We start from the raw sequence: 72,089 nt of genomic DNA on the forward strand, positions 1-72,089 counted from the left end.
CAAAACGTTATCCTCCCCGAAGGACATGCAATTCTGGGCTAAAGGTCTACCGGTAGATGCCATGGTCATAGTGGCCGTCAGTAAAAAGAAAATGGCTGATGAAGTTCCTCTATCCATACTCCCAAAAGACAGTTCTGGTTGATGGATAGGTTTGGGAAGTGTTTCATCGACCTTTGCCCTAAGGTCTTTGAATTTCCTAGCACATTTTACAAGACTCCAGAGGAACCTGATCAAGAAGCTGTCAGATACCCTCGCAGGAGCTGTTACTGAGGAAGTCCAGGACAAGGTTGCTTTCCAGTTGGCCACCCTCGAGTCTGTGTCTAATTCATCCATGAGGCTCATTGTGAATGCAGCCAAAGGGACTATCCGATCAATGGGTCCAGGCATAGCCATAAGCAGACACATCTGGATGCACCTTTGTGACTTTGCGGAACCATTTAAATTTTCATTCGTCAATGCTCCCTTAGATTTATTTATTTTACATTTGTTGATCGGGCTAGTCCAACTGGATACATGTCCATTTTCAGTAGAGGCCTGGGGAGATAAGCTCCAAAATTAACCTAATAATCCAAAAAACAGTACAGGAAAACAAAAAAAATTTTGAAATACAATGTTGATGGATATTTACATCAAAAAGCTAACTTTAAAGCAATTGACTACAGAGTTTAATAAAACAATACAGTACTATTTACATGGTAAAGGGTTAGACATTCATCATAAAGTAGGTTAGGAAAGAAGTAAGGATTGAAATAAAAGTATTACAGTTGATTAATAAAGTATAACTCTACGATAATAAAAACGTTTGCATATATAACCCTAAACAAATAATACTCTCAAAGTAAAAACACAGTTACTCTATATACAAGGTGGAGCAGTTGTGCTCACAGCTGGATGAGTGTTGCAAAGTACATACTCAATGGTAGTTCCCTGAGAAAAACTAGACTTAAATTGGGAGAAAGGGGAGGATTACTAATCCTACTTTAAGGGTAATGGGAGAAAGGTAAACAGTAACAATATACTGGGTGAGTGTTAGTCTGGGTTGGTACATGGGCATAGCCATTGTGTCTTTAGTATAATTTTTAGTTGCATTTTGAAGAGTGTTAATGATGATAATGATACACGTTTGCTGGGAAGCCTATTCCAGATCTTCCCCACAGAATTAGAGAAAACAGAATCACCTGCTTTGTTGTGGGATTTCTGGATGGTAACCAGTGATTTATTTGCTGAGCGAAGGGTAGTAAGATTTATGTAGGGGGAGATAAGGCTACAGAAAGTAGGAGTATAGGATGGTACAGAATCTTATGGGTGATGGTGGATCGTCTCTTTTTGGCCCAAAAATTACAGTTACTTTGTCCAGGTATGAAAAGGATGGCAAGACACTTTCTGCAGTGGGTTTACAGTTTTCCACTCCCCAGAGATCCTTTTCCCAGAATCAGAGGGATGGTGGAAAAATGTGGTTTAGGAAACCCAGGGGCCTTTACAGGAAACTCATGGTACTAGTTCTTCAGGGGTGGGGGGGAACTACAATGAAAGATGCCATCCACGTGGCAGAGGTGGGTCTGCAGAATCAAGGCTTTAGGGACTCCTTTCTAGTTAAGCCCTTTCAGCGTTCCTGAAGGGAAGCTTGACTGTCTTCCTCTGGAGGCAGTCAGGGGATGCTTATCCTTGCATCCTGAAGGGAAGCTTGACTGTCTTCCTCTGGAGGCAGTCAGGGGATGCTTATCCTTGCATCCAAAATGCCTGGCAAAATATTACAAATTCTTGGGTGCAACAGATCATATCCAGAGATTATACCATACCCTTTTCCAATCCACCCCCACTTGCAAGAAAATCCCCAATGTTCCACCCAATCAGAGGAAGCCAGCAGCTCTGGAAATTCAAACGCTGCTAAACAAAAGAATTATCCAAGAAGACCCACCAGACCAGAGGGGATCTGGAATTGACTCAAGATTAATTTTAGTGCCAAAATAGACAATAGACTGAAGATCAATTTTGGATCTCAGTGTGCTGAACAAATCTGTTTGCCAAACGAAATACTGGTTGGTCACGGTACAGCCCGTTCTCCCTTTTTTTTTTTTTGGAAAGGATGATTCGATGTGCTCAATAGATCTTCTGGATGCATATTACCACATAAAAATGGACAAATGCTCCAAAAGACTCCTCCTCTTCTGGCTGGGAGCCAGTCATTACCAATTCAGAGCACTGCCCTTTGGCTTCACCACAGCCTCCAAGATGTTCACCAAATGTATGGCAGTAGTAGCAGCTCACTTGAGACTGCAGGAATTCTGGGTATGACTGGCTCATTGCCAATCGGACCAGGCATCGATTGATAGAGGCAAGGGATTACATTCTCAAGACCTGTGCATGCCTAAGAATAACGGTAAATCACAAAAAACCCAGCTGACTCTAACTCAAAGCTTAGTGTTTATAGGCCATGAAGAGACACTCTTCTCCACAGTGGGCCCTCCCCAGACTACTACATGCCCCCCCCCCCGATACCTCTAATTATAAATTTTTTTACAGAAAGCATTTAGACTGCAGAGCAAAGTAATCCTCATTGCACCTTATGGTAATCCTCATTGCACCTTATGGTAATCCTCATTGCATCTTATGGTCCTCAACAGATATGGTTCCCCTTTGTTGTTTGGCCTTATGTGATTCAATGACCTTGGACTCTGGACCCAGCTCCAGATCTTGTGTCACATCCAGACGGGCTACTCCATCCAGACATTCTGATGAACCTCAAGCTGACAGCATGGTTCCTCTAGTTCCACTAGTTGCCAGCCATCTTAACCTCTTCCTCAGTATGCAAAATTCTCTTAGCATCTCATAAGCCTTCCACCCAGAGACTATACTCGAGTAAATGGAAGAGAGTTACCTTTTGGGCACATGAAAAAGATATTGACCCACTCTTTGCTTCTATCGAAAATATATTTAGACTTCTTAGCCTCTCTTTTCAATGCAGGAGTTTCCCCTTCTACCATTCGGATTCAGAGCAGCAATTTCAAACTTCCATGATGGTATGGGAGAACGTTCCTTAGCTTCCCATAAGCTTTGTAAGGCCTTTTTAAGAGGGAAACTATTGCTAAAACCCCCTTTCATCCCATCAGCCTTTTTAACCATCATATGTCTTCTCTTTGAACAATTTGTAGATTTCACAAATATAAGAGTTTCATTATGAACAAATCCCACCCTTCTACCTAAAGTGGTGTCAGACTCTAATATCAGTCAGTCTATTGATTTGCTGGTATTCTTTCCAAACTTTTTGAACAAACGTGAACACCTCTTACATTTACTAGATGTTCAAAAGGAATTACGCATTTACCTTCATAGGAATAAAGACATAAGAAAATCTGAACAGCTTTTTGTGTCTTTTTCGAGTACTAATCTCGGTAAACCTGGCAAGGCTATAAAGGCAGATTCTCCAAGATCTGTTGCTACCTAAGCAATGTTTCAGTCTAGAGCTTCAATGGATGATATATGTGCAGCTGCTACTTGGGCTTCTCTTCACACCTTGGATCTGGTCTCTAGGGGAAGAGCATCCTTTGGCTCAATGGTGCTCAGGAATATCCCTCCATGAGTCCACACGAATCCACCAAAGGTCTAAGGTAACTGGGAACTCTTTCCCATAGGTCAAAACTAAAATAAAGATTGACAACATCAGATAAAGAAGTTATGTACTTACCATAATGTTCCATCTGTGTTATCCATCTTCATTTATCCTTAACTGCCCACCCTCCATCCCCCTGTCTTTAGTGATTTTGTTGGTGGAATGGACACCTTCATAGTGATTATGGCATGTATTGAAGCATAACAGATGTGGTTTCCATTAAGGTATCTTTATTCTGTATTGTTTCTAATCTGCAAACTTGATCTGAGGTAAATGGGACAGGGGGATTGTGGGTAAGGATGAAGCTCAATAGTTTTTGGCCTGCACGAGCTGTATTAACGGTTGAGTTGGTTCCAATATCTGAACCGATGTTATAGTTAAGTACATAACTTCTTTTTACTTACCAAAATATGAGATGAGATTTAGAAGTTTTATGTCTGCCTTCATTTCGTGCTGAGTTTCTATTTGGTCTGTATATTCTGTTACTGGACTGCTTCACCTGTATGCAGAGACAGGGTAAAATTAATGGCATTATGAGGGCAGCTGAAAGAGTAATATTTTCAGTGCATCATGCTCCAGGATTGCACTCACTTCTTAATGTTATATGTGTGAAGAACTTAATACAATGCTGTTTCTAAAAATAAATTTAAAAAGTAATACAATGTCTTTCCCGCTTTGCGCAATTCAGAGTAATCTTTTGCTACACAAATACACACCACACATCTACAGTATAAACTTATAAGGAGTGCATTTTCTACTCATTTTGCAATAGACTAAGATGTTTGGTTTTACTGCTGGCATTGCTATATCCTGTTTTGAGCTCCTTGCTGATACTGTTATCACATCCTGATGCATGGTGTGGTACTCAGTAGCTTCAGAAGAAGAGATACAGGCAAAGAGTGACTCATTACAATGTCTGAGGAACAGAGGGTATTTGACAAGTTTAGATCATAAGGGCTTTGATGATCTTGTATGACACATAAACTGAAACTGGGGGAATGTGTGCTCTTTTTATTCCTGTGGATATTAAGGAATGAACAGCCCTCACTATACTTTCTACTGGACCTTCCAGAGACAAACTGGGTATGCGTTAGTTATCTGAGGGGTTTCCTTAGGTTGGAGTTCCCTTAATTGTGGTTGGTTTTTTTTTTTTTTTTTTTTTTTTTTTTTTTTTTTTTTTTTTTTTTTTTTTTTTTTTTTTTTTTTTTTTTTTTTTTTTTTCTTTTTTTTTTTATTTTTTCTTTTTTTTTTTTTTTTTTTTTTTTTTTTTATTTTTTTTTTTTTTTTTTTTTTTTTTTTTTTTTTTCTTTATTTAGTTTTTTTTTTTTTTTTTTTTTTTTTTTTTTTTTTTTTTTTTATTTTTTTTTTTTTTTTTTTTTTTTTTTTTTTTTTTTTTTTTTTTTTTTTTGGATCGGGGGGGGGGGGGGGGGGGGGGGGGGGGGGGGGGGGGGGGGGGGGGGGGGGGGGGGGGGGGGGGGGGGGGGGGGGGGGGGGGGGGGGGGGGGGGGGGGGGGGGGGGGGGGGGGGGGGGGGGGGTGGGGGGGGGGGGGGGGGGGGGGGGGGGGGGGGGGGGGGGGGGGGGGGGGGGGGGGGTTTAGGGTTGCCAGATTTCCAAAATCATAGGTCCTGGATATACTTCCGATGTTCTTCATGTTTCACTGTTGCAGTTTTATTTTAACCCCTTTAGGGGTTAAAAATTTTTTTTTGCCCCCGGCAGGGAAAACCTTAGAAAGCCCACTTCATCTGCATAGATCAGCCAAGGGGACCTAGAATGCACACAGCTTACTGTATTCTACATAATTTAATTAGATTGCGGGTTGTTGCACAAATGGCACAACTGTAAACAATGGTAGCAGTGTAACCACCTCTTTCATTTGTTCCATTTGTGACGATAGCAACAGTGGCTAAATGACAGCAGTGTGGTATCCCCACAGGTGGGCATGTCCATGGTACATGGCAGCGCAAGTGAAGTAGCATTATCCAGTCCACAACGATAGGCTATGACATTCACTACACAATAGTGTAAAGTCACAAAGGTAATACCTGGTGCATGTAATGTTACCTGTGGGCTTCTCAGAGTACTGCATGGTCAATTCACACTGTGCACCAGACATTTCTCCACACACCAATCACAAATGTACCTAGTTCATATGGTCACAGCCTTTATAATCTTCACAGACTTCAGTGGGTAGAGGTACAAGTGTTAAGAATACCAGTGGATGAGAGAGTTGTTTTGAGAAAGTGACCAAGGATGGGAAGCAGTGTATACAGACACAACAGTCACCTTTATCTGCAAACACATACTGAAAAAGTACACTGGTGTAATAATGTCATAATGAAGTTAACATGAACTTTTATTTTTACATCATAGCTTTCACAGTCCAGAATTTTTTATGACGATATTTTATCATCTCAGCTTTTTTTTTTTTAACATATTTTTTTCAACAAGCAGGCAAGTGCAAATGTTCTTCACATTCCTCATCACAGATGTCATGCACTGGATTACATTATGTTTAGCTGTTTTACTGCATGTAAACTTTCTCTTAACACATTTTGCATTTGGTGTTGGTTGGGGTATGTGAAGTAATATACTAAGTTGTGAGTGGGCTTAACATTTGTGTTGTGTTCAGGGTTGCCAGATTTCCAAAATCATAGGTCCTGGATATACTTCCGATGTTCTTCATGTTTCACTGTTGCAGTCATTACATTTAGGTAATCTGCTGGCAGGTTGCCCTCAGTTGGCCTGATTAACAAAGTCTTGGGTCCTGTGTCGGTTGCTGTCCCTTCTTTCATGATGTCAGGTCATCAGGGGTATAAAACATGCAGCCGACGCCATTTTTACCAATCTTTCTTGCCGTGCGGTGCTCGAAGCAAAAGCAGTTCGCAAGGGCCGGTCGGCCAACTCCTGAAATTTTCGTTTTCGAGTTTCAGAACCGAAGTCTTCAACCTAAAGCTAAGTACCCCGTTGGGGAAACTTTTTCTTGCTCCTTACCAATATCAGTAAAAGTTAATAATTGTATTACTTGTGGGAAGCAAATACCTCATAAGGATTTTCACTTGTACTGTATTCCTTGCCTAGGCCCTGACACAACGTGCCTTGCTGTCAGTTTTGTGCTAAATTTAACCAACGCAGTATTAAGCGTCGGTATATTTTTGCTCAAAATTTAACTATTCAGAAATGTCATCGGTTAGCAATCCGACTACCGGAATTCACAAAAAATGCAAAGAAAAAGACAGAGAGACCGTCGAGGTCCAAAACCGACGACAAAGCTTCTCCTAAACCAGTTGCCGGTACTCAGTGAGGCACTTTCGCAGTCCCTGATACCCACTACTTTTGATTCGCAGGCCTCTACTGAGACCCATTCGGAGTCCAGTATGTGAGACACTTTAAGTATTGAACCCGAGAATGTCTCTACCTTAGATGGGTCCGGAGCCACTGAGCAGGCACCAGCTTCTGAGGATGTTTTCAGGCCTAAAGATTTATATATTAAACTGACGCCATCTTCAAAACCAAGGCCAAAACCAACTTCTATGTCTTAAAAAACGACGATTGGGCCACATGCACAGGTCCCTATGCCTCAAAAACAAATTATCAAAATGGCTGAGGATTTAATTACCTTGATCAGGGGTTCCCAACCCTCTCCAGCTAAGAGGCCTAGGCAAGGCACTGATTATGAATTATCAGATCAGGTTTCCATTTCTTCTGATTCCTCTTCTGATCAGGAATTATCTATTCCACCTTATGTGGACTCTGATGCAGAAGAATCCATCCCTTCTGCTTCTCCTCCTGAGGATTTTTCTTTTGGAGAAATTTTGCATACCTTAAGGGAACCTTTTCATTGTGAGAGTCAGGATTTTTCAGAATCCAAAAGGAGACTTAGGGATTTCCTTCTCCTTCCTCAGCATAGGCCTGTGGCTATACATCATGTTCTAGACATTGTTGATGATGTTTTCTCAGAATCCAGCTTGGCTCCTGATTCCCTGCCTCCAGCTCCTAGTAAGCCAGACAGATACTACAGGGTTCCTGACTCCCACATTTTTTTTAAAAACCCTACTGCTGACCCTGAAACTATTTCTCACAGGGAGTTAAGGCTTCTACTGCTAAAAATCCTACCCCTTCTGACAGAGATTCCAGGGTGCTGGATAGATGGGGTAAGAAGGTTTACATGTCTACAACTCTGGCAATCAGGGCTTTAAACTGTCAATTTCATATGCTTAAATATCAGCAGCATGTCATGGGCTTTACTTAAACAGAAAATGATGTTGATTCCTGACTGTGTGGAAAATAAAGAGTTACAGGATTTATTGCATTCAGCTGAACAAGTTGGAAAGCATACTTTGCAATGTGGTTTTGATTCCTTGGAGGCCTCCTGCAGGGCCGCTGTAACTGGATCTGTGATAAGGAGGCATGCTTGGCTCAAGGAGCAAATTCTGCCTGATTATGTTAAAGCAAAATTGTTGGATGCTCCTTTCTGCCTGATTATGTTAAAGCAAAATTGCTGGATGCTCCTTTACAACAGGACAGTCTTTTTGGTAATAAGGCAGAAGAAGTTTTGAAAAAGATGGAAGAGAAAGCTAAATCTATGCAAACTGTAAAAGATTTCTTACAAGTGCAGCCACCCAGGTTCAGTAAGCACTGACCTACTAAGAATTGGTCCTTTCCAGAACCCAGCAGAGCTGCTCAGGTCAAACCCAGACACTCCTAAGGCTCCAGATTTCAGTCACAATACAAAACAAAACAATGGGGTGCCTCCACCTCCAAATCTGGAAGTAGCAAGGCATCTCCCTACGATAAACAGTCTCAATGACTTTCCTCTGCCATTTCCAAGCACTTATCTTTTGGCAGCCCCTTTGGGGTGAAAACTAGCACTTCATGCACAAAATTGGCATCTAATTACCCAGGACAAGTGGGTTTTAAATATAGTTTCCCAAGGATACAGATTTCATTTCCACACGTTGCCAATTCCAAACGGATGGCCAGATCTGCCTCCAAATCAGTGGGCAGAGGCCCAGTAACAAGTTATGTCCCTCATGAATATGGGGGCTATTTAACCAGTACCAGAAAAGGAAAAGGGACAAGGTTTTTATTCAAGACTTTTCCTGGTACCCAGAAAAGACAAATCATGGCGTCCAATCCTGGACTTATCCATTCTAAATACTTTCCTGGACATTCCAAAATTCAAGATGCTGACTCTACTACAGTTACTGCCTATGCTACGCAAGGATGCCTGGTTGGTAACTCTAGACTTAAAAGAGGATTGCCTGCATATCCCAATCAGGGAATCTTGCAGAAGATACCTCTGCTTCAAAGCAGGCTATTTGCATTACCAGTTCTCTGCTAATCTACTGCACCCAGGGTCTTCACAAAGTGCCTGGCACCAGTAATTGCATTTTACAGACAAAGAAGCATTCAAATTTATCGTTATCTGGATGATTGTCTAATTCAGGCAGAAAACAAGGACACTCTTCTACAGCATCTGGCGTTTGTAAAAAGGCTTCTAACTTGCCTAGGGTACATCATAAACTAAAAAAAATTACAACTGGTACCCTCTCAAAAAATTACATTTCTGGGTGCAAGCTTGAATATAACTGCCCAGATGGCTTACCTCACGCCAGACAAACAAATCCTATTGATGACTTACTTCAAACAAGTGACCACAAAAACCCAGTTATCTGCAAGACAAATTCTGCAGGCCTTAGGGTTCATGGCTTCCTGCATCCTTGTAATTCCATATGCAAGACTGCATATGAGGAAACTTCAATGGTACCTAAAAAGCTTATGGAGTCAACATTGTCCAGCTTGGAAACAATGATTCCTATCATTCCTTGCCTGCAGCAAGAATTCCTATGGTGGGCAGAGGCCTGTCACCAAAACAAGGGACTGTCATTCATTCTACCCCCTGCCACCCAAACCCTGACTACAGATGCATCAGACTATGTTTGGGGGGCGCATCTGGCAGGGAGATGCATTCAGGGCGAATGGAGCCCAAATCAAATGCACCTGCATATCAACTGGAAAGAGATGCTAGCTGTACAGAATGCTCTGACAGCTTTCAAGGACTTGCTTCATCCAGTACAACTACTGATAAAGACGGACAAGACCACAGTCATGTGGTACATAAACAAGCAAGGGGGGTACCCATTCCTACCCCCTTTGCAGACTAGCCATGGCTTTGTGGAACACAGCCTTGAATTACCAAATACATCTACAAGCTCAATTCATGCCACACAGAAATCGTATGGACCCACATGAATGGAAACTGGATCCGCAAATCTTCAGCATGTTGGCACACAAATGGGGGAGCCCAAACATAGATCTTTTTTCCTCACCTTAAAACTATCAGTTGGACAAATTCTGCAAAAGAATCCATGACAAAAAAGCTTGGAAAGTAGATGCTCTATCCTTCAGCTGGACAAACCTATCAGTCTATGCTTTTCCCCCCTCTGCCTTTGCTCTCCAAGGTATTACTAAAAGTCAGACAGGAAAAACCAAAATGATTCTGATTGCTCCAGACTGGCCTCGCCAACACTGCTACCTGCTCCTATGCAAAAGGTACAAGGGCTGAGATTACCTTCCATGCATTCTGCACAAGACTGTGCAATATCATTACATAACTGCATCCCTCTCAACCTTTGCATAATTGGTATTCCCACCATGAAAGGTGGACTGTATATGTGCCTATATGTATATCTATATGTACACCAATGGATGTTCATATGTACGCCCAAGCTCAATGTTGTAAAATTATTGCCATTCTTCATGTTAAAAACCCTGTACCCATGAACTACCACATAGGTGGTAGTCTACTCAACACCAAAAGTGTGATGAGAGACTATGGGACAAAGGTGGATAGTAGTGTCCCTATTGATAATCACAGTGCCACACTAGTCATGTAAACTGAGTAAGGTCCACATGCCAACAGAAAAGGTGTGTCATCCATGGAATAAGAGGTCAGTGTTCCACTGTACTCATCAGTCATAACACCCATCATAGAGTACATTGGTCCTGTCGGTATGTACCTCAGAAGACATCCACAGTGACATTAGATGCCAGACAGATACTTCACAAAGAGTATTACCGGACTCAAACAGATGCCCTATGCAGACTGTCCTACAAAACCACAGCTACACTGTGTCACATACAGCCTACCCAGATGCAACCTCTGCCTAACATACAAAGCTATGCCAAACCCACAGGTGTTGGACATGCTCCATATTTACAGATTACACTCCATACAAGCTACACACTGTACTGATCTAAACCTTGTAACATGAAAAAGCAGAACATGCTGGAGTGGTACATTATCATCTCAGACACATACCATACTCCGGAACTAACCACCTATCAATAGCAAATGAAGGTCCTCATTAGCAGTTGTCATGAGTAATCATGATGAGTGGGTGTGAGATAGGAAACACAACCCGAGAGTCACCACTGTGGCTCTGCATGACAGGGGCACATCAACCTACATTACATGGGTGTGGAAGGGCAGGGTACCATATGGCTATGCTTCCATAGGTCCTACGGATAATAGCCTTTTAACTACCTAGGACCTGATACACACACGCATGTACTTGTTGCATTAGTTGCTATGTGAGGTTGACTGGGTGTGATGGTGAATGTGTAGGTGAATGTGTCAAAGTTGTATATATTTGTGATAGCCTAGTGTGAAACCGTGTATATCAAGGTATGTAGTGTTGTAGCTCAAATCCCAGCAAAGAATATGTATGCTATTGCTAGGCATATGGTGTGACGTAGTCCCATGGTGTTGACCGGAGTGTGCCATTGTAGGCTTAAGCAGTACATGTATGCTTAGAACGGTAGTATTACCTGAAGCTGTAGGCCTAAACAGCACAGTATGGTTTACATCCACATTGCTTGGACACACTGTTTTGTTTGTTACCTGTAGTCCTCACACATTACAAACCTCAAGCATGAGGTTTTGTAGGTGCTGACACACAGTAATGTATGTTACACAGGTAAAACAGATCTGGGTTGCCATACCTATGTGTCCTGTAGGTATGACTGATGTGTGTGTGTGGATATGCCTGTAACATAGCCTTGGTGGTATGTGTGTATCTAGCAACATGTGTAGTGTATTACAGCAGTATGCCACCTATAGTGATGAATGTCCACATTTGTTACTGAGGGGTTTGCTATCAACAAGTAGCGTGGTGTACTGATAGTACTTAAACTGTACTTAACATTCATTTCAATGGATAACAAATGTCTGCATGCATTAGCTTCATACACACCCTCTGTGGCAAGGAGGTGGTGCATTGTGTCACATAGAGTGTGCCATGTACTGTTGTATAGTCTTACATACTGGTTCCACTTTGTTGTTGTGCAAAACATGTTTTGGAATATAGTATGTGCCAGGCACGGTCAGCAGTTGTGGGCTGAGCAGTCCTATGTGGTATGAAAGGTGTATATCTACTGACAACCAACAGGTTGCTATATATGGCATTTCATTGCTCACAATGACTGTTTTATTGTCTTACAGGAATATGTCTCACAACAGGAAGCCTGCCTATTCCCCTGAGGAGAAGGAGGTCATCTATGATGCCCTGGTACAGCATTACAACTTGCTGTTCTCCAGATCTAGCCAGGACCAGCATGGACACACTGCACTGTGGCAGGATGCTGTCCGTCGGGTGAATGATGTAGCCAAGCATAACCGGACTTATGAGCAGGTACTCCATCACTGCAGTGATTTAATCAGACATGTCCGGCAGCATGCCTCCGATGTCCACAGACAACAGCTTGCCACATTGCATGCCTCCGATGTCCACAGACAACAGCTTGCCACATGTGGTGGTGCATCAACACTCCCCCTTCACCAGAGTGGAAGAGCTGCTCCTCAGCATGGTGGCTCCTGGACAAGCAGTACAGCAGACATGTGTCATCATGGAGGCCGGAGTCACCCAATACATAGGCCGGAGTCACCCAATACATAGATACAGAGCGTGCCGGTAACATGACATATCTGTGGACTATTGTTAGATCAATTGTCAGAACACGCATTTACCAGATGTGTACTGTGTATTCAGAAGATGTGGAGCCTGTTGTCATGCGCAATACTGATAATTTGGAACATAATTTGTATGCCTGTGACTGTCACCTCTTGTACTACTGGAGAATTGCAAACACAAACACACAGTAGCAATACCATAGTTGTTGACACTGACAAACTGTCTCATATCCTTGTAGGTCCCTCTGGTGTGATAGCAAGACAGCACATCCATGCTGGTGAGTGTTCTACATTTAATATAGCATATAACATGTGCATGTCATAGGAGACCTGTAGGCCATATACACATATAAAATACCTACACATAATGCATGCTCTGCATGTTCTCTGTGGGACTATGCACAACCCAGCAACATGAGTATCCGCCTCAAACACATGCAATACACAGAGCATCCCAACCAATTGCGGTACACTGTGGTGGGCATTGTATAGGCAGAGTCAATACACATGCACACAACATACACCACTTTGTCTTATACAGTTAGTGTTAATTTGATACACATGACGTTTCACACCTGCTGTAAGGTCATACTCCAGTATCCCAAATGTCAACAACACAGTACACATACTATACCTGGGGGTAGAGGACTATCATGGGGCGGTGTGACACGCTTCAACACACAAGGCATTCATGTGAGGCAATGCTCCCTATTGAACACCTTACATACCCATGTAACAACTGGCTGTGAAATGGTTACTGTAGCGAAAGTGGTGCAGGTCAGGTACAGCAAGATAGTTGCCAGTGTGACATACATTAGTGGCCTTGGTTGACCACATGATGCTGCCTGATGATGGCTCATGGTACGACACTACATCCAGTTACAGTAACTACAGTACTACACATAGCATTCATTGCTATACACCTGACAGTTGTGTGCATCCGGCCATGGTATGTATACCTATGAGTGATGGTGCACAGGACATTGGAAAGCGTTCCAGACTTGCACAACAATGTTGTGTCCATGTACACGTTGTGTTCCAGGGTGAGGACAATCACACTGAACAACACACATGCATCAAAGACATGTATACTGTTATCAACAAGGACTCTCCACACTCGCACTGCATGCTGTTGAGCAATACACATCCTACATGCTGACACGTGTCATAGGACTCTTTGGCATGTGATACTGTACTGCACCATCAACCACTAATGGATATCTTCCGTATTGCTGTTGGTGTGTGTGTGTCTCAACTTGACTGAGTAATGTATGTGTGCATTTGTTCATGTGTGCATGTGCGCTAACATCCTGTACAGATTGTGAAGTGAGTTTCCTGTCTTCCTCTCACAGGTGCTGAGGAATTAGATGAGTGCAGCAGGGAACCTGAGGTCACTGCCACAAATAGTGGGCATGACGACACGTGTAGTGGCACAGGCAGGTTTGTCGGTGTCTGCCGTTGGTCTGCTAATTGACAGTACACAACTGTCCACCCCATCTATGCGCACATTCATACTGCAGATACATCCCTCAACACCAATGGCTTTAGCGGAGGAACAGCATACAGCAGGCACCGACAAGGATAGTGTGGTATCTTTGGCACATGCAACCCCACACAGCAGCCATACCCAGACAACTGTAACGATACCAAATAGGCAGATGTCCAGGGGTGCTCGTGGGAGCACTGCTGGTTGTAATGCCCCTGGCAGACGTGACTCCACAGGTCTCACAACCTCAGCCATGTTCCGGTCTGTAATGCAGGCACAGGCACGTATGGAACGGTACACCAGGCAAGAGGGCTCACAACATTGCTATCAATGACAGTATCCTTCACCTTGCCGGTGCCATCCGTAATTACACCGAGGTCATTGATAGACGCTGGGGGAAGACACTAGATGTCCTCTGCAATGGAATGTCCATGTGCCAGGACAGTGCAGGACGGCTGAGACGTTGACGTGAACGTATGCCAACAACATAATCAGCTGGCAAGTCCCAGCCGCAGCAATGTTGGGGCTGGGCTGTCATTAGACCATCCTAGACGACCACGTGCACGTGGCTCTGGTCAGTCCCAGCAGGGACATGGGTCCAGTCGACATCCCTCTGCCTCTGACGATAGTACCCAGTCTGGCTTGGTACCCGATACTGTCCGTGGCACCCCTGGCAGGCACAGGTACTGTGTCCATGGCCGGAGACAGTGAGCTGTACAGCCTGGCAGGTACAGTCCGTGGCTGTCCCACAATCACCCGTATGTGGCACCCACAAGGTGGAACTGTGTGCATGCAGACACACACACACACATAAACCACACACCTAGGGCTAACACATACACACACACATTACACCAACATTGACCCATTCTGTACTGTTGTCCTTCACACACACACACACACACACACGTCAATTGTATGGCTCATTGTCGGGCTCTGGCAAATCAATAACACAACCTGCGCATATGATGAAACTGTGCCACCTCCTGTCATCTGTGACAATGATGCAGGAACAGGCTTACATGGTGCTGATGCACAGGGTGACCTAATAGCAGTGTAGCAATGTTAGCATGTTGTCAACAGCAAGGTGTACTGCTATCCTTGTAGGTATATCTGAGCAGGCATGATGCATTAAAGCTATGATTATCAATGTAGTATTATTTACACCAGTGTTAATTCCAATACTGTTTTGTCCACCCATGTGCCACTTGGCTGATGTGTGCGGTACTGGCAGCATGTGTTGGTGAGTGGATGGTACGTGTGTGATGTGTGCAGTACAGATTTACATTTGTGAACATGGTGGAGGTGCACCATCTGCATGTATGTGCATAGTGGACACATGGGAAGGGTGACATGTCCTGTATTACACAGTGTTAACACTTCATATTTCCTATTGGTGGCCAGTATGCATTTTACTACACATATGTTAATGACATGGTTTGCCACTATGCTGTGGGTGATACTGTTTATATCGGTCATTGTTTTGCATACTGGTAGTACACATAACCTCAACAGCCTGACTTTGCCCAATCGTTAGCTGATGCCTTTACAACTGACACACAGATGTAGAATACACAGTAGCATTTGAGTCCTTCCGGTACTATACTATACCAGTAACCAGTGGTATTGGCCGCCACCCATTCCTGGGACCACTCATGTTTGACATGTAGACGTCCCAGGTACAAGCAAACACACTAGGGATATCTCCATTCAGATCTGGTAATGCATACAGTAGCCTACAATGCATTCTCCAGATGAGACACTTATCCTCCACAAGGGTATCATACAGACAGATACCTGTTGATCAACACATGCTGTAAAGCTATAAGCCAACTTTAGCATAGTCATCCACATTTACAATACATAGTATCCTGACAGTACCACATTGTTAGTAGCCCACTACATGTCGCAGGGGTACCAATGTGTACATACAGCCACATGTTATGTCATCTGTCCTTTGGTATTCACATTTCCAAAGGTATGCTGATGTCCTTCAGTGAATCACATAAGCATGAAGGGGTCTGTATGCATATCCACGGAGGTGTTGTACACCTGTAATGAATGGCCATTATTGACAGACTATGTTGTGTTTGAACATGTCTGACATATACCCCAGGCATGAACCCTCACTTACATTATTCTATAGAAACTGTCATGGGTGTGTGTGGCACAGATGACCAAGGCCACAGATCACTACAGTGGCTGGCCTTGACACATACATACATATGTGACCTAAGGTCTGAGAAGCAGCAGCACAGACTGGCAATGGTAACAGATGTATTCGTGTAGAAAGCAGGCTTCACACCTATGAACTCATTGAGGTCACATGTACATATATGTATTTGCCACACAGTTAACAATTGAGGTCACGTGTACATATATGTATTTGCCACACAGTTAACAATTGAGGTCACGTGTACATATATGTATTTGCCACACAGTTAACAATTGAGGTCACGTGTACATATATGTATTTGCCACACAGATACCGGAAGTGTGCAATGCACATGCTGTTGTTTTACTGATATGTCATACAGTTGTAAAACCAAAATCCACACTACATTAACCAACAGTGTCACACTCTCAGCAACTGCAGGATTCAAACCCCCTACCTATGTTATAATACTAGACAGATCCGCAGTAACACAGCACGCTATATGCTTTACTGGAAGCTTTCATTTCCACTGCTGTATTTCTGGGATACTGACATCATCAGACATGCCAAAGAGGAGATTAACTCTTTGAATGTGTTTTCACAGACTGCAAAAAGGGCACTCCTCTCAAAGGAAATCCCCCCCCCCACACACACACACACACAGAGCAATTGCAGGATTCAAACCCCTACCTATGTTAAGATACTATAAAAGTACACATTAACACAACACGCTATATGTTTTATGGGGTGCTTTATTTTCTCCTGCTATATTTGTAGGATGCTGACATCATCAGTTTGGCCATGGTAATGTGTGTGCACTTTGTTTTATGCAATCCCAGGAATGAACCATGTGGGTCAGCAGGTGTTAACAGCTTGAACAGGACTCCACAATTCTTAGCTTGTGTGATCACTCTGTAGAAGAATTTCCATTCCTTCATATGACAATACATATTTATGCACAGGTTGCTGAATTTGTGGATACAACATGTGTCTGTGATGTTGATAAAGGGCTACTCAGAGTCTATGTGGGACATGTGTAGCTCCCTTCAGTGATGTGTGTCCTGGGTGGCTGCCATGCAAACAATCTAGCAGGTCTGGGAACCATGATCTGCCCATGATCATACCACAGATGGTAGGGCTGTGTGTTTGTCGGCTTCCAATACCTCTGTTTATGACTTCAGTCATGATGGACTCAATGGCCTTGCAGATCAGACATCATAGGCTTACAGGACTATAGCTCTCATGGTCATAGGCTTACAGGACTATAGCTCTCATGGTCTGTTGTGCACCAACACTTGCGGAGTGTGCCGTATGTTGCTGTAACACATTCAACAGTTTCAGATCCTGTAGAGAGGGTGTGGCTCAACAGACTGTTCAGGTGCAGGGTCTGTTTGTTCTGTAGTTCACTTATGACACATATTGGAAAACAATGTCATCCAATTGATGCCATGTCTTCAGCTTTGGAAGGAGCTGTTTACCCATTCTACATGTGATATCTCCTGGTTTCATGATAGGGACATTTGTCAGTGGGAGGTGGGTATGTATGGGCCTGTCTGACAGGATGTCAGCATTGTCAGTCAGGTACAGTTGGCCCTGACTCAGGACATATATGTGTGTACAGTGCTGTGTATGACATAGCTGGAGGAAGTGTCATGGTTCTGTCTGGACTCCTACGCAGATAATCTTTAAAAAACACCAACATGCCTGAGCACTAAACCCCTGTAATACTCTACAAACTTAACGCCCTACTGATCCCTTTTGATCAGTCAACAGAAAGTATGCCATCATGATATCCTGGCATGTCCAACTGTTGGTTTCGCGTGTACTCTCCAGTCTAGCTGGTGGATATGGGACTTTTGAGGCAATGTTACAACTGCCTTATGTACATAGACAACCCTCACCTCCTCCCAACAAACTCAGATATATGTGGGAGATGCAACTATATAGACAAACAGGAGGCTGAGCTCTCTCGACCCATGACTCCGTCACACATAGACCTATAGCGACAGCAAACAAACTACATTACCACACAATTACATACTCGGAGGCTCTACATAATATCTGCCTAAGCAGCAGAGACCTCCTAAGCAGACACCCAGACAACTGCTACCCCACGTCATTACCCACATATCACATGGTTCACAAAGTCACTGTGCCACACAGTCACTGCCCTTAGGGGTAAAAACACACCTAATACACTTGTAATAGATGACTCTATTGTCAGACACACTGACATCACACTCACCAGGCTGAACAAGGAGAAGGACACTTTGCACTGACTGTCGGGTGCCAGGTTCTGCCACATTAAACATGCACTCAGGTCACTCCAAAGCAAGAACAAATATGGCTCCATCATTGTCCATGCTGGTGTGACTTACCTCAGACCTTCCTCCCTGGACTACATGACAAGGGACATAGAGGAGCTCTGTGATCATGTAACCCAGGTGACCTTGTGTAGCTTCTTACCCTCACCAAGAATGATGGCACAGTATACAGACAAGCTGATCAATTGTAACAGTTGGCTAACATATTGGTGTCATTCAAAGGGGATCCAGTGTTTGTCAGCCTGGGATGACATGCTTGACATGCCACGTAGCTTCGCTATGGACAGCTTGCACCTGTCCCCCCTGGACCTTCGAATACTGGCTAGGGCTGTTCCCACCCCCGCAGTGCTTTTTTTGGGCTAGGCTCAAATGACAAACCCACCTCCATAGACAATACACGGTAAAAGAAATTACGGGTAATGCTGCTCGACACCAGATGTGTAGACCACAGAATGCATGCACTCAAGACTCTCCTCAGTATGGTGAATGTTGCTATCTGTGCAGTAACAGACACCTGGTTCAGGCTCCCAAATGCACACCAGTACTACCAGGTTATACTTCATACCATGCTTTTCGGCCACAAGACTCGGACCGACCAACAACTTTAGGGGGAGTATCCTTATACATCACAGATACACACACCTCCAGGTTAGTAGCACTACAGGTTAGCAGCACTACAGGAAGCATCACAGACCATACATGTGCAACTAACACTGGGCAAAACTGCCTTTCAGTTTGTAGCCTGCTACATACCACCCTCCTGAGCTCAGGAACCCCACTCAGCTTTCCTGGGAACACTGGAGGATAGGACGGTCTCTACAAACACTATTATATGGGGTGACTTCAACTACAGGAACATTGACTGGGAATACTACTCAAGACAACACCCTCACCCAACGGTTGCTAGAATTACTAAACACAAATGCTATGTCACAACTGGTCACCACACTCACGAGGGGAAAACATATTGGACATGATCATCACCAACATGGGGACTCCATGTTCCACACCAGAGGTATGCACTTCATTGGTAAGGTCAGGCCATACATTTATCTCACTGGACATCCATATCCCGTCCCCATCCTAGGTTCACTCGGTGAAGTACTTACCAACAGCAAGCGTCACACTTCTCTAAACCAAGGTGGTATCCTTCAAAGACCCTGGGACAGAGTAAGTACGGCTCAGACCGCTGAATCCTTTACAAACACATTCTATTGACACCTACTGGAATGCATGGATCGTGCTATCCCAAATAAGAACAAGACTCACTCCTCCAAAGGCAGGGGAACTGTCTGGTGGACCACGGCCATAAATAAGCTATACAACACAAGGAGGGGGCTACTACATGATAGAGCACAATCCAATAAGGGAAGGCATCTCTGATCAGTACTACCAAGAAGCTACATTCACTCATGAATTCATCTAAGACCCACTTCTAAAGGTAAATTGCACCACACACTGCGAACAATAACAAGGCCTTCTTTAGTTATGTCATGAACCTGGGTGCCAACTCCCAGATATGCTGTGTGTTACTGCGAAATGACAATACATACACTGAACCAACAGACATTGCCATTATCCTGGCAAACAGGTTCAGTGCAAATGTCACACCCCATCCCCCTTAATGAGTAAATGTCCACCCCAACAGATTGTAGCCTCCCAGACATCACAGATGATCAGGTGAGTGCTGCTCTCTCCAAAGCAGACAACACAGCATCAGCCTGCATCTTACACAAGCTTCATGACGAACGTAACCCTCACATGAAGTCACTGTTCAATATCAGACTTACTACAGGATATGTACCCAAGGAATGACGTACAGAAACAGTGGTTCCACTCCACAAAGGTGGTGCCACAACAGCCACAACAGACCCCAGACACTATCGCTCTATAAGCCTAGCTAGTCTGGTCTGCAAAGCTTTGGAGTGTATCATCATGGTACTCATACACACAGACATCGGGAACCTACAGGCACTGGATCCTACACAATTCAGCTTTGTTGCGGGCAGATCTTACCTCTTGAACATGGTCAACTTCTTTAAACAGTTACCAGGTCCATAGACGTAGGGAAGGTAATCCACACAGCCTACCTGGACCTCGCACCTTGGATAGCTAAGTGGATCAGGGATAATACCTGGACCTCGCACCTTGGATAGCTAAGTGGATCAGGGATAATACCTGGACCTCGCACCTTGGATAGCTAAGTGGATCAGGGATAATACCTGGACCTCGCACCTTGGATAGCTAAGTGGATCAGGGATAGCACCCACATGGTATGTATTGCAGGTGCCATGTCTGACTCTACACCACTTACACGTGGCATCCCACAAGGCTCAGTCCTGGGACCTGTCTTGTTCAGTATATATTCCTCTGATGTACAGGCTAACACAGAAGGAATATGGCTGACCATGTTCCCAGATGACTGCAGACTGGGTGGCATATTTGACTCTCCAGCTGCCACAAGCCTCCTCCAAAAGGGTCTCACAGAGATGGATAACTGGTGCCAGCGCCATGGCCTACAGCTGAATGCCATTAAATGCATAGTCATCCCCTTTGGGAATCACATAGTGCCCACACATGACCACATAAGTGTTAATACATTAAGTATGGTAGATGTCCTTAGGGATATGGGGACATGAGTAGTTTGTAATCTTGCCTTTGACAATCGCATTGCCATAGTGGTTAGACAGACATTCTATATACTCCTCCCTATCCCAACAGGTTTCACATCTAGATCAAGTGAAGTCATTGTGCCCCTATACTCATGAGGCCCATGATTGGATACAATGCCCCATTTGGGATGTACTTTACTCGACACCTGCAGCAACTGTATTGGCCACAAAAGTACCTCACCAAGTGGATATAGGGACTCACACAGATGCCCTGTGCAGTTCGGCTAAAGTAACTCCATCTCTACTCAGTCGCTTACCACCTACTCGGATGCGATCTGTGCCTGTTGTTTACAGCCATGTCCAACACAGAACTGATGGACATGCTCCACCTCAGGATATCCGGATCCCTTAGAGCTACACGCTTCAGAGACTTACACCTCATCACAGATATTTATAGGACATAGTGGAGGGACACATTTCTATCCCAGTACCGCATAGGCTGAGACCCCCACTGACCCCCTACAGGAGACATATTGACGAGTGGATGGGTGATCGTATGTTTACCCCTGGGATCTCTTCTGGGTCCCTGCTGGACAGAGGCACAATAAAGCAAACATAAAGGGCCTATCTTGTGTGACCTACTACTCACAGGCACAGTCTACTAATCTGACAGGGCTGTGAAAGCCAAACACACTCTAGCTAGGCTTATACATGCCCTAGGGCAGATAGGCTAGTATCAACCTATGCACCTATGGTAATGTTCGGGATGCACATTGTTTATTGATGATACCGATTGCAGGTTTTTTTCTCTTCTTTGCTTTCACACTTTCTACGAAGAACCTAAGTATCTGCAGAACATATTTTAATATGACAGGGTTCGAATATATTATATATGTGACTGTTGTCATATAACTGTGTGCACATGGCAGATTGGTGAATACAGAGAGGTTCCTGTGTTAACACATGCAACTGCCGGATATGTGTGGCCCACTGCTATACTCAGACATAGCAGTGTGTGAGCATGCCCAGTCTGTCCTTTCAGTGTTTTGTTGCCTGACATTTCTTTTATTCACGTGCGTGAGCATGCCCAGTCTGTCCTTTCAGTGGTTGCCTGACATGTGTCTCATTTATTCAAGTGTGTGAGCATGCCCAGTCTGTCCTTTCAGTGTTTTGTTGCCTGACATTTGTCTCATTTATTAAGTGTGTGAGCCTGCCCAGTCTGTCCTTTCAGTGTTTTGTTGCCTGACATTTGTCTCATTTATTAAGTGTGTGAGCCTGCCCAGTCTGTCCTTTCAGTGTTTTGTTGCCTGACATTTGTCTCATTTATTAAGTGTGTGAGCATGCCAGTCTGTCCTTTCAGTGTTTTGTTGCCTGACATTTGTCTCATTTATTAAGTGTGTGAGCATGACCAGTCTGTCCTTTCAGGGTTTTGTTGCCTGACATTTGTCTCATTTATTCAAGTGTGTGAGCATGCCCAGTCTGTCCTTTCAGGGTTTTGTTGCCTGACATTTGTCTCATTTATTCAAGTGTGTGAGCATGCCCAGTCTGTCCTTTCAGGGTTTTGTTGCCTGACATTTGTCTCATTTATTCAAGTGTGTGAGCATGCCCAGTCTGTCCTTTCAGGGTTTTGTTGCCTGACATTTGTCTCATTTGTTCGTGTGTGAGCATGCCCAGTCTGTCCTTTCAGTGTTTTGTTGCCTGACATTTGTCTCATTTGTTCAAGTGTGTGAGCATGCCCAGTCTGTCCTTTCAGTGTTTTGTTGCCTGACATTTGTCTCATTTGTTCAAGTGTGTGAGCATGCCCAGTCTGTCCTTTCAGTATGTTGCTGTATGATGTCCATTACATCTGTTGATGTGTGCCAACATGACCAATATTAACAATTATACTATATGTGTGTTGAAAATCAGGTTCTATTCTTACTGCAGGGCTCACCTTTGTGTCACAACTCAACAGGGATTATGCTGTGCCTGCAGAGTTTCCATGAGATACGTTGCATAGACTTATCAACATTTCTTCATACAGGCTGACCAGTGCAATACTGTCATGGTTTAGTGGTTCTGTAATATGACTGAAGTGCACAGTATCCTCGGTTCGAGGCCTGTCACTGCTTTCTATTTTCATACTGAGCAGACCAGACTGCTTAAGGGCCAGTAGAGCAAATATGAGCATGTTGGCTTTTGTTCAGCTATGCCCAATGTACACCAGGCTTGTCCAACATTGCCCAACGTTAACCAACATTACAGAACATTGCCCACAGTTGTGCTAGAGTTAGTGTGTGCAATTGCTTTACATATACTAAATGGTGGTGAAAGCTGTTTAGCACTGCTTTATATTGCTTAACACATGGCAATCATGCCTCAGGTGGTGCTGCAGGGCTGCCTATGTCGGATGCACATACTGCACTCCCTATACATGTTTAGAAACAGGTAGTGTCAAGTTAGGCATCCCTTTTAATATTTGTGCGAGTCAGAGAGATGTATCATTTCCAGGGTTCCTACTGAGCCAGTGTATGTGCTATGCGTTGCCTCTTTGCCAAGTCCAAAGCATACTGGGCATGCCTCCTTCTGCCTACTGGGGCAGGCTCAGGTTGTTCCTCCTCCGAGTCACACTCTGCCTGTGATGGCCTTGGCAATGGTGGGGGGGCTGTTTGGCCCAGGCCTATGCCGCTCCTGCTGCAGCTGTTTTCGCAGGATCATATTATGTAGCATGGCATACCATGACAATCTGGGTACATGTAATTGGTGAGTACTGCAAGGCTCCACCAGATGTGTCCAGGCACCGGAACCGTGACTTGAGCAGCCGAACACACGCTCGATTACATTTCGTGTTTGTGCGTGTGCCTCATTATGGCGTTCCTGTTCAGGTGTGTGCGCGTGTCTCATGGGTGTCATCAGCCACGGCTCCAGTGCATAGACAGCATCCCCCACTGAGTGACCATGAGGGATGTCCCCTTTGGCAAATGCCTGGTACAGCTGCGTCAGATGCCAGATATGGGAATCATGGTAGCTTCCAGGGCAACCAGCACACACATTCAGTATTATGCCCTGGGCATCACAATTGACCTGGCAGTTGATGGAGGGGAAGCCCTTGCGGTTGAAGTAGACCCTACCCCGCTCACCAGCTGGTGCTTTGATGCGTATGTGCGTGTAGTCTATTGCACACACTACCTCAGGGTATTCCACTATTTGCTGCAAGAGATGCATACTGCTGTTCAATACCTCACAGGAATTGGGGAAATATACATGATCACCGACATGTGCTGACATGGCATCCAGGAACTGGTGCAGTACCCTGGATGCTGATGCCTGTGAAATCTCCATCATATCACCAGTTGGTATCTGGAAGGTACCTGTTGCTAATATTCCTAGGCCAACACATACCCTGGTTTCCACTGGGATGGGTTCCCCTCCGTTCTGTGTGTGAGGCGTGGCCTGCACAGCTCAACAATTTGCTGCAAGAGGTCTCTGTCCACTCTATAGCGCTCCACAATCTCCAGCTCATGTAGCCCCTGGTAGGTTACCCTGGGCCTGTACACTCTTCTCCATCTCCTCACTGTGGGTTGTCCAACAGCATTCTCATTGTCACCACCCTCAGCATGTTGCATATGTCGCCGTATAACAGCAATGGCAGCCCCTAACATTTCTTTGTCTCAGTAAAGCTTTTTCAGTTTTCACTTCTATTAGCTTACTGCAGTGTTGCAGTGTCTCTTGAGAGAAACACATGTTGTTTGCAGAGTTTTAAGTGCTGGGCTGGGCTAGTGTTCTGCCTGTGTAATTGCCTGATTCTGATTGTTTTCACCTGCTAGCTCTGCTAGTACTCCCTGGTTAACTTCCTACTATTTGTTGTGCTTCCTTTTCCCTTTCTGTTTCCTCAGAGGGGCAGCGCCGTGCACACAAGTGCAAACACACGCACACAAGCTCACACACGCGCACACAAGCTCACGCACACAAACTCACATGTGCGCACACATGCTTACACTGACTAAAACTTGCGCACGCCGGTGCAAATGCACTTGCACAACTTTAAACAACCTTAGACATGCTTACTCCGGCTTACGGCTTAAACGCGCACGCACACAATCTTACTTGGATGTACGGGCGTGCACCCGCATGCAAACACCTTGCAAGCACTTATACAAGAAACTTTAGTGTTATCTACGGCATACACCTTCAATTTCTTGCCTTGACCTAGCCTACCTTTTGACACACCTCTTCCACTGATGTGTAAATGACAGCTGACACATGCCACTCTGCTCCAATGAGCTTCACTTCTTTCATACATACCCCCCTTGTGATGTCACCTATCTTCTACTCTGTTACTCCCCTTATCCTACTCCTACACTCTACTGACTGTGCTCATTTGCTATGTAAACTTGCGATTCACTATCCTAACCCTCATTTGTATAGAATTGCCTACTAATGCTTGGTTACATCTCTTAGACTGAGCTTCCCCCCTTAGCAACCTCTACTCGGTAGCCTTGTTGTCTTCAGCCTGCCATTCCCTTGCATTGTAAATGAAGAACTACAATAAAATCCACATTTGTGGATTAATTATTGGTTTTCTGGTTTTTAGAATGCAGCGCGTTTGCGCAGCGCTGCACTACGCTTAAACATCGATGATCGGGATAAAAAATACTTTAAATTTTATTTTGCATCAGTGAACATTGCTGGATGCATCCTTTTTTTGGAGCTGTCACGGCTCCGTTTTGCTATTTGCAGAACCGTTCTCAGTTGTCAACTGAGTACATTTATGCAAATAACACTACTCCTACTCTGACTGGTTCGGGTTTCCTGGATCACAGAATTACCTCATTTGCATAGCTTTTGCCTGCAATTGAGGTAATTTGCTTATCGGCTCTGTCCATGTAGGTCTCGTTTTGGGAGCTCCGTTGCATGCCCCTACCGGCTGTTCCTGGATCGCTCGGCAGACATGTTGGCTGCATGGAGTCTTAATCTACTCTTAGACTCCATGCAAGCCTTCGTGAATCCGGCCCTAAAGGTTTTGTTTCCTATAAGAATAAAAGAGAGGGAATGGTTAGAGTAATTCTGTTGTAAATATGCTGAAAGATAAAGCATAGAATAAAAAGTTTGCATGAATATATGTATAGAGTTTAGGAATGTAAAATAGGCATTCATACTATATGTATAACAGACAGACACAGACTTCTCTTTTTCACAGCATGAGAAAAAAGCCTAAAAAAGCAATTGTGGAAAGCAAGTAACAGATGTTGCCTTTCAGGCTTCTTATTACATACATCCTCACATTAGCAAAAGTGCTTACAAGTAAATCACAAAAGGACAATAGGAATGTCTATAAACAGACATTACGTGATTTCCCACAGAAGACCAAAAAAGATACCAAGAGGAAAAAAACAATATATATGTGCGTGACAAGAACTGTATATCACTGCATTAATTCAACTATGTGAAAGGTATTATGTAAAAATATATGCTACAAACTGACAGAAGAGTATGTGTGGTTTGTTATAAAAAGCTATTTGTTGGTTACTGCTCTTAAAGTCAGGTGCTGCATCAGTGTATATTCTACAAGTTTCTGTGGGCAACAGACTGTGATAACTAGACTTTGATTTCAGCAGTAAACAGCCAGCAAGACTTTGTGTCTTAAGAAGACTATAAGTCCAGTCTAGCAAATTCCAGCACAGCACAGAAGCAGCACATATATAAATTAAAATTTTCACCTGTATTTCACTTCAAATATCTTTGGTGCTACTCTTTTTGTAGTGATTAGTTTTGTTTTCTCCTTTGCATAAATATTACACCATAGTAAATCTCTTTTTCTTTCCCATGTCCATATTTCTTCTTCAGATGTCTCCTGATCTTCCTGTTTCTCCTTACTTTGGGGATTCATTCCATCATGCTGCAACCTGTGTTAGACCTTCTACATCAAATCCTTCACTTTGCAGGCATTCCATAACTTTACCTTCTACATTCCCTCTTTGTGATATTTTTTTAAGGGGATAGTCTCCATATGTGGATGCCTTTGTCTGTATTCCTCGTCAAATATCTTTACGGCTGCATTCTTTATGTTGATTAATTTGGCTTTCACCTTTGCATAAATATTGCACCATATTAAATCTCTCTTTCTTTCCCATACTTTTCAAAAATATCTAAGTTTTGTTGTTTACATTTTGACTTCTTCAGATGCTTCTTTTATCCAAACTTGGTCTATATGCTGTTTTTGAAAAATTATTAATGACCCCTAATTTTTATCTGAAGCTTCTGACAGTTTTTCGTGCTGAAGTATTTTTCTTTCCTTTAACTTATCCCTTAATCTTTTTGTATATCTTGTTTCCGGAAATTCTAGGCTTTTTGCATAATAGTAACAATACTTAATTTCTTTATTATCCTCAATAGTCCACTCTATTGTCTTGATGGCTCTTTTTTGGCCTATCAATTTGTCTGATTTCTGTGGACTGCTACTTCCTTCTACAACAGGGGGATCATCCTCCCCTGGGGTTTGGCCTGGCCACATTACAGGAATGTTTCCATATTTTGAGGATTCTACACTGTCATTTGGTCCTGGCACCAGTATGCCTACCAAGATAGGGCACTTTTTTATCCTGGGCTACCAAGATTGGGCACTTTTTTTATCCTGGGTCTTGTACACCCATCTACTTTTTTAGTTTTTGACCTACTTCTGTCCATAATATATGCTCTATAACTGCAGTCTACATAATCATGTGAAAAACAGGACCTACCTCATGAGGGTACTCACCGAGACTTAAGGATGAATTCAATTTCAGCACTACTACTTTCCTTTACTTGCTGACTTTTCATCTTGCCATTCGGACCCCTTAACCATTTTTTTTTTAATTTCTTCAAGTTGTTTGGGTTTTTAATACCATAATGGGAATGGGCCACATTCCTATGTCAAAGTATGATTAAAGTTCATGAAATCAGTATTGTTTCCATTTTTGATGTCAGCTAGTAATGCACTTCACAGCACTTGCAATGTGCCCAGTAATGTCTCCTTCTGCAGTTCATATGGAGTTACATGTATTGGTAATAGAGTCTATATTGAGTCAGTGAATGCTTAAAAAAGTGAACGCTGATTCTTTGACCCTAGTTAACTGAACGCTCACAATCCCTGACACTCGGAACAGCAATTTTTCAAAACAGCAATTTTTCCCCCAGGGGAAAAAAAACACTGTTACACAAAAAAAAATAAATAAAAAACTTAAAACAATATTTAATGTGGGGGGCTATGCCCCCTACCCCCCTACTTAAATATACAAACTCCGAGATCGCACCACAGTGGAGGAAATAGCAAACTCCCGAAACCAGCCCAGCGATTTGTTTCCCGTTCCGGGTGTTTGGGATTGTCAGCGTTCGCTCAAATAGGGTCGATGAATCAGCGTTCGCTTTTTTAAGCGTTTGCTGATTTAATATAGACCCTGGTAATGTATCTAAATACAATTGTAAATTCTTTTTATAAGACTCATTGCTCCTACTACTGTTAGGACTGTCTGGGTATCTTTCTTCCACATTGCTCTTGTTTCTGCCTGCAGATTCTGCCTGCAGATTCTGCCTGCAGATCCTGATATTTTATGACTTTGTGGGTCTCTGTACACAAGAAACTGTAGTCACTGGGTGTGGCAATGATCAATGCTACTTTTGTATTCTTTTCTCGGACAACTATACCTGGTTTTCTTAATGCAGATGAAGACACCTCCACCTTTAAGTCCATGTCTGTGCGGCTGCTGGTCTAAATAACCTTGTACTTCAGGAGTACTTTCTCCAGCTTTAAACCATGTCGCAGATGTCGACATTCTCAAGAGCGAAGAAAGCTTGTTCACACCTGTACTAGGCTGTTCATTTGAACACTGCTGCTGTAGCCTAAGCTATATGGTTAGGCTACCATAGCTTACACTTGAGGATGAGGGTTCAGAAGTCCTTAGAGAATGGTCCTAGCAAAGCATGTATTAGACTTAGGGAAGGAATCTAGTTTACAATACTTTGTAAAAGTATACACACAGGACCAAGTCGCTGCTTCTTAAAATACTTCTTATATCCAACCTTTCCAAAAAGTTACAGAAGAAAAATCCAAGACCTTAGTAGAATGAGCCTTGACTGTGCCTGGAACAGTTTTGTTGTTGTGGAAGTAACAAAAAATGACAGCATGACAGCCATTTGGAAATAATCTGATTTGATACTAGTTGTCCTTTGTTCTTACCTTCACAAAAAACAAATGACTCATAAGCAGTTCTGAAAGATTTTGTTCTGTCAGGATAATACCTGCGTTGTCTGAGGGCATCCAAAGTATGAAGTAACCATTATCCCTTATTTTTAGGTTCTGGAAGGAATTCAGAGAGATGGATAGCTGGGCTTAAAGCAAATTCTGATACCACTTCAGGCATTAAAGAAGGATTAATTCTCATAGAAGGCCTTTCTTTATGTAAAATGAGATAAGGCTGACCCGCCATAAGAGCTTGAAACTCAGATACTCTTCTTGCAGAGGTCAAGGCAATGAGTAAGACCATTTTCCAAGCTGGTTCCAATGGAGCAAGAACAAGATTTCTCTAACACAAAGTTCAGATCCCAAGGAGAAGCCACTTGTTTTCCAGAATGCTTCTTGTGCGACACCCATTTTAAAAAATAATTTGCATGAGACTGCACTGAAGGAGAGGAATCCACAGGCAAACATGCTGAAATAGTCAACAAATGAACTTTTCTCTATGGGTAATACAGGTCATAGGATAGTAGCTCACGCAAATAATGTAAAACCAGAAAAACACTAGCTTTGAATACGTGCAAGTTCTTTTGTTGGCACCAACCATAAAACCCTTTCCATTTACTAATATATTATTTTCTAACAGCAGGCTTTCTTGCCTCCAATAATAACCTGTTCTATGCCCTCAGGAAAACAGGTGCTTTAATTTAAAAGTATTAAGATTCTATCATTCAAGCAGTCAGTCTCAGTTGTTTGAGGGTCTATATGTATCAAACATCCCTGTCTTTGTAAGCAGAAGATGGAGAACCACAGTTTCCTAGGCCAGAACAAAATCACCACAATGATCCTTGCAGAGGTCTTCTAAATCTTCAGAAGTACCCTGAATATTAGTGGAAAGGGTGGAAAAGCATACAGGATCATTCCTCTCCAAGGAAAAGAAAAGTTTCCCCAATGACTCTTTACAGAACAGGCAAAAAATCTATTTGAGGTGTCTCCAATAGATGGAGCAAATCTTGGAAAACTCTTTGATCCAGCTCCCATTCATGAAGGTATGTCCTGGTCCTGCTCAGCCACACAAATTTCCTGTAAGATGCCTGTAGAGTGAGACTGTGCTAAAGGGTATATCACACAGAAGGTTCCTCTTACTTTTTTATGTGCCACATCACTGTGCTGTCTCTTAACCCTTGTAGAGGTCCCAGGGACCAGAGAAGATTTAGTAAGTTGAGAGCATTGATGTGTTCCGATATGTCTTTTTTTGTCTTAAAAGATCCTACTCTTTTATCCCCACAGACACTGCTTTCCAAAGAAACTCTGAGGCGCTTGTTGTAATTTGGTTGTGCTGGAGAAGGAGGGAAGAATGGGAGACCTGGATTCTGAGAGATCTTCACCACATAATCTTTCTTTTCACAAATCCTAAAATTGGAATTTGAAAGATCAAGGCATGTTGTTGCTGAGACCACAGAAATTTCGGAAACATTTGCAACTTTCTCATGTGGAGTCTTGCAATAGGTATCATGAGACCCAAAATCCTAAAAAAATTCCCTTGCTGAGACAGACGTCTGACGGGAAAACCTCAGAAACAGTTCTAAACACAGACCTTTAAACCCTGCACCTTGTGCTTGTAAGGTAAACACCTTAACCATTATGCCAACCTCCCACTTGGAATATCAGCCTGTGTAGGAGATCCCTTACCAAAATGAAGGATTCCTGGAACTTTTGAAAAATACTCTGCAAAGATAAACAAGTTACCTAAATAAGAGAAAAAATGTGAACATCTTGCAATCTACATAAGGCTATCACAAGTGCTAGACACTCTGTGAACACTATTGGAGTGGTAGATAGCCCAAAGGGTAAGTCAAAGAACTGATGATGTGAACCAGACACACTAAAACCTTAAGAATCACCAGAGACCTGGGTTTCTAGGAATATGATTACATGAATTTTTAAAACCTAAGGTCACTAGGAAACTCAAAAGGGGGATAAGGGGGTAACAAGTTGTAAAGCGACAGCAGTTTGAACTTGTGCACTATCACAATCTGGTTTGGAAAGGAAAGGTCCAGAGCTGGTCTCCAAGAGGCTTCTTTCGTTGGCGTCAGAAACATCTTTCAAAAAAAAAATCCTTCTCCAAACTTGACAAGGAATGACAGCTGCAATCACCCTCCAGCCAGCATATGCTGGAAGACAGGTGGGAAAACATGAGGTTGATCAACTGGATGAGGAGGAATCCCCTAAAAATGAGGGAGAGACTCTTGCTGCTATTTATGATCCTAGCTAGATTACTCTTAAAAGCCATCTGTCTGAAGTAATTTGCTGTGAAAGAGAGAAATAAATGGAGGGTCAGACTTTCTAGAAGATATAAACAATTGACAGGGTGGGAGTTTAAGGTCCATCATACAATCATTCACAGTTGTTAAGACTGTTCTTTTTCTGGGGGGGGGGTCCTTTCTTTTTGGAATCCCCCTGCCACTGCTTTTTATATGTGCACTTGCCACCAGATTGCTGGGACTGTTTATTAGAATACCTTAGTAAACTTGAAAAAGGAGGGCTGAAAAAAATCAGAAAATCCCTTGAATCAGCTTCCCTCTCTAATCACACGTTTTCATGATCTCTGCAGCAAAAGGTACACAAACTAGCTCTCTATTCAAAGGAGAAGTAATAATTTCATTTTTGACATCCTCCATGGCACGTTTTCCCTGAGGCACTCTGTGCAGTACACTGCATCACCATGTTGCAATTAGGACCCGATCTGGTCAACCAGGGGAGTGGTACCTCTTCCTTGGTTCTATTACAGGGATGAAATGTATACAGTTGAAAGGTGTACTAACACTCCCCCCCCCCATTTTAATAACTTATTCCCTTTCAAGTTAAACACTGACCTGTGTTTGTAAAGGTCAAATTACAAGTAACAGAAATGTCACACTTAAATCACAGTAGGTCAAGGTCAAATGTGTCATACGCATCCAATAAAGATAGACTAGATGATAATACAAGTGATTTTGAAGAGAGGTTGTCATGAGAGCTGCATAGTGAGTTGGTGCAATTTTGTGACATACTTGATGTAGGTGATCCTGCAGACAGTGATTTGACAGTGTTGTGGAAATGTGATCAGGACCTTGAATGACAGGTTCTGTTAGGTGTACATGAAAGCTGAGGTGGCCTGCATGAAATCTTTTGTGCTTGTCCCTCCTCCCTTGACTAGTTACAATACTTTCCCGTGAAGCACTTGTAGTCTCATGTGATCTGCCCCCATGTGTCCGGACAGTACCCTATCCTCTTCCAAGACTGACTCCTGCAAGGAAGCCACAAATGCTCAGTGTGCCCTCCTACTACACACCAGTGTGATCATGCCATTATCCTTAGTCTGTGCCACTTAAATGTAGAGGTGCAAATCCTCACGTATACCCTGGAGGACTCAGACCATATCCAGTTAACTCTCTGTGGTAGTGCTTTGAGCCCTGACAATATCACAGTACATTTGCTACCAATGCTTTTGTGTTTCCTGCAACAGCTGTAACAAATTCCTACATCTCTCCTCCCTTTAAAGGGTGTCAATGTTGATACTGTTACCTCTGAATGTCTGCCATTATCCTGAAAGTGTTCATCTGGGTTTGGAGATACTGGTATGGAAGTGCATGGATTTTCTCCCTGTACAAGCATGAGTGTAATGTCAGCATGTGCTTGACTTTGTGACTCTATAACTTCCCACAGAGTTACTAACATGTTGTGGGGGTTTGAGATCCTGCCATAAAACATGAGGATTGGATGCCACCTTCCTCAAGCTGCCTCATAAATATAACTATGTTGTTATCGTCATCATCATCATCTTCAACAGCCATTCAATTTATTGCTATAGTGGAAATGTTTGTTTCTGCTGCTAACCCTGTAAAAATATATCTGAAAGCATTACTAATAAAAACTAGAATACACTACTGTGTGCTTATTAAAAAGGTGTGGGGGACACTTAGGATCATAGCAGGTTACTAGGCTGTCAACCCTGAGGTAATTTTAAGCCTAGTCGTTTCATCCCAATGTGATACCATAGATAATCTAGTCAATACTCAGGACTGTATTTTGTAATGACTGTCTATATCCAGGACGGCTGTTGGTGCGATCTCTGGTAAGAAATTACAGTGCCCCATCCACTTACCAGGCACACTGCCTTCTTTCTATACCGATGTGGAAGGTTCACCTATTAATAGAATTTATCATGTGTTTAGTGTAATAATTCCGTGTCAGAATTCAGTTCACTATACAAATATATGTCAATGTTTTTATACCAACCTTCTTGAGATTGAGAAAATGAGTGTTGTTGCAGACAATGGCAATAGCCAGTGTCCACACTACCTCTGATTATTCCAGTGCCATAGTCATCCCCATAGATGGAGAAGTATTCCTCATCTGGTGTTAACTGGATAACTGCTATACCTCGCCCGGACTGGTATGCATAATTTCATACTGCCTCCCCTTGCTTCTAGCACATCCTATCATATCATTTGCTCTCTTCTTGCACTGTGTTACTGTGTCTATGTGTGGTTTCTTCCACCCACTCCACTAATATGCAAGACAACTCAGTTCCAGGCTTGTCCTCTCAGCTTGTTTGGGATCCCCCTTTACCACACAGACATTTCCCATATGTCCTAAGGGCTGCCACGAGGATCCAATTTTCCTCATGGCTGAAGTTGTACTTTCTCTGCCTCCATCCCTTGTTTAGCACCACCCCTGCACATGAAAAAAATGCCACAGTCATGCACAAAAGTCTTTTTAATATAATTATCAGTCAAACTACACAACAATGAAAGCATGCCTGCCATCATCCTATAAAAAACACAACAATGAAAGCATGCCTACCATCATCCTATAAAAAAGTTATGTAGCACAAATCCCATAATTAAATACCCATGCAAAATCTCAGTCCAACCAACTAGAATTGTTCTGTAGTAATATCCAGTTTCATAAATGCATTCAGAACGTTCAAGCAACCACTCTTATAAGAGATTCATCCTTCCTTAGCCCCTACCATTGTCATGTATTCATAATACTGTCATTTTTCAGTGACATTTAGAAATCTCCACGTAAAGACACATGTATGTTCAACCAACTACACATCCTTACCAGTTAGGTACTTCACATATGTATGCCTGATCACTATATGACAGCAAAATAAATGATTTTCTCAGTGAACACTTATTTATTTTTTTAAGTGTTTCATATTAAATTACAATATTTTTATTAATTTTACTGACATTGGTAAGTCTGTGGTTTCCTAACTAATTTTCCACCTACCATGGTTTCCTAACTAATTTTCCACCTACCTTGATAACCACAAGTTAATGTGGCAGTGAAATTATTGCATGTAAATTCAGGTCCATTTACCTATTTTGCATGCAAATTAAGCTTTTTTTACCATTATCTCTATGAATCACAGTAATACGCAAATGTGTATGGCCAATTGTGCATGTAATTTGTTCTCAGCTGCTCATGAATGCAGCTTCAGCTTGAAGTGAATAAGCTGCGAACACCAGTCTCCAGCATATCATGTGAATGCACAGATAGCCTCAGATATGCTCAGATCTAAGTATATTTAAAAAAAAATGGAATCTCATGTAAGACAGCCTGTGCAACCAAAAAGTGTAATATCTGCCCATCTAACATCATCAGGCACACTTTCTCACCTCAAACCACTCAACATTTCATAAAAGATGGCAATCATACACATAGTAATATGTATTTCTGCTCTCACCTCAAACCACTCAACATTTCATAAAAGATGGCAATCATACACATAGCAATATGTATTTCTGCAATCCCCCCACAAAAAAAAAAAAAAAAAAAAACATGACAATTACCTTATTCAACCTTTCCTACCTCCTACCTGCATGAATACATGACAATTACCTTATTCAACCTTTCCTACCTCCTACCTTCTGTTCTTTAAACTATCCAACAAGTTGTCCACACAAGGATACACCTATGTACAACATTTTAACCACTTTATTTTTCTAACATGTTAATAATAAAAGCTGGGCAGTTAGTTACTTGCCTAAGGTCTTTAAAGTGCGAATGAGCAGAGATGTGTATGGCTGCAATATCTGAAAACTTACAAAGTAATATGAAGCCGACGGCTTTCACATAGTAATTCTGATACATTTAATGCTTAACTGTAGACACTTCATGCTTTTGGCTTTCATGTAGTAGTTTAGATGCACTTAACTTTAGATACTTTACTTTTCCTTATTCATATAACATGCACTTAGCTTATCTGCATACACATCTAGACACACTCTTTGTGTGTGCCTCAATGTAGCTGCAAAATCTTAGGCTAGGAATTCTACCGACAGTCTTTGAGGTCACCACATTAGAGATGGGTAAAACATTTGCTTGCAGTACAGGAACAGTGTGCTTGGTTTCCTCCATGGATACACAACTTCAAGAGTAGAAGATAATAACATGCGGTGCGTGGGGATAAGTTAATGTGACATGTAGCAGCTCATTCAGGAGCACACTGTGAGATTTTTACATCTACAGCTGCACAGCAAAGAGAAACATTTTAAAAAGTGTAGTAAAAGGGACTGTCAACACAATCTGAACTCTAAAGTGCTCTAATGTACAAATCAGAAGTACAACTACATGATTTTCTTTTTGGTGGATTTAGCAATGTAATTTAACAATTCTTTAGGCCACCGGATTAACATTTTTATTGACATTTTTGCTTTGTGTTTTGTTATTTTTCTTTCTCCCTGGATTGCATAAATACTGTCTACATTTCCTCAAATACTGCCTTTGAGGGAAAAAGTGGATGCATACTTCAAGCGTTTCTGCACCAAAATGTGTGGCACAGTGTACGATGATGGGGGCAAATGTGCATTAAAAAAAAACTGAAAATGGAAATGCATTAAAAAAAAACTGAAAATGGAAATGCAAAAAAAAAAAATAATACAGTTGCATACAAACACACACAATCCTGTAGTGTTTGTAGACTGCAGAGCAGAACAAAAATTACAGTCACAGTTAAAAATGTCTCAGCAGTATCCCATATTACATCAGGCTGGATTCATGAGCACCTACACTATGTGCAAGTGTACATGATTTGCATTCAAAAACATCCCTACCATGTTTTTTGTGTTGTCTATTCACTCCGAGAGATTGACTAAGTGCAGACATAGTCTACACACTGTGGTAGCTTTTATGAATCCCCCTTGATATTTAAGGTTGTAAGAACATCAGCAGGAAAACTAAAATTAACAGGAGGCAAATGGGAATCAGCGGGAAAACTAAAATTAACAGGAGGCAAATGGGAAGTTATGCTTGTGTTGTCTATTCACTCGGAATGGTGTACACTTAGTGTAGGCCTTAATATATCCAGCCCATTTCCCATTGTTCATACACACAAGACTTATGAGGGCTGAAGTTAATCATGTTTTGACACCTGAGAAGCACTTGTGGCAACAAATAAATAAAACAAGCATTTCCTCACTTCACATCTGCCAATGGTTTTGCATGAAAAATTACTGTCCCTCCTAATAGTTACAATTCTGTAACAGAATAGGAGGATTATAGCAAGTCATGGAACATTCTAGATTTATGGTTTTTCTTTAGAAAAAAAAACATGCTAATGCAAATCCTCTTACTGTGTCAACTTTTTAATTTAATGCTGGCAATCTAAACCATTCCACCATTAAGGCCTTTGTTGATGATGGTTTCTGATTTTGCTCCTGATTCTTTAATTGAAATGCTGCTGTCCATTATATACTGTAGCTATGAGGCCACTATCTTAAAGATGAGTAAACACTTGTTTTCTGCTCAGGCGCATATAATAAACTTTCCAAACCTATACAATTACTTTGTTAAGAACATAGCAACACATGGTGTAATGTACATGCTGGACAGCAGCTCACCCAGAAGCACATTACTGTACAACATTTGACTTCTGTACGTATCCAGCATGATGGGATAGTTTAAATAACCTTTAAATAGTTTGCTTACCAAGCAGTAGCTTCATTATCATGCACCTTCCATTTATGAAGACATTCATATGTAGACACCATTTTGCCTAGCTGTCATTGTTACATCATCACACACTGTTGCATCATAAATGCCTAAGGTAATAATACACACAGGCCAATGATTCTCATCCAGTTTTGTTTCAAGTGCAAACTGATGAACTAGAAACTGATCTCCAAACTGTCTTATTCATATCAAAACTAAAGTTATGGCCTCTTTGCTCGGTTTACTAATTTAAATACTTATGGGTGCAGAATTAACAATTTTGGTTGTTGTATTGGCTGTTTTTAAATACATTTTGTGACTGTAAAGTTTAGTTTATATTCCCTTCTTCTATCTGCAAATATATACTTTTGGTCTAATTAAAAAAAAAAAAAACATTCAATATAAAATGAAAAAAAGTTACAAAACCAACAGAACAAAATTGTGCAGTTTTACTATGTATGTACACTTAGATCCTTACATTTCAAATAATATTTAAGGCATATTGTTTCAGGACTATTACTTTTCTTTTTCAGCTACAGATTCAAGCACACATCAATATCTGGTTGATTTAAAGCTTTTGGTTTGAAATAAAGAAGTGGCTTAGCTTTGCAGCTGTTATGCTTCTGATTTTCATTTAGTGCGCAACATCTGGAAAGACAAAGCATATTCTACAAACCTAAAGCCATTTATTATTTCTATGCAATCTTTGAAATATACATGCACATTAATACACACATATATGAATGTGACGCTACACACTTACACTCACACACACACTTCTCTAACATTTTCTTGAGTCTCTTCTATGTTTAATTTTTAGGATAATATTAAGACAAAATTTTAATTTTATGCATGTGGTAAAAGAATCGAGTATACTGTAAATTGTCCCATGAACGAAAAACGTGTCAATGTTTTCTCAATGTTGCAGGGCAACACCATTTAAAGTAAATTAAGTAGAAATTGTCATCTGCTTGTAGTCACCAGTTAATGCATCATTCGTCTGATATTTGCCTTACAGATAAGAGATTATACTCCAAACAGAACAGAAACCTAGTCAGGTGCAAACAAAAACAAACAAAAAAAGTTGGTTTGCTTGTAGTCACCAGTTAATGTATCACTCGTCTGACATTTGCCTTACAGATAAGGGATTATACTCCAATCAGAACAGAAACCTAGTCAGCTGCAAAAAAAACAAACAAAAAAAGTTGGTTAGATGCAGTCAGGCAAAACCTTGTACACCCCTTCCAAAGCTTATTAACAATGTATCCACTAGCTTTGTCCCCAGTGTGACGCCCCTCATCCACCAACCCAGTAATCAAGGAGTCTCAATCCTCACCACTAACACCAGTGAGGGGCATTAACATTGGAAGGATAACAAGTACACATACAGTAAAATACAACTTCCCTTAAGAGCAAACAGAGATCACATTCAGTCTGGGGCTGGTTTCTCCCTTTCTCTCTAGATCCCCAATAAGACTCCCAATGGCACAGCTACAAGTACAGATCTCAGCCAAGTGGTCAAGCCAAAATCTCTAGCACCCTTTCTGTCCAACCAGTGCTTTATGTCCCTGCCCAAGTAGCTGACACACACATACTTTGAGATATGAATTATATACAAACACACAGACACTCCTGAGGAAGGCTGGCACAGGTTCTCCAGCTATGCCCCCTCCTACCCAGTTTATAAGGTAGAAATCAGCGCCACCAACCACTAGTTATCAGCTACTATAAGGCCCTTCCCAAAGGGTGGCCTGTTCCACTGTGTGCTATTTCTGTTATCCAAATAGCAAGTGTAACCCAGGGCTAAGGCTATTGGAGTGACTTATACAGTATCACCAAATACATAATAGTATTCTGAGAGCTTAAATTATCTCTACACAAAACAGCCACAGTTGAAAGGTTTAACATATTTAATAATAAATAATAAAAACAAGACAATACTCATTAGTTCAACACAATAAACAAGACAATACTCATTAGTTCAACACAATGACAATAAACAGTTCAGAAATCACAGGTAATGCTGTAAAACAATATTGTGGGATAATCTGACAAATATAGAAAACAGCTAGACTAAAATTCACTGTTCTACATTCTACTTACAAGGCAAAGTGGTGGTGAGTCGTTGCCAGCTCCAAGACAAAATACAAAATGCTATTTTCTTTATGTCCTTAAATTGATAGTACACATTACTGTGAAGTCATTTCAGATTACATCATTCTTCACACTTCTACTTAAGTTTCCCAGGCTCACAGAACTTAAAAATGTAACATTTATTTTTGTAATTTGCACCTGCCAGGAAGCCACAGCAATAAAAAAAACACTTTACATGTGAAACCTAGTAATTATCTCTGTCTCAGAACTTTTTGTTGTGTCTTTTGGGTTTTCCCGGTTAGGGGTCGCCACAGCGGAACTCCAGTCTGCTAATGATTGGCAGTAGATTTTTACGTGCCGAGTTGCCAGCGCTGACGCACAACCTTCAACGAAGGTACGCCCATTCACGCATGTCTCCACACAGAAGACGCTTTAACTGAGAATCGAACAGGACGTCTTACTGTGAGGCGACAATGCTACCGCAGCACCACCACCACAGTTTATTATCTCTGTCTTACAACAGTAGAAAGAATTTTCTAGCCCAGACATCCTGTCTCCTAGCTTGAGATCAGTCATAAAATGCTTTACTCATCATCTTTCTTCGAGCAGGGTGCACTATGGTTACATTTTTGAAGCTCAAGCCTGTGGATCATATTAGTATTTACAATGACATACAATTATTTATAAAATTCTATCTGGCTGGGCTGGCAGCCCCTCAGTAATTCTATCTGGCTGGGCTGGCAGCCCCTCAGTAATTCTATCTGGCTGGGCTGGCAGCCCCTCAGTTTTTCACACGTAGTATAGCAATAGACTTTACAGGTTCCAGTCCACAATACTAAATTCACAATCAATCCAATCCATCAGACTCATCTGTATCATCTGCAAGGTTATGCTAATATAGTGTAATTCAGAAATATATAAACAGGGCTCTACTCAAAGGTAATAAACCATTATGGCTTGGGAAGCTCTGATTTAGGCCTTGTAAACATGGAGAACGTCTCTGAAGAAATCACAGCTGTGGTGGAAAAGGGGCTGCCAGTAAAGTCTGATGCTACATCAAACAGATCATTAATAAACTACAGGAGCATAAGGTTCATACATGTGATCCACTGGCTTACCACTTAGCTCTCTAGAAGAACCCAAATGGTGAAGTGGGTAGCCACCGATCCACACCATTTGAAGTGACCGGTGGGTTTTCTTCTAAGGCTGTTTCCTCAGTCCTCTTCTTTTCAGATGTCTGAGTCAATACCAACAATTTCTGAATCAATTAGTACACTTCCTTCCGAAAACTTAGCATATTTCTCCTTTCTTCTTCCAGTACTTGTATTACTGTGCATGGGTTAGTTATAACCCACTGACACTGTTTTCCTCCAACACCCTCTCTGTGAAACCAGTGCTTTGTGACCCTCTCCCAAGCAGCTGACACAACACACACACACACCTGAGAAAGGCTGGCACAGATTTACTAGCTATGCTCCCTTCTTCCCAGACTATAAGGTAGTTTCTGCCAGCAGATACTCCAAAGCCAGCTACTCTAAGGCTCTTACAAGAGTGCCTAATTATACTGAGTTAAATTAATATTAGTACAGTACAAATGGCAGTGTTTTGATCAATGCAGTAAGGCTTTCAGGAGTGGCTGCAAGAGTCATCAAATAGATATGAGTACTCTCTAAAACAATGTTTCTCAACCACCGGGCTACGGCCCGGTACTGGACACTGGCATCAATTATACCAGGCCGCGAGCGGTTGAGAAACACTGACCGACAGTTTCAGAGACAGACTGAGAGACTGTGTGTGTGTGTGAGAGAGAGAGAGAGCAATGTGTGAGTGAATGCATGTATGAATGAGAAAGTGGGTGTGTGTGAGAGATCGGAAGACAGTGAGAGCAATGTGTGAATGAATATGTGTATGAGTGAGAGTGATGTGTGAGTGAATGTGTGGGAAAGAGATTGGATGAGTGATGTGTGAGTGAATGTGTGGGAAAGAGATTGGATGAGTGATGTGTGAGTGAATGTGTGGGAAAGAGATTGGATGAGTGATGTGTGAGTGAATGTGTGGGAAAGAGATTGGATGAGTGATGTGTGAGTGAATGTGTGGGAAAGAGATTGGATGAGTGATGTGTGAGTGAATGTGTGGGAAAGAGATTGGATGAGTGATGTGTGAGTGAATGTGTGGGAAAGAGATTGGATGAGTGATGTGTGAGTGAATGTGTGGGAAAGAGATTGGATGAGTGATGTGTGAGTGAATGTGTGGGAAAGAGATTGGATGAGTGATGTGTGAGTGAATGTGTGGGAAAGAGATTGGATGAGTGATGTGTGAGTGAATGTGTGGGAAAGAGATTGGATGGATGAGTGCGTGAGTGAGTGAATGTGTGGGAAAGAGATTGGATGGATGAGTGCGTGAGTGAGTGAATGTGTGGGAAAAAGATTGGATGGATGAGTGAATGTGTGGGAAAGAGATTGGATGGATGAGTGAGTGAGTGAGTGAGTGAATGTGTGGGAAAGAGATTGGATGGATGAGTGAGTGAGTGAATGTGTGGGAAAGAGATTGGATGGATGAGTGAGTGAGTGAGTGAGTGAGTGAATGTGTGGGAAAGAGATTGGATGGATGAGTGAGTGAGTGAGTGAGTGAGTGAGTGAGTGAATGTGTGGGAAAGAGATTGGATGGATGAGTGAGTGAGTGAGTCAGTGAATGTGTGGGAAAGAGATTGGATGGATGAGTGAGTGAGTGAGTCAGTGAATGTGTGGGAAAGAGATTGGATGGATGAGTGAGTGAGTCAGTGAATGTGTGGGAAAGAGATTGGATGGATGAGTGAGTGAGTCAGTGAATGTGTGGGAAAGAGATTGGATGGATGAGTGAGTGAGTCAGTGAGTGAGTCAGTGAGTCAGTGAGTGAGTCAGTGAGTGAGTGAGTGAGTCAGTGAGTGAGTCAGTGAGTGAGTGAGTGAGTCAGTGAGTGAGTCAGTGAGTGAATGTGTGGGAAAGAGATTGGATGGATGAGTGAGTGAGTGAATGTGTGGGAAAGAGATTGGATGGATGAGTGAGTGAGTGAATGTGTGGGAAAGAGATTGGAAGAGAGTGACAGTGATGTGTGAGTGACTGCATTAAGAGAGTGAGAGTGATGGATGGATGAGTGAGTGAGTGAGTGAATGTGTGGGAAAGAGATTGGAAGAGAGTGAGAGTGATGTGTGAGTGACTGCATTAAGAGAGTGAGAGTGATGTGTGAGTGACTGCATTAAGAGAGTGAGAGTGATGTGTGAGTGACTGCATGTATGAATGAGAAAGTCTGTGGGTGTGTGAGACAGAGACAGACAAAGTGAAGAGTGAGAGGGAGTGAGAGGGAGACAGACACAAAGTGAAGAGTGAGAGGGAGTGAGAGGGAGACAGACACAAAGTGAAGAGTGAGAGGGAGTGAGAGGGAGACAGACACAAAGTGAAGAGTGAGAGGGAGTGAGAGGGAGACAGACACAAAGTGAAGAGTGAGAGGGAATCCCTGGCAGCAGCAACAACAGGTTTGCTTACTTTTCGGCCATACTCTGGTACAATACATGACATATTTTACAGATTGCTCTTATAAACTTAGAAAGTTACTAGATTTTAATACTGTTTTGTGAGTTACTTGCCGGTGCACTGATCTTTACCTGTTTAAGGCCATAAGTAGCAACACGTTATCATGGAGGGAGGGTACACTTTATTATATTACTAGATTTTAATACTGTTTGTGAGTTACTTGCCGGTGCACTGATCTTTACCTGTAAAGTTACTAGATTTTAATACTGTTTTGTGAGTTACTTGCCGGTGCACTGATCTTTACCTGTTTAAGGCCATAAGTAGCAACACGTTATCATGGAGGGAGGGTACACTTTATTATATTACTAGATTTTAATACTGTTTGTGAGTTACTTGCCGGTGCACTGATCTTTACCTGTTTAAGGCCATAAGTAGAAACATGTACTCATGGAGGGAGGGGCACACTTTATTATGCATATGTTAGTTTTTATTGCATTTCATATTCACTGTACTTATTACTTGATTTGTATGATATTTTGGCCACCACCTGCATGCTGCTGCTGCTGCTGCATTGTGCTTTGTGTACAGATTTAAGAGGGCATGCCCTCTCTACTCGCTATAACTGTGTGGTTAATTTTATGAAATCTCATGATTAGACCTTCAAGCATGTTTCAGCCAAACATGGGAAGTGGCACATAAGGGCAGTAGTTTTCAGAAACAGATATAATCATTCTGTGGTTAGCAAGTTACCCCAGTGTGTAGTTACCCCAGTGTGTTAGTGCTTCTATGATTTTGTAAAGAGACAGGCCTACAGATTTACTTTTTAATATGAATAAGAGGCCTACAGATTTACATTTTAATTATTTACATTTTAATATGAATAAGAGGCCTACAGATTTACATTTTAATATGAATAAGAGACAAGGGACTTTGTTTAATTTTGGTGTTAAAAATGTCATATTGCAGGTGTCTGTGATGCAAAAAATTCTGATTCATCCACCATGAGCCTACAGAGCAATCTTCAGGGTGTACAAAAGGAGGGGGGAAACTAGCAGTACACACAAGAAAAAGTCTGCATTCACTCGAATGTACATGGACAGCTATTTAAAATTTGGTTTCATACAATGCCCTGACACTGACCAATTGCGCTACTGTTCTTGGAAATTAAGTTGTGAAGCCAATGCGACTTATGAGACATCTCAGCACAAAATATCCCCTGGAATTCTTTATGCGTAAAACAGATGCACTTAAAACAGAAAAAAAAAATATTTCTCAAGTTTCAACCACTACTAACACTTCACTTCTGACAGCATCCTATTTAATATCATTACAGATAGCTAAATGTAACAAAAATAGATATTCCACTGGCGAAGATGGCATTAAGCCTTCTTTGATTACAGCTTGTAATGAAGTATTAGGCCAGTCTGCGGCAAGTAAAATGAAAGCCGTCCCATTGTTGAATGATCTGCGGCAAGTAAAATGAAAGCCGTCCCATTGTTGAATGATCTGCGGCAAGTAAAATGAAAGCCGTCCCATTGTTGAATGATCTGCGGCAAGTAAAATGAAAGCCGTCCCATTGTTGAATGATCTGCGGCAAGTAAAATGAAAGCCGTCCCATTGTTGAATGATCTGCGGCAAGTAAATTGAAAGCCGTCCCATTGTTGAATGATCTGCGGCAAGTAAAATGAAAGCCGTCCCATTGTTGAATGATCTGCGGCAAGTAAAATGAAAGCCGTCCCATTGTTGAATGATCTGCGGCAAGTAAAATGAAAGCCGTCCCATTGTTGAATGATCTGCGGCAAGTAAAATGAAAGCCGTCCCATTGTTGAATGATCTGCGGCAAGTAAAATGAAAGCCGCCCCATTGTTGAATGAAATGAAAGCCGCCCCATTGTTGAATGAAACAGCTGAAAGGCGGATATTTAAGGCGGATATTTGATATAGCATAAGATAGAGAAATGTAACTCACTGAAAAATTTTTAAAAAAATCGAACCTGTTTGCGTTACAATTGGACAAATCTACAGATATTCAGAACAACATTTTACTTACATATGTACAGTATATTGATCATGATGAAAGAGACATGAAGGAAGACATTTTTGTTTCTGAATTACCTACTCACACTACCTGCAATGAAATTTTCAAAGTCTTAAATGTTTTTTTTTTTTTTTTATGAGAGAGCGAGAGGTCTGGAATGGAAAAATTGTGTTGCAGTTTGTACTGATGGCGCTGCCTGTCTTCCAGGTAGAAATTCAGGTGTAGTCACTAAAATTAAGCATATGGTGAGCAATAACTTATTGTCAACACATTGCTACATTCATAGGCAAACCCTGGCACCTGAGCTTAATAAAGTCCTGTCGCAATCCATTAAAATTATAAAAAAAGGTGCTTTAAACACAAGACTGTTAGAAGAATTGTGTCATGAAATGGGCTCTGATCATCAAAATCTTCTTTTCCCTTCAGAAGTTTGTTGGCTGTCCCGAGGTAAAGTTCTCAAGAGGTTATATGAACTCGGAAAGGAAGCTGAGCTGTTTCTAATTGATAGGAAAAGTAATCCCATTACTTCCAAACTCGGAAAGGAAGCTGAGCTGTTTCTAATTGATAGGAAAGGTAATCCCATTACTTCCAGGATAACAAACGGGTAACCATGCTGGCATATCTCAGTGACATATTTTCTTACATAAGCAGGCTGAATTTAAAACTTCAATGTTCAAATATAATATTTAATGCTTGGAACAAGATTGAATCATTCAAAAAGAAACTCAAACTCTGGCACAATATGATTGCAGAAGGAAAAAGAAACTCAAACTCTGGCACAATATGATTGCAGAAGGAAACAATGAAATGTTTTAGTCATTCTCAGATTATATTATAAAAGCAGATGTTTTCTATTCGCAGAATTCAGTTTCAGATATTACTGCAGCTCACTTGAAGATGATGCTGTTGTCATTTGAAAAGTATTATCCCGAACATGAGGCTCCCCGGAGGCAAAATGTTAATTGGAAACTTTTGTTGAGCACAAACAGACAGCCCTTTCCCATGAAGAAACTCTTCAACTTATTATCGGACAAAGGACTGAAATTCTGGATAAGAATGAAAAATGATTATCCAAATTTGCATCAAATAGCAATGAGATTTTGTCTTTTGTTTTTCCACCACATAACTTTGTGAAACTGCATTTTCTGCCAGACAGAGAAACCCCCTGCAACTTTCTGACCATCTCCGTTTGGCTACCACTTCAATTCATCCCAGAATCAATAAGCTAATGGAAACAAAACAACAACAAAAGTCTTATTAGCTTAACCAAAACCTTCAAAAAATGAGTTGAAATAAAATCAATTAAGTTTTTCAAAAACGTGTAATTGTTGTATTAAACTGGCAAAAGTGCTGTGTTTTTTAAATGTTACTGTTGGAACTAGTGTTTAGAATTGAGATATTCATACATGTATCTTACTGTTGGAACTAGTGTTTAGAATTGAGATATTCATACATGTATCTTTATTACATTAGATACTTTGCATATATATAAATATTTGGCATATGTATGTGATAAGTGTTTTGCTGACAATTTGACATCCTCCTGCTTTGGAAACGTATTTATAAGGAAATTTTTGGGACCAGGCCCTCATCTTTTTTAAAAATAGAATTTACCGTGCCCCAATGTCAAAAAGGTCGAGAACCACTGCTCTAAAGCACCAGCCACAATGAAAAATGTAAATATATTTAATGATAAATAATAAAAGAACATGAAAATACTATATCTATTTACAATAAACACCAGAGTTTCAGACACAGGAAATATTACAATAACACAGATACAAAAAAAAAAAAAAAAAACAGCACTTAACTGATTTCACTATATTTTCCTGACTGATCTAAAATAATTACTATTCCCTGTTCACTTATTAGAGCAAGACAAGAAGTAGTAGGTGAGAGATCCTTCTATGTCAGGTTCCAAAAACAGAGTACTCTGAGGCTTCAGTGTCTAGTATTAAAAAACATTTCATCGATGGATTACAGAATGACAACACATACATTTGGTCATCTGACTTCTAGTTCCCATGCTATCCCCTTTCCTAGCAACTGACAGAGAATCATATGTGTAAATAATACACACACATAGAGCTTTGCTAAGATTTGTTGCAGCTTCTGGAAGTCATAAAACAATAAAACACTTCCACTCTTCCTACAGAAGCTAATAAACCATTCTTGGCACAGACATTTAGTCTCTGGCTGAATGGCACAGACATTTAGTCTCTGGCTGCAGTCAGAACTGTAAAGAACTGTAAGATACAATCTTTATGGCCCAAATTAAGTAATTTACTTTCTTACTATTTTTCAAAGTTAGCTGGACTAAGATTAACCTCTTCTCTTCCAGTATTGTCTGTTAACATGTATACATTTCCTCAGTTAGCAAGGTACAGTCTGATATAAATGTATATTTCTTTTCTGTCCAGCATGACACACTGTCGATGCATCTTTAACACAAGCAGCTTTACAAATACATGTTTAAACACAAGAATTTCTACAAATCAGTTTGATATACAAATGACATGGAATTCTATACAAAATTCTAGCTAGCTGTGCTGGCATATGTTACACATCCACTGCCCAACTTTGCCTGGCATATCTGGCAATACCTCACATCGTCACAGGTGCCATATCCTAAAACTGAAGGTGTAAGGCTTTGTATAAATCACAAAACATAGGCATCTGTGTTTTCTCATTTGTCAGCTTTGGTAAGGTTAATCACAATTTTAATAGATTTAGAAGTGCTGTATCAGTACTCTGACCTTTCTGGAAGACATGTTTGGTATATGGGAAAGGATTATTTTTTATATATTGGGCACTTTGGCTGTGAGCAACCTTCTCATGTATTCTGGTGAGGAAGCTAAATACACATATGGGTGTGTAGTGTTTGAGATTCTTAAGATTATGTTTTATGTAGTGGTACACTCCTTACTTACTTCTAGAGCTCAAAGTGCATGTCTGATAATAAATCTGTTTATGTGATTTCTGACAAGCCCAGCTCTGCCAAACCATCTCACTGAGGAAAGTGTAGTATGATTAACACTGGATAGCATCTAGCAAATTCTGCAGTAGCTGCAAAGCATATTGATGTGCAAGAGCAAGAGCCACTGAGGAAAGTGTAGTATGATTAACACTGGATAGCATCTAGCAAATTCTGCAGTAGCTGCAAAGCATATTGAGGTGCAACAGCAAGAGCAAGAGCAAGGGCTGCCTTTTATCAACAGACTGATGCCACCACAGAATGCCTTGGGGTTATCATCCAAGGACAAAAAAAACATATTTATGTCAAGCATGATGATTTGCTTTGGTTTCCTTTATAGCTGTCCATGTGTTTCACAGATTACTGTATGGCATATTCTTTAATGTAAGACAGAAACATGGATCAATTTTACAATAGCCATTAATGAATGTTTTATATATTGAATATTTCCTTTATTTTGAGGAATTAAGTGGACTGGGCCATAAGTGCTCCTTGCCATACCTTTCAACTATCCAGATTTTTGCTTTATATTTTTGGTCCGTTTCTCATAAAATGGTGGTTTTCTGGCAAATCACCAAGGACTGAAGTTTTAAGTTTGTAAGAGCAACATTTAAAAGGTGAACCTATTTTTGGACCTTTGTTCCCCCATTATTTGTGGCTTTGCCCAGATTTTGACTCTAAGAGGTTGAGAGGTGCCCCTTTCTCACCAATGACCTAAGTGTTTACTAGGCTAATGTCCACAAGGCCCAAGCCATGCATCCAGAATCTCGGACAAGTTCTGGTACCCTTGATAAGTGTATTCAGCAACTTTGGAGATGAAACATTTACAAGCTGCCTGTGTCCATTACAGGCAGAGGTGCCAAGCCAGGGATGAATTTCCTGTTCCCCATCCGATTATCAGTTACATTTGAATAGGTTTCCTCTATGAATCAATGAGCTGCAGAAGTTACATCTGTTCTCTAACGATGAACAACTTATAGTAGAACTCCTAACTCTGAATTATTCTAAGCAGTCCATGAAATTTAATAAAGGAGAGGAAGGCAGAGACAGAATTAGAGCATTATTCTTGATATGACAACAATTATAAGCAAATTAATGAAGGTCCCCTTCACTAAGTTAGAATTGTTCTGGCAGAGCTTTTGCTTTTTTATGTAGCCTAGATACATTTTGAAGATAGTACAGGTTTAAATGGCAAGGAACTAAATGAGTATACAGGTGAACTGTACTACATGTGGGGGTGGTATAAAACAATGTCCATCTACTAGACGTATGTGGTACAAAACAAGGCTAAGGCAGGTAAGGTAAGCAGATGGAATATAGCATTACCAAGTGTGTTGCAGTACAAGTACACTAGGTTGCTATAAAGCTGGGCATGGCAATACAGTCATCTTTTACCTCAGTCCACAATGCTGTCAAGTGATGATCAACTTCCAAAAATGTCTTACCTTGAGAATGACATTCTATAAAATCCAAGTTACCCTGCCAGGCACACAGAAAAGCATGCAATTTTGGCAGTGGCAGTATAAATTTAGTAGATTTTATTGAGTGACTTGCAGAACTCTTCCCCTTTGGCTGTGGGTTTGCGGTTCCTCTTTTAATTTGGATACATGGCATTTGATTCAGTCACTATCTCAGAACTGTTAAGGGATTTCCAATATTTCAAAATTAATTGAATGCTTGTTAGATGAATTTCAAAATTAATTGAATGCTTGTTAGATGAAATCAGTTACTGAAGACTGTGGGTGGGGGGTGGGTATAAACAGTACTCTACATGTTCTAATGACTAGCACATTTACATCACTAAAAATGGATATGCTCAGCATTTCCTAGACTTTCTTAATACCAACTCATTACAGCAAATTGTAAACTCAGCCACTAGAAACAATAATATCCTTGACCTGATCCTTCCCAACATAGTCCCCACCTGTATTCCACCACATTTTCTCATAATGTAGAAATGTATGAATGATCAATCGTACCTTGCTGATTATCAAAACTGCAAGTGATGTGTGCCAGCAGAGTTTCACTATATGTGGTCCTTTCCCTTTTCTCCATTGCTGTTCAACTGCAGCATTAGCACATTTTAATGGGATATAGAGGGGTGAAGAGTTGTTGCTTCCTTCAAAAAATACTACCCGAGGTGGGCGTGGCTAAGATGTCAGAGTGAGTGCAGCATTTTGTTGCTCTGTCTATAAGTTTTATTTCTGACAGGATTTATTTGTAATTTTTCAAAATACATTGGGAAAAACTACTTACAAATATTCTTTTCATTTTTGTGGATTACCTGAGGAAGGAAAAGTAACATTTTTCAATGAATTTTATCACAAAATTCCTGTCAGAATATTAGTAGCTGTATACAGGTACTTGAAATATGAGCCATTCAAAGTCTTCAGCTCAAGACAGTTCTATGAAAAAAGAACTGCAGATCGTAATTACAGGTATACAGGACCTTTCTATTAAAATGGACAATCTAGAAAACATTATGGAAAATATGAAAAAAGAGAGTAAAAAGCAAATTCAAGATTTAAAGGAAATTATTTCAAAGCACTCGGAACAAATAACCAACATAGAAGAATCTCTAATTGACATAGATGGAAGACAGAAGGAAATAATATGATTCTTTTCCTGAATAATTGGTTGCCTAAAGTGCTAAACCTCCCAGAGTCACTTTCTTACGGAATTGAAAGGGCTCATAGGTCTTTATCAAATCCTTCTATATCAAAAAATCCAACTTTAGCAAGATCCATCATAGTTTACATTTTTGTCAACACAGGATAAAGATCTGGTAAAATCCAACTTTAGCAAGATCCATCATAGTTTACATTTTTGTCAACACAGGATAAAGATCTGGTGTTAAAAACTGCCTGGACGAAGAGCTACATTCAAGAAAATGGAAGAGTTATTAGATTTGATACTGACTTTACATCTGTGACAATAGCTAAAAGGAAACCCCTCATTAAAGACCTTAAGAAAGCTCAAATACTCTTCCCTGCTAGATTACAAGTCACACTTCCAGATGGCCAAAAATCTTTAATAATATTGAAGAAGCAACAGAATTTGTCAAAAAACATAATTTACTAGACAAAATTGAAGTTATGGAACTTTCTACCAAGCCTAAACAGACAAGCTAATGGCAAAGCAAATGATAAGTCCACAAAAAAACTTAAAGGGAAGTAAAACATAAGCTTCTAATTTCCTGAGGTTATTCTCCCTTGGAATAGGATAAATAGTGCAAATATGAGCTAGGAAAGCCAAAAATGTCATACCTGCCTCGTGTATGCAGTTCATTTTTGAATGCAAAGCTTCAAGAGAACTACAGCACAAGCTATTCATTGATCTGAGGTTTTGAGACTGGCGCTCTTTGTAAAAACTTCTAGTGATGAAGTAACTGTACTCTGAGCCCCGGTCGCACATAAAAAACAACTGCGACAGGCAATAAAGATGCAGCAAGGAAGTTTTTGATGCTGAGACATTCAAAATACTTTTCAAAGTAGTTTCTTGACTGTAAGTTTATAATTTCCTAACAAAATGAATGTTTACTAGTTCCTCTTGATGCCGGGGACTACATTTAATAATATAAATGCTGGAAACTGTTGTAGTTGCAGTTAAATTCAGTATTCAAGGCACAATTATCACTCATGCTTCCTAGCATTGTTTTGCATTGCTTTGTTTTCTAAACTCATTGACAGTATGAGATACATGTTTAGTTCTAAGGTGAATTCTTGTTAATTGTATGTAGAAATAAAGTAATTTACAAATGAAGAGTAAATTACACATGAAGAGAAAATTAGCATTTCTCTATACATCACACAGACGCTTTAGTTACAATGCAGCTTCACCAGATATTTAATGCAAGATAAACACAGCTGGCTGAAGGGAAAGTTGAAAAACATTAAAATAGAACATCCCTTTATAAGTTACAGAAAGATTAAAAAAAAGAAAAAAGGGGAAAGTAGAACATCCCTTTATAAGTTACAGAAAGATTAAAAAAAAAAGAAAAAAGAAAAAAGAAAAAAGGGGGAAGGGGGAAGGGGTAATATCGTTGCATGTTAATAAGCCAAGGTAAATATAGTTACCTGATATATGAACATCTAAATGTTTTAAATAAAAAAGAAACTGTAAAGAGTACATTACTGGTATCTTCATAAGTCACTTTTGGAGAATCATATTTGAGAGTTCCTTCATATATGCGTTATATATCTCACCCCAAAAAATCCTATTTTAAACATATCTTTTTCATGTGAGCGCTGCTACATTAGGAATGTTATTTGGATAATAGAAATTTGCTTATTATTTTCAAGGGTACTTTGTATTTAGGCATTCCTAAAATATAGAAGGACGTGGTAAAGCAAGTTGATTGCATAGCCCACATAGTACTAATAATGGATTTTAAGCAAGTACTTCATACAACAGCAAGTGTTGAATAAACAAAATAAAAAACTGTTTTTGGAATAACACATATCCAGTTACTTCAAAGCAGCAAACACTTGTACTATCTGATCATTATACTGAAGATGTTATCTTATAATTAATAACTAGTATACGCAATGTTGATTTATTCTCAAGCTAATAAATAGCAGTAATACTGACAACAATGAGGACTTGAATTAATACATTTTTGAAATATCAATATTAGAGAGTTGTATAAATGGCTTATTACTGGAACAAAGGGGGATAAATGAAACGGAGAAGGGTGTTTAAATAAAGTACGTCTAACACATTTAAATAAGCTTAAAAACGCTCATAATAGTTTAATATTAGTTTAATATTACAGATTTCAAAATATTAGTCATACTTTGCTTAGACCATACATATATAGCCCATAAACAAATGTATAGAAGGAATAGTTGAGAGGAGAATGGGCGATAGAAGAAAAATGGAGAGGGTTTCTATGCCTTAAATAAATAAATATATATTTAATACGCAGTATAATTTCAAATCGTATAATTAAACTGGATGTACACTCTTTATTCATAGTTTAATCTGTATTAGGAAATTATCTTTTTTCATCTTGACAAAAGACTGATTTCTTATATTGCTTTTGAAGTCAAGCTTACATATGCTGGTTTATGAGAGCATAATCCTGTTACTCTAACATAGAGATGTTTGTCAAACATGAATATTTTTTGCATGACTATTTTATTTGTAATTTGTAAAATACTTAATATTCTATCATATGTCTTGAGATGTTTTGTACTTCAATAACTAAACATGTTACATAATACTGAATAAGTTTAACTGTATAACTAATTATTAGAGGGCAGAAGCAGCAATATAAAGGTTGATTGGTTGTAAGACTGTTAGTGGTGGTGGCTAAGATGATGCTTTCATCAAGCCAGGAAATTAGGTTTCCATGTTTAGTTTTGTATATAGTTATATATGTTATGATTTTCTTATTCATTTCTATTTACCTGCTCATAACTAAATTCAATAGACATACATGTATCATTCTAAATGTTCTCTTATAAATGTATGTCTTTAAATGTCAATGGCCTTAATAATCCTGTTAAAAGAGGGAGTATAGATAGATATTTGAAATTGAATAAAGTAGATATAGGTTTTGTACAGGAAACACATATTGTAAACAGGGACACAGATAAATTATCTTTTAATGGTTATATGGTCCTTGTAGAATCCCACTAACAAACCAAGAGAAGAGGCACGATGACACTATGGAGAAAAACATTACCACTGCCTAAAGTCATTGATACTTACTCAGACAAGAATGGCATGTTATCCCTGGCAGTTATGGAGATAAACAAAATATATATAACTCTTGTAAATTCTTACTGGATACCTGGTTTTGGAGCAGTTACAGCAAGGAATCATTTGGAGTTAATAATTTCCAAATTCAAATGAGAAATAATACATGCAGGAGATTTCAATTGCCTTCTCACTGAAAAAGATACTACCAAAAATGATAAATTTAGAATTTCCCCTGCAGCTAACCAAAGGAGAAATAATACATGCAGGAGATTTCAATTGCCTTCTCACTGAAAAAGATACTACCAAATATGATAAATTTAGAATTTCCCCTGCAGCTAAAAAGTTAAAGAATTGTATTAATGTATTATGTCTTAGGGATATATATGATTTAAAAGAAACACACTCATTAGAATGCACCCATTATTCATATAGGTATGGTACACAAACAACAATTGATAAAGTACTAGTTACTAACAATATATTTTCTAAGGTACAAGAAGTGTTAATTAGTTCATACCCATTGTCAGATCATAATGCCTTATTTTTAAGGTAAATATCATGCCTAAAGACTTTATAACATGGCAAAGATTACCTGTCTACATTACTACACTTAATGGATTTAAAGAGTGGCTTCTTGGTGAAATAAAATATTTTTAGACATCTATGATAATAATGAAACTTCAAAAGTTATACTTTGGGATTCGCTAAAATCTTATTTATAAGGTAAGATCAAAAATTGGTATCTAAACAAAATAAAACAATGGGAAAATGAATTAACACAAATACAACTAAAAATAGATGGAATAAAGAAAAGTTTAAGCACCAAGGACATAAAAACTAATTCTGAACTTAAAACATTAAATACTAGATATGCAGAAATAGTAAATCATAAAGTGGCAATAAATCTAGAAAAAATCAAAATTCAATCCTATTCAGTGAACCCCAAAAATGTACATAGGTTGGCAGTCAAAGCAAAAAATTTAGCTACACTAAGTCATATAAAAGAAATCACTGATAATACAGGAGTTAAAACAAGACAGGTAACGGAACACAAAGAAATTCTGGAGGTCTTCAGAGTATATTATGAGAAGGTAAATAATACAAATAGTGACTGCAGACAATATGCTTAAGTGTAATTTTTTGAATGAAAATATCAACAAAACAGTAACAAAGGAACAAAATGCTAATTTGTTCAAACCATTAACATTAAAAGAAATTAAAGAATGCATTTGTAATCTTAAAAACAATAAGGCAGCTGGATTAGATGGGATTATAGGAGAAATATAAAAGTTGTTTCCAGAAGACACCTTAAAGACTTTAGAGGCAGCTTTTGAAGAATTTAGGAAAAATAAAAATATCTTTCCTTCATTACTAATATATCTCCCATTCTAAACCAAGATAAAGACCCTAAATTAGTATCATCATATCGACCTATATCTCTGCTAAATGTAGATTATAAAATTTTTACCTCCATACTTACTAAAAGATTGAATCAATTCATCCCCAAAATAATAGCAGATGATCAAACGGGGTTTATTTTGAATAGGAAGTTCAGGACAATGTCATCAGACTTTTAACCCTAATAGATGTTGCAAATAAAAAGAAAAAAGAATGATCAATTATTAGTTTAGACATAGAGAAGGCATTTGATTCTTTATCTTGATCCTACCTATTTAAAGTCTTGGAAACATTTAATTTATCCACAGATTTCATAGAACTACTAAATAGCTTATATAAAAACTCTTTGTCGTATATTAAAATTGGGGCTTTTTTATCTAACAAAATTCAAATACTAAAGAGAACTAAGTAAGGTTGTCCTCTGTCACCTTTGTTATTTGCATTGTCATTAGAACCGTTTGCAAATTACATAAGAAATAATAACAACATAAACAGCTTTATTGTTAATTCAAAGTATGCTTCTAAAATACAATTATTTGCTGATGATATAATATTAACCATAGACCACAGACTCTTCAATAAGGCATATTACAATAGCTATAGAACATTTTGAGAAACTTTCAGGTCTAAAAACATTTTGAGAAACTTTCAGGTCTAAAATTCAACAGCACTAAATCTGAAACATTATTGGTAAATAAAAAAGTAAGTTCTGAATGGAGAAAACACGTTAATTTTAGTTGAGGGAATAACACTCTTAAATATTTAGAAATATATATAACCTAATTGGAAAGAAATTATACAAGTCAATTATAGAAATTTGTTAGCTATAATCAAAGAATATTTAAACAAATGGAATAAAATGTTCTTTACATTTGAAGAAAATCTAACATTAATAAAAATGTGTTTTCTTCCTAAAATTTTGTTTCTTATTCAAACAATAATTATTAGCCCTCCAAAAAAATAATAAAACAGCTCAATTCACTTCTAATTAAGTTTTTATGGTTCCCACAAAAGCCAAGAATAAAGTATGATTGGTACAACAGAGATTGGGAAAAAGGTGGAATTACATTTCCAAACTTAAAACTCTATGCTGAATCAGTTATAATTCACATCATAAGCAAGTGATTAAGTAACAAGTATACTTCAAGCTGGAAAAATCTACACATGAATATTTTACTATCTACTGCCGATGAAATAAACAATGACATTTTTACTGAAAATAACATTTTTGTTTGTAGTAAAGGACTCAGTATATAAATAAAATAAACATGAGAAGTTACCACATTGTGTTAGCTATATACTAAACAATTTTAGAAAAATTATAAATAGTAACTGCGTAACAAGACATTTTTCTGTATTAATATTCCCAATAGCACACACGAAGAATTGTCTAGACTCTTTTAATATGAATAAAATAATGGAAATGAAAGGCAACGGACTAAATTACTGGCATCAGTTCACAAGTACAAATAATATTCATGACACTACAAGCCTTTTAGCAAGGTATAACACAAATCAAGATAATTGGTTAAATATTCAAATTTTTAGGAAACATCTAATAAAGGAATTTAAAACAAGCCAAGTAATTAATATTTTATTACAGCCTAAAATAATCTTTTTTATGTGAATTAAATACATCACAATTTAGCATGGGGTTCTCTTTATCTAAGATTTATAAGACATTAAGAGCTGACTTAAAACAGCCTGAAGACCCTTTATGGAGTTATATAGAAAGTATGAGCAGATTTAATTTTTCTGAAAAGGATAAATTAGTAACACTCAGGTCAATCAATCATACATCATCTCCATATTGGAAAATATTTACATGGAAGTTTTTACACAGGAGTTTCTATACCCCACAGAGAATTGCTACAATGTCAAATAAAACTAGTCATAATTGTTGGAGATGTGATGAGAGTCTATGTGCTGATTGGGTACACATGTTCCTTGAATGCAGAGTGATTTCCCATTCTGGCAGAAATTTAGAGATTTTATAAAGGCATTATGGACTGACAAGTGTATAATAACAGATGCACTTTTGTTGTTTAATGCTCCAATGCCAGATTGTATACCAAAATCACAAGTGCATCTTCTCTGGTCTCTTTTGGCTATAGCAAGGAAAGTTATCACTTTAAACTGGAAAACCAAAGCAATTGTATATTTTGCTGAATTTACATTATTGGCCAAAACAGTATGTAACAGAGAACTTTTAACTCTTGCTTCTAGAACAACAACAATTACACATAGAAAGTTATCTTGGATGAAACTAAAAACGTTATTACATAAAATGTAATGATTTCAAACAGAATAGTATAATGTTATGAGCATCTTTTGTATATAGTTTTAATATTTAGTGTTATGTCTATGTATAATTATTGCATGGTGTAAGAAGTTCATGATTTATGAAAATTAATAAAAACAAAGTTTTAAAAAACTACCTGATGTATTTTTCTCTATATGTTTTCTACAAATTGCAATTCAATGAAATGATTTTCAAATAATTTTTTCCAGTGTTTGGAAATTTAACCAAGATGGTGCTGACCAGCTTAAAAGCAGTAGTATATAAAAAGTGTGAAGAAAGGAGAATGGAATGTATTACTTGTGGACAACACAAGCATGAAGATTCTGTCATCCTGTTGCAAGATGTCTGACATAGCAGCAGAAGGAATTACAGTTGTAGAAGATCTCACTAAAAGGCGTGAACCAATCCCTATCTTGGAGGCTATCTACTTAATTTAACCCACTGAGCAGTCTGTGAAAGAACTGATTAATGATTTCAGACAAGTACCCACTATCTCCTATAAAGCTGCACATGTGTTCTTCACTGCCAGATATCCTGATGCTCTCTTTGCTAAGGTGGGAAGATCAAGACTCACAAAAGGAAATTAATGTTGCTTTCATTCCCTATGAATCACAGGTGTATTCACTGGATGCTCCCAGGACTTTCCACTGTTTCTTTGGCTTCCACATGTCATCCATGAAGGGCAGAATAATGGAAAATTTAGCAGAACAAATAGAAAAAATATGTGCTACTTTAAAAGAGTACCCTGCTATTATAGACAGGCTTTTGAAGATAACCACACTTTGGCAAATCTTATTCAGGAGAAACTGATGTCTCATAATATAGACAGGCTTTTGAAGATAACCACACTTTGGAACATCTCATTCAGGAGAAACTTATGTCTCATAAAGCTGACAACCCTAGTATGGGTGAAGAAACTGGCAAAGCTCACTCTCAACTCTTAGTTATTGACCATGGCTTTGATCCATTCTCCCCCATTCTGCATGAACTCACTTTCCAAGCCATGGTTTATGACTTGCTGAATATACAACAGGATATTTATCAGTATAAAACAAGAAGGACTGAAGAATCAAAAGAGAAGGAGGTTTTGCTAAATGAGGATATATGGAAACACTTGTATATGCACACTGCAGATGTTGCAAAGAAAGTAGCAGAACTGCTGAAGGTTTTTTTCTAAAAGCAGCAGAATGAAAACAAATAAGGCCAACATTAAACAACCTTGCAAAATCCTACAGAAGGGGCCACAATACCAAAATGATTTCAGCAAGCACTGTGCATATCTCCATTTGGCAGAGGACTGTATAACAGGTTTCCAAGCTACTGCTGCAAAGCTTTGTGCTGTGGAGCAGGATCTTGCTATGGGTACAGATGTCAAAGGAAAGAAAATAAAGGACCCAATGAAGCTCATTGCCCCTGTACTTCTGGACTCAAAAGTTAGCCCTTATAATAAAATTTGAACTATTCTTCTTTATATTTATTACATGAATGGTATCAATGAGGAAAGCCTATCCAAGCTTATTCAACACAGTAATATCCAGCATCCTGTTTTGGACACTGCCACAAAACGAAAACTACTGCTGATTACTGAACAGGCTCTCGGTTAATTTTGTTTATTGTTGGAGGAATGACATTCTCAGAAATACAATGTGCTTATGAAGTTACCAAGGCAACTGACAGCAACTGGGAAGTGCTTATTGGTTCATCTCAAAGCATCACTCCAAACAGGTTCCTGGATGACTTGAAGAAAGTAGATCAGCCTTTACAGTACATAATGAATAAGGAATTTCAAAATATGCTGACAAGAGAAAAGTGGACAAGACATTGTAAACTACAGGCCACCTCTGAGAGCAACACTTCTTGCCTCTGCTCTTCTGATGGTCTATGCTTCATCTGTATTGATTCTTTGCCTCTTCTCTTCTGATGGTCTATGCTTCATCTGTATTGATTCTTTGCCTCTTCTCTTCTGATGGTCTATGCTTCATCTGTATTGATTTTTTGCCTCTTCTCTTCTGATGGTCTATGCTTCACCTGTGTTGACTCTTTCTGGCAATCTCTGATTCTGGACTCCATGAACTGCACATGAAATGTCTGCACACGCTTCATGTGTATCTTACTCTTTCATTAAATCTCAGCCTTGGAATCACAGAGTTTGAATGCAGCATGAACTCATATATTCTAGAATTAGTTTTGTTTCAATTACTAAATAAATGAAGTGCTAAATGAATGGCGATATTGTACTTGAGGGCCTCACCAGTTTGTTTTGCGCAAAAGTGGGCGTGTCACAGATTGAGTGACAACCCAGTCTGCATATGTAATTTGCTCATGCATACATGATATGAGAATATTACCGTAAATTAAATGTAAGCTTTACGGCCATTCTGTCTATTTAATCAGAAAACCCGAAATTTTAACAGCACACTCTATAATTCAGGAATTTACAAACGTGCAAAAAATGACAAATAACGCCAATAACATGTACACTTTCTCAGTGTTAATACAGTTAACCTAAGTCAACGGTCAGAACCACACCTCTCGCACAGTAAAAAGCCTGATGACATGCTTTGCTGCTAACATTTGATTTTGCTGAATCTTTTTTGGTTTCATTTGTTTGGACAGTAAAAAGCCTGATGAAATGTGTTTTGCTGCTAACGTTTGATGGTTTCGTTTCTTTGCTGATTATGATGCAATAAAACCTGTCAATTACCGATGTTGGTAACAGTTTACTGTTATATTTATTGTCATATTACATGTCAGTGCAGTTGTTTTCTTTTTACATTTTGTTATACATTCAGAGGGAATGCATATTCATGAATGACATATCACGGGGGTGGGTTTTGGGCGGGGCTTGCTACAGCACATCTGGTGAGGCCCTCAAGTACAATATCGCCAAATGAAATTTTCTTTATTTGTTTTATGCCATGCAATGTTAAAACCATAAAACCTGCTTTGGAGGTACTGTATTTCTTCCCTTACTTTATTCCTATTGCCAGTTTACTATAGCTGCATCCATGTGCTGGATATGTTGGCAGCTTGAGACTGTAGCTGTTCTGAGAGAAAAATATTCATTTAAACTAGTTTATCAATATGAAAAAAGTACAAACCCGCCTGAAAATTTTACACCACTGTAATATAGTACCTTATATCAACTACTCACCCAAGAGAAGCCAAGAATGTAGTACACTTGTGATGATCTTTCAAACATATTCTCACACCAGAAACAGAGCTGTTTCACCAAACAAGCACTTATCTGAAGAGATACATGGCTGATGGAAAGAGAAACCAAGAAACCCAAAGACTAGCAGGACTGTATGGTACGGAAACTACAAAAACTTAATATACTTTATCTCTATTGTAGTACAAAAGACGTGACTCAAAAGAATGACCAGGTATGTATATGCACCTTAGGCTGCTCCACTGAGAACTATAGCTTGCTTTAGTAACATCGGACATTTTTGTGCCATCTGCTTGCCAGATGTGCGATTAGAATGATTTTCCCTAGTCTGCTTCCCAAATATAGACTTAAGCAGAACACAATGCCTTTGCTTAATGCGTAATATAGAGCTTCTGCTTCAAAGGGACAAACCAAAATCTACTGTTGTTACCTCAATCTCTTATTTTCAGTCTACAGCACTGCATAATTTTATAAAACCACTATACATTTTCAGTCTGTCTGCTTAAAGAGTGTAGCAGTTTGGAAAGTTCCAGTCAGTGACTGATGTCATATGCAAATACGCTTATTTACAGCCATCCCGTTGCACACATGCTTCTTTTTTACCATAGTCACTGCACTGGAATCTTACAGTAACCGCATAATACTGCGAGCATACTTAATAACGCGCATCACATCTCCCATTCTGTACCATATCATGCATGGACATATATTTAAAAAGTGGCAGATGGAAATGTTTTTATTTTTGCAGCATGACAACTATTACCGAAATATTTTCTCAGTTTGCATTGCTTGTTCTTGAAACCAAAAATAAACTTTGTTCTGTAAGACCTTTCTAGTCATGCTATAAAACTTCAAACAGTGCTAGACACCACAGACTCATTTGATGGCTTTCTACACAATGAACCTATAAAAATCTTGATAATTGGATGGGAAATAGGAAATTCACCCTGGGGATCACCTCTGTGGCTCTGCTCGACAGTGGCACAGGAAAATAATTTTCTTGGGTGGCAAAAGCCAGAGTACCTTTTTGGCTGGGCTTGAATAGGCCCCAGGGCCGATAGCCTAGTACCTACCTATGAACCTATAAATACTATTTCTGAAAGCCATGTGCAGATTCACAAATCAGCACTGGTGTTGTAATTCTTTATTGAAGTTCATATAAAATTCCATCAGATTCACAAATCAGCACTGGTATAATCATTTACTGAAGTTTATATAAAATTCCATACTTTCATCTCACTCAAACAAAACATGCAGTTAAATCAGAAAATCGAGTGATGCACACTCAACAGTTAAATACTTACATTATGTAAAACCACGTGACCACATGAAATTAGTGGACAACAGTCTAGCAAAAAGACAGGAATGTTTAACTGCAGAAGTTATAGCTACTTGTGTAGACATTTTTCAAAGTACCGATACTGAAGCACCTAATAGGATACAAATGAAGCAGTGAAGAATTTCCTGCACACATTCCTTTGTTGTTGCTATTAGAAAAAAAGACCACAAAAAAAAAAATGTTCTTTACAAACATTCAATATACAGATTTTTAAAAGTTGTTTTTTTTTTTTTTTTTTTTTTTTTTTTATAGTACTTGACTATTAAGTCTGTAATCCCAGGTGAAGTCATTCTGAACCGTTAATGGAAGTTAAGGAACAAATTGGCAGATTTCATTAAAATGTGAATAATCCCCTGGTTTGAGTGATCCAATCAATAGAAATGGAGATTTGAAAGCTCACCCTTTCTTCTTCTTCTTCATTCGGCTTTTTCCCGGTTAGGGGTTGCCACAGCGGATCACCTGTCCGCTCATGATTGGCAGTGGAGTTTTATGTTGACGAGTTGCCAGCCCGGCGCCCAGCCTTCCACAGAAAGCTCGCCCTTTAATATAATTATTTATGGTAACACTTTAAAGAGAAACTTAATTGGTTAAAATGGTCACATAATTTTATGTGATGAACACATTTAAGTGTCTCAGTGTGTATTGTAATTTCCTGATGAAGTGTCTTGTGTTACAACTGAAGAAAACAAAAGTCTGGAATTTTATACTAAAGGAATTCACCGATGCCACTTTCTGATCTCATGGTTTTGTATCATTTCTAGATTTTAATGATACTCTTTGACAGCAGTTATTAAATTCCATGGAATAGTGATATACATATAATGGAAGACTAGGACAAATCATTTAGAAAATCGTAATTATATCAGAATATCATTTTCTCCTCAGTGAAGGTAAGGCATACATCATGGTACTGCAATCTTCATACATTAAAAGCAAGCAGACTGAAACCATGCTGAGACCTTTAACAACAAAATATTAAAAGGGAAAAAAAGGCAAATTATCTATCTGCAAAATAAGGTGAACTTGTACAAAACTATTCACACCATTGTAAAACCACAATGGTATATTAAAATAGATACGTGAAGCTCAACTACGTGTCTTTGCTCTACATGCAGTCTAAGAAAAGCTCCCCCCCCCCATAGGATTAGGTATAATGCAAGTACACTGTGTCAGTACTTCTATACAGTTCACAAAGAAATGCATTGTTCAAAATTACAAAAATGAAAAGTTCAGTATGTCAAGGATTGACAATTAATATACAACTGTAAAATAAATAGGAGCTTTTAAACACAGGGCTTTCCAGACACAATAATTTACCCAGTCTCCCTAGCACTTAACAGCACAGGAAAGAGTTCATTTTCATTTATTTACTGATGACTAGTAGTTCTTAAAAAAATAATCATAGCCACCCAAAAAGTAAAGCTGGGGCAGTTTCAAGTAAAGCTGGGGCAGTTTCAAGTAAAGGAATGGAAGTGAATGGAATATGAACCTCTAAAGACAAACACTAGGAGGGTGAGGTCAATGTAGATAAAAGGAGAAGGAAGGCAAAAGGAATCTAAACAGAAAGATGTCAGAACTTGATTGAGGACCTCCTGCTCCCTGAGCCCACATGTATCTGTGTAATCACTGAGACATGGTTTCAATACAACGACTGCACTTCCCTCACACCAAGATTCAGCATCTATCATTTCTTCAGGTCCTTGGGTAACTTCGGGGGACCATCAGCATTTGTCAGAAACGCCACCACCTCATGTACCTCATGTCGAATTACCCACAATCCTAACTTAGATCTTCACAAAAATCAAATCACCCTTAACAAATTTACTTCATTACTAGCTACAAATCCCCATCAATGTCTTCCAAAGATCACAAAGGTTATCTTAATAAATGCCACTGAGAGGTTTTATATTAAACCAAATAACGTTTTGCTAGCAGACATCAATTACCCAAGTAATGACTAGCACATTTACATCACTAAAAATAGTTAAGCTCAGCATGTCCTTGACTTTAATACCAACTCATTAGAGCAAACTGTAAAACCAGCCACTAGCGGCACTAATATCCTTGAGCTGATCCTTACCAACCTAGCCCCCATCTGTACTCCACCACACGTTTTCTAATCCCTGCTTACAGCCTTAATGGTATCACCTCACCATCAAATGAAACCACCTTTAGGGACTTTTCCAGGGCAAACCTACTTCAACTTGTAGAACACCTAAACAAAATCCCTAACAAGTCCCACGAAAGGATTCAACCAAGAGGGCTGCCATATTCAGCTGCCATATTTACCAGCATCTACACAGTTGCATCCAAAAGTCAAGCCGTCTGTACTAAATCTAATGGGAATCAAGAACAAATCTCTAAGATGGAACTCCCCAGATCTCAAGTTGTTGATATCTCCCCACTGAAGGCAGAACTGTAACTAGTGCTGTACTGTGGGGGCCAGTGCTGGGCCCTCTCCTGTTTGCCATTTATTCTGCAGACACCCACCCAAGACAATATCCCTGAAGTGTGGTTGACTATGCCAATGACTGCTAGCTGGGGACTGTTTACTGCTGATACTACACTGCTCCAAGAAGCTATAGAATATGCACATACCTGCTGTACTGAAAACTGTCTCAAACTAAATGCAAAAGTGCAGCATGGGAGCATTCAGTAGAACTGTTCCCACATCATGCTACAAGTGGTACCCCTCTTCAAACAGATGTAGTCATAAGAGACCTGGGCACTTACGTAGAAAATCCTCTCATTCAATATTCATGTTTTCACCATAGTTATGAAGTTATCTGGCCTGGTTAATTTCCAAGGGAATATCTTCAAGATCCGAAGTCATTGGACCACTGCATTCTTCCCTTATTAGATCCATCATAGAATACAGTGCCCCTTGATATGTACAAATGCTTACATACTACTCAACTATAATGGCCCTGGCAATTTTTAGCCTAAATAAATAAATAATTACCTTAAACCTTTCAATTGTCTCAACAGATTAGTACAACTTTCCCTATACTCACTATCCTTTCTTCTTCTTCTTCTTCTTCATTCGGCTTTTTCCCGGTTAGGGGTCGCCACAGCGGATCACCTGTCCGCTCATGATTGGCAGTGGAGTTTTATGGTGTCGAGTTGCCAGCCCGGTGCCCAGCCTTCCACAGAAAGCTTGCCCTTTTATATAATTATTTTATGGTAACACTTTAATTGGTTAAAATGGTCACATAATTTTATGTGATGAAAACATTTAAGTGTCTCAGTGTGTATTATAATTTTATGTGATGAAAACATTTAAGTGTCTCAGTGTGTATTGTAATTTCCTGATGAGGTGTCTTGTGTTACAAGTGAGGAAAGCAAAAGTCTGGAATTTTATACTAAAGGAATTCACCAATGCCACATTTCTGATCTCATGGTTTTGCTCCAGATGCAGTTTTTGATGCAACTATCATTTCTAGATTTTAATGATACTCTTTGACAGCAGTTGTTAAATTCCATGGAATAGTGATATACATATAATGGAAGACTAGGACAAATCATTTAGAAAGTCGTAATTACATCAGAATATCATTTTGTCCTCAGTGAAGGTGAGTCATACATCATGGTTCTGCAATCTTCATACATTAAAAGCAAGCAGACTGAAACCATGCTGATCAATCTGATCAAACATGCTGAGACCTTCAACAACTCAAACGTGCTGAGACCTTTAACAACAAAATATTAAAAGGGGGGAAAAAGCTAATTATCTATCTGCAAAATAAGGTGAACTTGTATAAAACTATTCACACCATTGTAGAACCACAATGGTATATTAAAATAGATACGTGAAGCTCAACTACGTGTTTTTGCTCTACATTCAGTCTAAGAAAAAGCCCCCCCCCCCAATAGGATTAGGCATAATGCAAGTACACTGTGTCAGTACCTCAATACAGTTCACAAAGAAATGCATTGTTCAAAATTACAAAAATGAAAGGTAAAGTATGTCAAAAGTATGTCAAGGATTGACAATTAATATACAACTGTAAAATAAATAGGAGCTTTTAAACACATGGCTTTCCAGACACAATAATTGATTCAGTCTCCCTAGCACTTAACAGCACAGGAAAGAGTTCATTTTTATTTATTTATTGATGACTAGTAGTTCTTGAAAAATTAATCATAGCTGCCCAAAAAGGAAAGCTGGGGCAGTTTCAAGTAAAGGAATGGAAGTGAATGGAATATGAACCTCTAAAGACAAACACTAGGAGGGTGAGGTCAATGTAGATAAAAGGAGAAAGAAGGCAAAAGGAATCTGAACAGAAAGATGTCAGAACTTGATTGAGGACCTCCTGCTCCCTGAGCACACATGTATCTGTGTAGTCACTGAGACATGGTTTCAATACAATGAGTGCACTTTCCTCTCACCAAGATTCAGCACCTATCATTTCTTCAGGTCCTTGGGTAACTTCGGGGGACTATCAACATTTGTCAGAAACGCCACCACCTCATGTCGAATTACCCACAATCCTAACTTAGATCTTCAAAAAATCAAATCACCCTCAACAAATTTACTTCATTACTAGCTACAAATCCCCATCAATGTCTACCAAAGATCACAAAGGTTATCTTAATAAATACTACTGAGAGGTTTTATATTAAACCAAATAACGTTTTGCTAGCAGACATCAGTTACCCAAGTAATGACTAGCACATTTACATCACTAAAAATAGTTATGCTCAGCATGTCCTAGACTTTAATACCAACTCATTAGAGCAAACTGTAGGATTCCAAGATGGCCGCCGACTAGTCTAGTCCTTACTCTCTGAGCTCCTCACAGCTATTTAACTTTTGTTTTTTTTTACAACTTTACATCAACCTTTTTCCTCAAATTTTTATACTAAAAGATTTTATAAATCTCTTTCTACGCATTTGGATTATTTTTTCTTCTGGAATTATTATCCTGGGATTTATTTTACCTCAGAACATTCTTGGTCTCTCTGCTGCTGGGACTCCTACTGCTCCAGTCTGTTCCTGGTTCCTGGTATCCTGTTAACTGCATTCCATTTCTGGGCATGGCTACAAAATCTGACTCCATGGAGACTCAGCCTACAAAGGCCAAATATACTTCAATGTTCTCTCCTGAAAAAGATTCAGGTTCAAAAGACTGAAATCATCTAGACAACCTACAGAAACTTTTAATGTAAGTAATAAAGATTTAAATGGCTCAAATTTCCTTTTAGAAGAACTAAAAATAGCATTAAAACCAATCCAAAGTGCTATACAAAACTTTTCAGAACAGTTTGCAGACTTTAGTAAATCTTTAAAGCAAATAAACGATAGTATTGTTACTATTGAAAATAAAATCTTAGCTTTGGAGGTTAAAACAGACTTATTGGAAAGTGACTTTAAATCTAGAGATAAAACTGTTTCAGATTTACAAGCTAAAATATTGGATCTGGAAGCCAGGAGTCGAAGAAATAACATCATTATTCGTGGTTTACCTGAATCTTATGACAATAAAAACTTGTTATCTGTGACTAAAAATATCTTTGAAACACTGTTAAATTGTGAAGCTTCTTCAAAATCTGTAATTGTAGAGAGAGCACACAGAGCACTGCGTACAAAGCAAGATTCTTCCACACCAAGGTTAATTTATACTAAGTTACTAAACTTTCAAGACACTTTCCAGATCCTAGAAACTGCTAAAACAAAGAAACAATTCATATGGAAGTCTCACAAACTATCATTTTCCCAAGATCTTCCTGCACAGATCAAATTAAATAGACAAAAACTAGCCCCCTATTGTGCTGACTTGATAAAAAGAGGGATTAGATTTCAAATGGCATATCCTAATACCTTGTCTTTCACAGCTAATGACAAAAGATTTGTATGTTCAGATCCTAAAGATGCAAAAGACATTTTTCTTAAAACATTTAAAAAGCTTCCTGACACTGTATCTTAATATTCTACTGTTAAAGAACTACAATAAGGTTTGATCTTTTCTTTTCTTTAATCTGACAGTATTTGTGTTACATGATTTGTAATTCTGGTGTGACATAATTATATTACCTTAAGAACTTGTCATGTAATTTACACATGATGGATTTGGTGTGACAGTGTGCAGTGACAGGATATATGCTTGTTAGATTTGTGTGGATTAATAGAAGCATTTAAATTCCTGTATTTACTTTTTCTCTTTCTCTCACATATGCTTGCTGTGTAAATAGATAATATGTTAATTTTACTACAAGCTTTGGAGTTACAGCCTTCTGTGTAAGCTAAATGATTTTTGGAGGGAAAAACATTCCATCTCAACATTCTAGCAAGAAAATCTTCCCCTCAGAGTTCCAGCTGATGCTCTGCATGAACATGCACACTACAGTCTCTCTGAGATGGATGGTGATGTCATCATTTGTGAGGAAAGAAGGACAGTTTCAAATACACAAGTCTGCTTGTTTTCAACAAGTATTCAATGGCACTAACTTTTTAATAGATCTGGCTATTATTTAAAGTGTTTTCTCTTCATAAATGAAGGTTGCTTTTTAAATTTAAACAGATTCATGTCACATAATATATTCAGTGACTTTTAGTGTGTCTGCATGACTTCAAAGCAAGCTGCTACTTTCATAAAGCAGAGTGAAAATTTTTCTGGAAACAAATGAACAGGTTAGTTTTATATATTAAAATTCTAAAGGATGTGTAAAGAAATGAACATATTTTCCTATTCAGAATATTTTTTCATACAATATTTTATATTATACTGTTTAATTTGACAAATGTTACAAAGTATACCTGTTCATATGAAAGTTTCATGTTCTTTCTATTCTCTGCTCTCTCTCTTCTCAGAGGCTGGATGTGATATTTATGATTAGTAGTTTATGTTTAAGAAAGCCTTTACTTATTTGAAAGGTTTGAAATAACTATCTTTAATATGATTAGCTGAATCTACATGTATATATTTAAGCCCTTAGATTTACTGCATTTAGCTTGCCTGTTTCTGTTTTAATTAGATGTTCAAAATGTTTACTTTAAAAGCCTTGTCTTTTCATGCTGTTTTGCTATGTTACATCTATAGCTTAGAAGAATAGTATGGCTACATAACCTAACAGAGTCATTAGTAAAATATTCAAAAGTAGATTTAAAATTATATGTATGCACATTGTTGTACATTCAGTCCAATATATATGATGCTGTTTAAGTTACTATTTAATAATATAATTATACTTTATTCATGTATATTAACTAGTGTTAAAACCTTACAGCTTATAATATTTCATTTTGAATAGTTCCTGTACTATTATTATCTAGTTAATAGATGCATCTCCAGACTGAATTGTTTTTCATTTTGAGATATGGTTGCTTGGTAGTTGTTTTTTGCTTTATTTGAACTATAACTAAATACTCATTCTACAGGTATTAGTGCTTTTATCATACTAATGGTCATGTTGATTAATGAAATTATCACTAAAGTACTAAAGAAGGTTCAGTAGATAGTGCATGACTATTATCTTTAGTTCAGTAATACTATGCAGTGTTATCTTTAGTTCAGTAATACTATGCTTATTTGCTTATATTATAATGTTACCAGTTGGTTTTGTTATACTTATATATGTTATCTTACATATCTTTCAGTTTTAATTGTATTACTTCTTATGATAGAGTGTTCTAGTTAAGCAGAGTGTGATTTATTTATTATTTACTTGTTTCTCTTTCTCTTGAAATACTTAAGGAAATACATTTAATCACTATAAATTTCAATTTAAGGATAGGAGCTTTAGATTAGTATTAGAAGTAGGGATTAAGCATGTTGGACGTCTTGAAATTAGTTAATTTTGTATATATTTTTAGTAGTATTACTCGGACTTTATGTTATGTTAGGCTTCCTTTGAGTAATTTGTATTCTAACTTGAGGTTATTATTATCTATAATTACAATGTTTTTTTCATGTTCTTCTGCTCTTCCTTTATCACAGGGGGATTGGTGGGTAGGCACTAGGGTTAGGATAAAGGTTATTATTATACTTTTCATGGTTCTTAAAAAACCTTTTTTCTTTTTTTTTCAACAAATGTTATTTGATGACTTGCTTGAATACTTATATAAGACTGTTTTTTCTTTTATTATTTTTCTTCTTCTTTTTAATGTTGTGTTGGATTTGCACCTTGAGTGCACTTTTATAGCATCAATAATGATTATACTTGTAGAATATGCCTTTTGACATAATTTTAGATTCTTGGAATGTTAGAGGCATTCAAGATAAAGCGAAAAAGTCACTATTATTTCATATGATCTTTAAATCACAGGCTAACATTTGTTTTATTCAAGAGACCCATATTTCACGTATTGATTGGAATAAAGAGTTAAAAAAAAATGGATCAAAAAGATTATAGCTTCAGGTGACTCATCTAACTCCAGAGGTGTAGCTATAATCATTAAACAAAAATTCATTGGGAATATTATTGATGAGAAATTTGATGATGAGGGGAGGTGGTGCTTATTTACCGCTTCTATTGCTGGTTTGGACAAACCCTTATTAATTTTAAATCTATATGGCCCATGTAATTCACAACATTTGTTCATTTTAAAAATTTACAATATTCTTGCATCCTATAAGGATCATCATATTATAGTGGGTGGTGACTGGAATGCAGTTATAAACCCTGTAATTGATCGTTCCCGCTCCACTGTCACCTATAATCTTCAATCTACTCTGGCTATAAATGATTTAATGACAGAATATAATTTAATAGATCCCCTCCACACTGTTAAAAATATAAACAAGAATGATATATATACTTATTATTCTAAGTGCTATAATTCGTGGTCCAGATTAGACTTCTTTCTAATTTCAGATTATATTTCAAAATATATTGTGGACTTTACTACAGAACCCAGATTCTTTTTGGATCACTCAAGAATTTCACTAAAATTGAACATAAAACCCAATATCAAAAATAAAACTATGTTTAATAAGTGGACCTTAAATAATAACTTATTGTTAAATGAAGATATTTGCAAACAAGCTTCAGAAATCCTAAATGAAATGGTGAATAGTCTTGAATCATCAGACATTCCTTATGACATACAATGGGCTGCATGTAAAGCAAGATTAAGAGGTTTATTTATTAGTAAAGCTGCTTTTACAAAAACAATACTTTAAGAAAGAGGAATTCTTAAAATCAAGAATTTCTTCGTTGGAAAATCATCTTAGTCTGAACTATGATGCTACTTTAGAAAAACAAATTTTTGATTGTCAGAAAGATTTAATTCTGCTTCACCAAAATAACCTCTCCTTAGCTGAACAAAAGCTACTTGCTTCATATTCAGAGTGGGCCCAGGTTCCATCTAAATTGTTAGCGAGAATTATTAAAGTTAACTTCAGAAATCCAAATATTACATCTTTATCTTATAATAACAGATTATATAATACTGATGAAGAGATTATTCAACTTTTCGCCTCTCTTTACACTGAGTTATATTCAGGTTCTTCTAATTCTGTTAAAGATAATCACTCAAAGCTCTTTTTAGACTCTTTGCAGTTCCCTAAACTTAATGATAATCAGCAAAAACTACTTTCTACCCCTATATCGGTACAAGAAATCTCGGATTCAATAGATAATCTTAAATTGGGTAAATCTCCGGGACCTGATGGTTTTACTCCAGAATTTTTCAAAACTTTCAAATTGGTAGTTCTTCCCTTTCTATTTAAAGTTTACAATCATATAAGAGTTAATGATATCTCAGATATTCATTGGAACACATCCAAAACCATTCTAATTCTAAAAAATAATAAAGATAAATCTGACCCAGTAAATTATAGACCCATTTCTTTAATTAACGTGGATATTAAGATTCTGTCATCTATTCTGGCTAACAGATTGAAACGGATTTTACCCTCAATTATCTCGTCAGATCAATCAGGTTTTATGTCTCAGAGACATGCTTGGGATAATACTCTCATGCTTGGGATAATACTCTATCTTTAGAGACTATACTTCATCTCATTAAGAAAAATCCAAACCCTATATATGCTTTGATTATAGATGCATCAAATGCCTTTGACAGAGTATGTTGGAACTTTTTATTTCAAACTATGTCATGTTTTAATATTCCCTTATTCTTTATAAATTTTTTAAAAGTTTTATACAAGAATATGTTTACTAGACTATACATTAATGGTCAATTTTCTGCTCCGATAAAGATCACTAAAGGAACAAGACAGGGTTGTCCATTGTCCCCTTTTCTTTTCAACATTTACTT

General features: G+C 39.0%; 1 pseudogene; it reads left to right on the plus strand.

Moving 5' to 3' along the window:
* The first annotated feature begins 1,286 nt into the window (after positions 1–1,286).
* On the plus strand, positions 1,287–58,960 carry LOC122801180 (annotated as a pseudogene).
* Positions 58,961–72,089: the final 13,129 nt, after the last annotated feature.

Source organism: Protopterus annectens, chromosome 4.part1 (genome assembly GCF_019279795.1).
Source record: "Protopterus annectens isolate FY-2018-M chromosome 4.part1, PAN1.0, whole genome shotgun sequence".
NCBI lineage: Eukaryota > Metazoa > Chordata > Ceratodontiformes > Protopteridae > Protopterus > Protopterus annectens.